This window comes from Peromyscus leucopus, chromosome 11, assembly GCF_004664715.2.
Source record: "Peromyscus leucopus breed LL Stock chromosome 11, UCI_PerLeu_2.1, whole genome shotgun sequence".
Taxonomy (NCBI): Eukaryota; Metazoa; Chordata; class Mammalia; order Rodentia; family Cricetidae; genus Peromyscus; species Peromyscus leucopus.
Window position 1 is genome coordinate 48,243,223 of NC_051072.1, and position 58,471 is coordinate 48,301,693.

The following is a 58,471-nucleotide window of genomic DNA, read 5'->3' on the forward strand; positions in this document are numbered from 1 at the left end:
ATGTCGGCAGGGATTCAGCAGGTACCTTGGGTTTGGGACTATTGATTAGGTGTTATTCCACAATAGCTTAGGAATGTGTAATGGGATACAACAATGACCTGCCACATTTATTGAGACTCCTTTTATGCTTCAGAATATACTATGTTTTGGGAGACATGCTCTCCCAAATTATAATAGGGTTCTATTTTTTTTTTTTTTTAAATTTTTTCATGTGATGCTAAGGATAGAGGGCCTTATGAATACTTAGTAAGCATCCTATCACTGAGATACATGCCTAGCCTGCTTTTACTTTCTACAAATCGTATTTATTTTGTCTACATGTGTGTGCCCACACTCATGCCTTGGCTTGTGGTGGAAGTCTGAGGTCAGCTTGTGGGAGTTGGTTCTCTCCACCACATGGGTGGGTCCCAAGGCTCCATCTCAGTTTGTCCGGCTTGGTGAAAAGACCTTAACTCAGATTGCAAGTTTCAGGCTATCCTGAGCTCCATGAAACCCTGCCTCTTCACCTCTCCCTGTTTTTACTTCATGAGGTTGCACAGGCAGGTCTTGAACTTGTGACCACCTTGATCAGCCTCCTGAGTAGTTCAAGACAGTACTATTTATTATGCCTTCAAATGTGGTGAGGTTTTTGCAGTTTACTTTTCTTTAATCTAATCTGGCTACTAAATTGCAACACTGAGATTTGAACACAGGTCTTTCTTTTGTCTCTCTCTCTCTCTTTCTTTCTTTCCTTATTTGTTTGTTTGTTTATTTACAGGTTTCTCTGTGTACCCCAGGCTCTCCTGGAACTTGATGTGTAGACCAGGCTGGCCTCAAACTCAGAGATCTGCTTGCCTTTGCCTCCTGAGTACTGGGATCAAAGGTGTGCGCCACCACTGCCTGGCACAACATCATAACCTCAGTCCTTAATTGTCTTATATAAAGGAAGAAAAGGTTGTTCTTAAATCTTTTTCTAAAAAAAAAAATTATGTGTCTGAACGTTTTGTTTGTATATATGTCTCTGTACCACATGCATGCCTGGTGCCCACAGAGACCACAAGAGGGTGTTGGATGTCCTGAGACTGGAGTTACAAACAGTTGTGAGCCACCATGTGGGTGCTGGGAATCCAGCCCAGGTCCTGTGAATGAGCAGCCAGTGTTTCTAACCACTGAGCCACCTCTCTAGCCCTTGTTTTTAAATCTTAATGATTTGGGGAAAAAAAAATCTACTTATGGATCCTCTAATAACAGTATTTTTTTTGTTTCTGGGTAGAGTGAATTTTAATTGAATAACGTTCAAGAGTGGATAATATTATAATACTATGGTGAGTTGCCAAAAAGGATTATTTGGTTAAAAAAATTACTTTGCCACAAATTATGATTATATAAGTGATTAAATAGAGCATGGCTTCCTTTAGCATCCAATGTGTTTGTTTTAGTATTGAGGCATGATGTGCTTAAGGCTGGGTTTTCTCTCCAGATACTTTCAATCACTACCTAGTAGGCACAATATTACGCACCAGTGGGAAAAGGCACAGGCTTAGATCTTTCCATGTTACAATATTGTTTGGAAAATTAACCTGAATCAAATGAAAACAGTATATAGTATTTTAACCGAAAACATATGAAGTTGACATTTTTACAACTAAAATGATCAACTATTGCCAATTTCATTTAGCTCAACTTATTTTTTTTTTTTTTAAATTTTACGCTCAAATCAATAGTAAGTAGATGGCAAGTGTCTTTAAATTGGGGTTTTGTCACTGCTGTGCGCAGAGTAAGTACTTAGGAAACTAGTCAGTGGCCGGAGGTGCAGTTCAGCGGCAGAGCACGTGCCTAGGCATGGACAAGGCTCTTGGTTCAGTCTCCATCCCTGAAACGGACGAGTGGGAGGATCGGGAGGAGAAGGAAGAAGGGAGGGGAAGGAAGAGGAAGAGGGTGACGAAGAGGAAGGAGAAGTAGTCTTCTTGAGTGAGTGATGAGGACAAGCAAATAGTCAAGAGGGTGTGGTGCAGCTGTAATAGAGCATTTGGGAGACGGGGCAGGAGGATTGTAAATAAATGAGAAGACCCAACCTTCCTCCAACCACAAGGTACCTTTTTGTTTAAGTTTAGAGTGGGAATAAAAAAAATAATACCACCATATACATGTTATCTTGAAATGACAAAAAAAAAATTTTTTTAAGTGAAAGTTCAAGAGTTTTGGAAATGTATGTTCACACTAAAACTTATGCATGAATGTTCACAAACAGTATACTTTATAAAAGCCCAAAAGGAGACATAACCTCAATTTCCAACAACTGATAAAAGGACAAATAAAATGTGGTACATCCATGCAATCGGATATTAGTAATAAGAAAGAGTAAGGCACTAATGCATGGGTCAACATGGATGAGCCATGAAGAGAGTGTGCTAAGTAAAAGACATGAGGTCATAGATTATACTATCCATTCATATACAATGGCCAGAATAGGCAAGTCAACAGAGATAGAAAATACATTGATAAACCAGGCAGTGGTGGCACACACCTTTATTCCCAGCACTCGGGAGGCAGAGGCAGAGGCAGGCAGATCTCTGTGAGTTTGAGGCCAGCCTGGTCTACAGAGTGAGTTCCAGGACAGCTAGGGCTACACAGAGAAATCCTGTCTTGAAAATACTAAAATCAAACAAAGACTGGTAAAAATCCATTAATAGCATCAAGGGGTGGGGAGGAGAGATGAGGAAACAAGTATTAGGTCTCATTTTGGAATAATGAGAATGTTCTGGAATTAGAACATGGTGGCCATGGTTATACAACTTTGTGACTGCTAAAAATTATTGCATGTACACTTTATTATTTTTTAATATTTTAATTAAAATATTTATTTTAAGCGTATGGGCAATTTGCCTGCATGTTTGTTTATGCACCACTTGTGTGCCTCCTGCCCAAAGAGGCCAGAAGAGGGTGTCCTACTCCCCAGAACATGTGGTGCCGGAAATTGAACGAAAATCCAATAAAACAGTCACTGGTCTAACCACTGAGCCATCTTTCCAGCCCCTGAATGTACACTTTAAAAGGACAAATTTTTGGTATGTGAACCAAGGATGGAACCCTAGGACCTCAAATATGGCAGGCAGGTGTTCTGGAGACTAAATTCACCCCGAGTCAACCCAAAGTATTTGTTTTTATGTTAAAAAAAAAACCCAACAACAATAACAACAAAAACTTCCCATGAGGTCCTCTTCACAACATGGCAAAATACATTATAATAATAGATGGTGTTCACAAACGATAGAGTATTAGGAAATGTTCCCTTGTTTAATTATAATCTGGGTTGGAATGTTTGGAGATTTTAGCAATCTGACAGCTAACATTAAGAGGATTAACCTGACTTCCTTACTGTTAATATCAATTTAATCAGCATCATTCAAAAACTACAGTCACACTGAAATAATTATAGCAATGATTTCATGAAAAATTACTAATTAGATTAACAATCCATTAAGGTTGTCATCGTTTAAATTTCTACTTCCTGAAGTACTGAACTGTGCCTTAAGATCTAATGTAGAGTCACACCTCTAGCCACTTAATCAAAGGCAGAAAAGAGGATGGGCTAGGACGGAAATTTATTAGCAATGCAGACATTCAGGATTGGAACACAGGAGGAAGCAGGGCTTGGGAAATTTAAATCCTCATCTTCGATGCAGATCGTTAAAGAACAAGAACTAAAATTTCTATATCGTAGTGTACAACTAATAAGAAACACAACACACACGCACACACATACACAACTCTGCATAGTTATGGGCAGAGTTTGAGTAAAAAAAAAAAAAATACGGCACCTAGCAGCGAGAAAGATTTTGTTTTGGAGCCAAAAAAGAATACTGAGATGGCTAAAAATCCTTATAAGAGTAGACTCGAGCACACCGTAACTGCACTTAGTGCGCGCATGGGCAGAGGACCCTTTGACTTGGTGACTGTGTGTGTAGAATCTACAGTAGTTCCATTTTTTTTTTTTTTTTTTTTTTTTTAAATTTTCAAGGTCCCCTTCATTTTAACCAGCTCAGAGGACGTTCTTTTCCTGAATCCACTGATTCCGAAGGGGCTAGTAATTAGCCCTTCTGAAACTATTTCCAGTCTTTCATTGGAACAAGCACCTGGATACTGCTTTCCAACAAACCCTGAATCAAAACCTGGCAGAGGGGCTGCGAAGTGACGCTAGCCTTTCCAATCCGCGCTCCCGGCACCCCAGGACCCTCTCTTTCTCCAGCAAAACAGCTCCCTGCAGCCCTCACTCAGCCTCTCGCGGAACCCGCGCGCCGCAGGGGCCCTAAAGCAAACCGATCTCCGAGCGCCCCCGAGGTGGTCCGGGATCACCCCCTTGTCTCCGCGATCCTGAGACCCTTCCCTCCCCAGGCCCCCGCCCCCTCCAAGCCAAAGTCGTCGCTGTTCCTTTAACTCCGCTTGCTCGGGAGGGTGAGCCCGGCCCGGTCCTCCCGCCTCCTTCCCCGCCGCTCCCTCCCTCCCCCTCCCAGCGGAGTTTCAGGTGAATGGGTCACGGAGGGAGGAGGAGGCCGGCCACGCCACACCTTGTCGCTCGTGCCCACCTCCCGCCCCCTCCTTCCTCAGGCGACCGCGGTGGAGGTGAAGGAGAGCGGTCCAGGGCACCAAGGAGCAGCCGGCCCGGGGCGCAGCAGGTGGGTCCCGAGCTCCCGGTCCCCGCAGGCTCGGCCTGAAATTGGTGCGCATGCCCGGGGGCAGGGGGTGGGGGAGGACCGAGCTCCGGGCTCCGAGCGAAGCCGTCTGCTGGCAGCGCGCGCGCCGCCGCAGCAGGTGCCACCGCCAGGTGAGCGCTCGGGGTTCCAGCCGCCCAGGGGGGCCGGGCCTGGGCGAGCGGGTGCCGGGCAGGTGCGGCGCCGGGGGTCCCCTCGCCGAGGGCGACGGCGCGGCTGGGAGGCGAGGCGCGGGGAGGGTGCGCGGAGGTGGTTTCGGTGGCAGTTTCGCCCTGGACTTGGGGCTCGCGGGAACCCGAGAAGCGCGAGTGCTTGAGCACAGCGCGGAAGGATTTTGGGGGGCTCTCTCTGTCGCTGTCTCTCTCCGAGCTGCGGGCAAAACCTTCCCCACCACGAATGCCGGGGCAACTTTGTGCTTTTACAGAGGCGGGCGCCTCGTGGGCGCTGATCCAGCGCTCAGCTAGGGTGCTGGAGATCTGGGACCTCCCGGGGTCCCCTGTTAGGGCTGGAGAGGGGCGACGCAGGATGACCTAGATCCCCGTGGCCCTGATGGTTTCCACCCCTTTGGGTAATTCATCCTAGGGGAGGGGGAGGCCAGGGATCCTCTGCAGTGTCCCCCAGAGTCTCGGCGTGTATCGCCCTGGCTGTTTGGAACTGGGGGCGGCGCGTGCGCCCTTGTTGATTTCAGCTCTCGGAGTTCTTTTCGAGGGAGGCTGGATTTCGAGGGAAGCAGCTCACGCTGTGGATTCTCAGCCGTGACCGCGAGCAGCCGACCTGCCCCGGGGCAGAACCTGCTCTGCCTCCCTGTCCTGGCCCGGCTGCTCCCGAGCGCAGAGCCGCCTTGGGGGCGCACGCACGGTCGCGGGGACCCGCAGCTTCCCTAGGCTGCCCACTTTGCAGACATCCCGGGCAAAGCTGGCCCGGCCAGTCCAGCAGCGAGCAGCCTGCGTTGGAGGAAGTATGCAGGGACAAGTGGGTGGGGACTAAAATGGCCTCTGCATCTTGGCGCTGGAACAACTCTGAGCCCCTTTTCTCCCAGGTGGAGTGGCTGAACCCCAGCAGGAGCGGCAGTATCCTCCGGCCTGCCCGGGGCTCACCGGGCAGAGTGCCACTAGGGGAATTACCTGGGGCGGGGCGGAGGCAGCTTTCCAGGCAGGTTAGTAGTGTGTGGCTCTCGGGTACAACAGGTGTCTTATGGGGATCCCGGGGAAAAAGAGAAATGCTTCCCAGTACGGCGCTTTCTGAGGTTGGTGGGTTGTTCATCCTCGAGTGTAACAGTAAGCAGTTCCTTTGCACCGTACGTATAAATCTTAAATTTCTACTGGTGGTGGTTTTCTCTTTTCGTTGGATTTATCTGCTTGTTAGTGCTTCCTTTGTTAAGTGATGGGATGGCGAGGTCGGCAAGCTAGGTTTGGTGTGGGGAGGCACACTCTACTTTCCGGCGGCTTCCAGGCAGCACCTCTCTGTGTGAGGGTCTCTGTTAACAGCAGATCCTACTAGAACTTTTATCTTAAAGGTTTGGGGTGTGGTGTGGTTCCGTGGTAGCCCAAGGCTGGAATCTCAGCAACAAACCAACCAACCAACAAAAACAAAAACAAACAAACAAAACCAAAACAAAATGCCTCAAAAATTCACACCAGGCAGGAGACAGAAAATTTAAGCCAGGCTGTAAGGACAATTTCACTGTAGAGAATTCCAGAGAAAATACCTACCATAGCGAGCCGAGGCACTTTTCAGTCCAGCGTTTGCACCACTTTTACTTCTAAAATGGATGTTTTTGTGTGTCCCTTGCACATTGAGCAAATTTGCACTTTGGGGAATACAGTTTAGGACTCTGCTCTGCTGGGTAAATGCCCTACAGCTCAGAGATGTACTCCCAACTCTCATGCAAACTTTTGAGTTTTTCATCTTTCTTGGCTGTTATTTGGAGCACCTCGTTACCTGGTTGTTCGTTTTTTATTTATTTTTTAAATTTTTTTTTTCTTATTTTGAAGTACACTTGTGACTTGTAGTTTGGTTTGGGACGGGGCCTTTTATTCTGCCTTTCTAACAAGCTCTCCAGCTTGTTCCTCCCCACCCCTTCCTTTATCTCAGAATGTAAGCATGGACTTTCAGCTAACCTCGGTTTGATGTATTTACTTAGTTTGTGTAGTTCAAGACATCCACTGCTCAATAAAGTGGAGCATCGGCTTTCTTAACCACATACTGATGGGGCCATCCTTTTGTGCTAAGGACCAGCAAAGGGCTCAGGGAGCATGACGGTGAAGGCATATATGAGTGTTTTCTGAGCTCTCATGGTCCACCTGGGATGGAGGGGTCAGACCTGAGGTCAGGTATGGAGGAAAATTCCCGAGTGGTCTGGAGAGCACCCCTGAATTACATTTGAACTGCGAGCTGAACTTGGGGACTTGTGTGGCAACATGAAGATCCTCTTTGGGGGCAGGGCATAGTGTTGCAGAACTTGGGAGGCAGAGGCAGGTGGAGCTCTGTGGGTTCTAGGACAGCCAGTGCTAATTATACGACGAGACCCTATCTCAAAAAAGAAAAAAGAAAAGTTGAGTTTTGGGGCTGGAGAGGTGGCTCAGTGTTTAAGAACACGTGCTGCTCTTCCAGAGGACCCGGCTTCAATTCCCAGCAACCACGTCAGGCGGCTCACAGTTGCCTCCAGCTCTTGGAGGTCCAACTTCTCTGGCCTCTGTGGGCACCTGCACTCACATGCACACACCTAAACACAGATACATACCCATAACTAAAAATAATAAACGCAAATCTTAAAAAAAAAAATCCTCTTTGGGATACTGACTGGGATGGCTGTGGGTAAAGGCACTAGCCGGCAAGCCTGATGACTTGACTTTGGTCCCTGAGCCCCACAGAGAAGGAATAGAATGCCAAGACTTGTCCTCTGACCTCCTCACATGCCATGAGACACGAGTGTAAATTAATTAATACAAATAAAAAGATTTAAAAAATCCTCATGGGGAGCTGGGGGTGTAACTCAATGGTAGAGTGCTTGATTTGCATGTATAATGTCCTAGGTTCAATCCCCGGGAAGGGGAAAAAAAATCCTACTTGGATTCCTTAATTATATATAGAGATCTTTTTTCAAGTTTTTTTTTTAACTTTATGTATGTGAATGTTTTGCCTGCATGCATATATGTGCATACACATGTTTGCCTGTTGGATCCCTGAAAGCAGGGGTTACTGAAGGTTGTGAGCCACTGTGTGGGTTCTGGGAATTGAGCCCTGGTCTTCTGCAAGAGCAACAAGTGATTTTAACCTCAGAGCTCTCTCTTTCTAGACTTTAGAGAGATATTTTTATTTTATTACTTTAGATTTTATTGTTTTCGGGACAAGATCTCTCTGTTACATAGCTCTGGCTGTCCTGGATCTTGCTCTGTAAACCAGGCTGGTCTTGAACTCACAGAGATCCACCTGCCTCTGCCTCCCAAGTGCTGGGATTGAAGTCATACATTTAGCTTTAAAAAAAAAATACGTGCACACATGTGTACACACACACACACACACACACACACACACACACACACATTAATTGGAAATGCTGGTTTTCTATGTAACATTCTGTAAGGGTCTGTTATCTGCCTCTCCTCCATTAGTTAACATAGCTGTGGTCTTCTGAGCCTGCTGATCTTTATGCTCTGGTGATGAAAGTGACCAGTGGACCCCTTAGGCCAAATCCTAGGGGCCTTTTCACTTCTCCGTTTGTTCCCCGCCTCCCCCCCCCCCCCTTCATTCAGCACATACTTATGTGGTGTCTGGCCTTGCTCTTTAGTGCTGGCTATGAGGCTTTGTCACTGACTTAGGGACCTTGAAGTGACATCTCTAAAGTAATACTAAGTAACTCCTGCCTGTGAGCAGGAGCTCAAATGGTTACTTTTTATTCCTGAAGGGGGTGGAGTCAGGCAGGGCCCTTGGGGGAAACTTCCCAAAGTTGAGATGAAATCTGACCCTGCGGTTTTGGGTGTTTTGTTTTGTTTTTGTTTTTAGCCATTCCTAGGACTACAAAGACAGTTCTTAAAATGTTTCAGGGCTTTTAGAGTAGTCTAAAAGGACATTAAAAACTGTCTAGTTAAAAAAAAAACCAACCAACAAACAAAAAACAAAACAAAAAATCTGTCTCGTTCTCCAGGACAAGCTTTTCCTGTTACTTTCTTAAGACATGTTTGTTTGTTTTGCTGTGTTTTTTAAGATCCTGAACTGTTTTAGTTGCCCTCCTGCATCTGTACCCAGGGTGGAACCTGATGTGCGGATTCAGATTTTGTTTCTTTTCTTTTTCAGTGTTAGGGCTGGAGTCCAACGCCGAGCCTCAGCCCCCCCAGCCCCAGCCGTTGGTTCCTTTACAGCATTCCTGGATAGGAACACTCTTTCTGAGTGCTCTCTAAGATTTGGATAGCCTGTGCTAAAATTCTTAACACAGGAAATGTGCTTTTGGCGGGGGTGGGGTGGGGAATCCATCTCTAACAATGAACATATGCCAAGTCGAATCCCCTTTATGCTGTATTCTCATGTGGATTTTTATGAATTAAGTTGTTGATTCACTTTCCCTGTCTTCTCTACCAATCTCAGCCTGTCAGTTTTCAGGGAAGCAGGCAGCGGCAAAACCTCTGGGCTTCAGCAGCAGGTTGACTGTCTTTGTTTTATTAGTGCTAGGTATTGAACTTGGGGGCCTTTTGATGGACTGCCACTGAGCTACACCCAAAGCCCGGAGTGTCCATTTCCAAGTGACTTATTCATGTCTCCAAACACCTGAGTGCCTGAGCTCTTGCTTACCTTACTCACCTTTCGGGGAAGGACTTCAGAGTATGAATGCATTTGCTTATTTTCTCTGCTTGTCCCAGCCAAGGTCAGGGCTAGTCTCCCTTAAGTCACCGGAGCTCAGAGAACGTGAGGAGGTTGTTGGCTTAGGAGCTAACAAATGGGGCTGATGGAACTACTACATCTCTTCAAACTCATTTTGATCTTGTAGAGACCTTGCTCGCTCTTGACGGATGCCTAGCCCTTGGCTTATTAGGTCTTCCTTCCAGTGTTTGGTCGGCTGCAAATCTGGATAACCTTGTCTGCGGTTACCACTAGAAACCTCGCTCCAGGTGAACATAAATGCTCCATTCTTTGTGCTAATTAGATGCTGTTCTTTGGCTCCTTGGGAATCTGCCCAATCCTACAAGTTTGCACTCCAGATTCCCTGGATTCTTTCTCTGTGCTCTTGCTTGGTAACTTTCTTTGGAAGAGAAACCAAGGTGTGGCAAGAGCTGTTAAAATCTGCTTTCTAAAATGGTTTCACAGTTTAGAAGTCCCTGCTTGCTACCGGAGGAAACATGACGGCCAGACTGCAACCTCTAGGAAATAACACCCAGAAAAAGGGTTTTGTTTGAATTTCTGACAACTAAAGCTTGAATCGGAATTAATTTAGTTTTTAATAACTGATACCGAGCCTGGAATTTGGGGGTAGTCACCCTCACCCTCCTCCTCCTCTTCTTTTTTGGGACACAGTCTCACTATGTAACCTCAGCTGCCCTGAAACTTGCTCTGTAGACCAGGCTGGCCTTAAACTCAGAGATCCACCTGCCTCTGCCTCCTGAGTGCTGGGATTAAAGGCGTGCGCTACCATACCTGGCTTGCCTTTGGTATTTTAAAAAAGATTTATGTATTAATGTGTAGGTGTGTGTGCCAGAATATGTTTATGTGCACCCCATGTATGCAGGTATCTGAAGAAGGCAGAGAGAGTGTTGGGTCCCTGGAACTCGAGTTATTGGCCCTGGCTGCCTGATGTGGATGCTGGAAACCAAACCCAGGAGCAGTAAGCACGCTAAATTGTTGAGCCGTCTCTCTAGCCCCTTGTATTGTCTTTTGAGACAGTCTCATGCAGAAAACCCAAGTTGGACTTAACTTGTAGCCCAGCAGACCTTGAACTCACGGAAATCCTCCTGCCCCAGCCTCCCAAATGCTGAGATTTCATAGGCAAAACACCATGGCTGGCTTTGGGAATAGTCTCTAGTGACCGAGCTGTAGGTAAAGAAGGTCTAAGATTCCTCTGAGAATTTGTCACTATCGACATTCAGTCTCAGATATAAGGTCTTACATTCAATAATGTTTAAAGATTTTCCTTAGTGTTTCTTTTTCCAAACATCATTTAGGATGTCAGTCTTGACTTTCAAAGTCCCATTTTGGCTTAAATTGCTCATTTATGTATTTCAACACGAGATGAGGAAGTTGACCGTGGGCTAGTGACAGGGATGCACACACTTATGATTTATAAGTGTTTGTTGTACACTGGCAAAGTGGTTTAAAAAACAAAAACAAGTGACCGGCAGGAGGTACTTCCTGGACTCTTACCTCCTGCTGTTTACCCTTCAAACCATTTCTCTAAAAAAAGAAAAAAAAAAGTGAAGAAGTTGTCTTTCCTATGCGCGATGCCTATGTTGGTATTACTTGGATTTCCATCTTTGAGGTTTTATCTAATTGTTGTTATTGTTGTTGTTTTTTTTTTTTTTACTCTTTTTTGGGGGGGACCCACCAACCAGCTCCCAAATAAATCACACACGGAGGCTTATTCTTAATGATGAATGCCCGGCCTTGGGTTGGCTTAGTTTCTAGCCAGCTTTCCTTAAATTATCCCGTCTGTCTTTTGCCTCTGGGCTTTTCCTGTTCTCTAACTTCTGTGAATCTAACTCTTACTCAGTGGCTTGCTGTGTAGCTGGGTGGCTGGCCCCTGGAGTCCTCCTCCTCTGGCTGTTCAACCTTAGATCTTTTCTCCCAGATTTCTCCTTCTATTTATTCTCTCTGCCTGCCAGCTCCGCCCATCCTTTCTCCTGCCTTGCTATTGGCCAGTTCTTTATTAGACCATCAGGTATTTTACACAGGCAAAGTAACACAACTTCACAGAGTTAAAGAAATGCAACATAAACAAAAGTAACACCTTAAAATAATATTCCCCAACATCTAATATACAGAGTTTTATTCTGATATTTAGAATGACTGTTGAGTCATGGAAGAGAATTGCTATGTAGCTTACATAACCTGTTTCAGAAGTTTAAATTGATTTACTGCTCCTGATGGAGTAATGTACAGTTGTACAGACTTCATTTGAAAATGAAAACAAGTGTCCCTTCGGTATACTCAAGTCGCAGAGCTTTCTTGACTGCCACTTGAAGGTAATACTTTAAGTTGTTCTGATACCTTTCCCTCACCTTCAGCCTGAAAGCAACATGAGGTTTTGCAGGGAGAAGTATCCATAGTCCAATCTGATCCATGTAAATGTTGAGCAAATATTTACACATCTACCATGTGCCAGGTGCTATTTTAATCGCTGAACAACATGCAGAAACTCCTGTTCCCATAGAATTGACCTAGTGGATCTAAAGTTCTCTTTCTTGCTAATCGATTACCAGAGTTGCCTGGAAAGAACTTTCCGTTGCTTCCTTATACCGTGCCCAAGGGACAGGAAGTGCTGAAAAACGGTAAAGCTGAGGTTCATTTGTTCCTTCTTTCCTTCCTTTATCTTCTGTTCACACTTACGTGCACACCACAGCATGTGTGAGGAGGTGTTGTTTCTCTTTCCAACATGTAGGTCCTGGGGTTTGAACTCAGCTCTTCATCCTTCGCTGCAATCCCTTTACCTGCTGAGCCATCTCGTAGGCCCTTTCTTGGCTTTTCTATCACTGGATTTGCTAGAATAAACTTCAGCTTTTAGGTCTCACTGGTTAGTATTTTTCTAGATGATCTCTTCGGTGCCATGCAGTCACCTTGGACCAAGGCAGATCACGCCCAGATTCACTGCTTCATAGACATTGACACCAATCGTCGGCTCCGGGAAAGCTAGTCTGTCTCAAATGAAATTGACTTAAAGTCTCCCATAGAGGAAGGGGCAGGAGGTATGGGTCAGGCTACACCTGTCACTCGCTTCTTTATACGCTGGGCATCTTACTTCCCATGTCTTTCTGATCCTTTCTGGGTTTGTGAAGTGGATAAAAAGGGTGGAATGCTGAATTGGAATTTTGTCAAAGTGCCTGGCACATGGGTAGGGTATCCAGGGTGGTTTCTTCCCTTCTCTCCGAGCTCTTTAGCCTGTGCCTTATTACTTCCAGGGCTTTGCCTGGGTGCACTCTTTGACCTGTCTTCTTGGTCCTAAGTCATTCCTACTTCCACTGCTGAGGATCCTAACTGGGTCCCTGTTTCTCACCTGAGTGAGAAGAGAGACTGTCACCAGGCTTTCCAGGCGCTTTGGTATTCTCATCATAGCCTTCTTTTAACAGATTAACGTCTCTGTACATGGTTTCCTCTCCGGCCCATGAACTAACCCCACCCCCACACGTCAGCACCTGACCAGCCTGGATGCCCATCCGGGACACCAGATGCTCTTCTTCTTCATGACTCCCTGCTTACCCCTGACCACGCTTGGTCACATAGTTCAGCCTGAAGAAGTTGCTGTTTTGTGTGTGTCTCGTACTTCCACAGACTCCTCTGTGTAGTTAGACCCTTGGTAAATGTGTGTTGATTGACATCCGCCTTTCAGACGTCCAGTCTGCTTTAAGGAATTCTTTTTTTTTTTTTTTTTTTTTTGATTTTTCGAGACAGGGTTTCTCTGTGTAGCTTTGCGCCTTTCCTGGATCTCGCTCTGTAGACCAGGCTGGCCTCGAACTCACAAAGATCCGCCTGCCTCTGCCTCCCGAGTGCTGGGACTAAAGGCGTGCGCCACCACCGCCCGGCCTTTAAGGAATTCTTGAACAAAACTACTCTGCTTTTCTCTTATGAAAGGACTCTTTAATATGTGTTTCGTGTTCTTCTTCTTTTGTAAAAATGACATTTTTGGAGACTTAGAAAAGGAGACAGAATGAGATGGCTCAAAATCATACCATTTGTGCCTACATCTTGTAATCACTTTTCTAATTTTGGTTTTTTTTTTTGAGACATGGTTCTCTGTGTAACAGTTCTGGCTGTCCGGGAACTCCTTTGTAAACCGGGCTGGCCTCGAACTCACAGAGATCTGCCTGCCTCTGACTCCCAGTGCTGGGATTAGAGGGGTGTGCCACCACACCTGGCTCTAATCACTTTTAATAAGGGAATACTTTTAAATTAGCTCGTGCTTTAGTTAACTAACATGCTAGGCACTGTTATATTTGCACTTTTCGTATGCATTCCCATCTGACAGGAGCATTTACAGGTAATAGGAAATCATTTTTCTTTCAGTGTTGGGGATTAAATCTAGGACCCTGGGCATTCTAGGCAAATCCTCCACTACGGAGCTACAGTCCTCAGCTCTTTGTTGTTTTTTGTTTTGTATTTGAGAAAGGATCTTACTGTATTGCCTAGGCTTGTCTCCAGCTCGAGATCCTTTTGCTCCAGCTTCCTGAGTAGTTGGGTTTCTGGCATATGCCACTGTACCTGGTATTAAAATTATTATAATTTTTTTTGTTTTAAAATTTTAAAGCGCCAAAGAGATAGATGGCTCAGTGGTTAAGAGCACTGACTGCTCTTCCAGAGGACCTGGGTTCAGTTCCCAGCACCCACACGGCAGCTCACAATTGTCTGTAACTCCAGTTCCAGGGGATCTGACACCCTCACACAGATACACATGCAGGCCAAACACCAATGTACATAAACTAAAAGTAAATCATTGAGCTGGGCCTGATGGTACACACCTTTCATCCCAGCACTTGAGAGGCAGAGGCAGGTGGATCTTTGTGAGTTGGGGGCCATTCTGGTCTACAGAGTAAGTTCCAGGACAGCCAAGGCTACACAGAAAAATTTTTGTCTCAAAAAGCCAAAACCAAATCAAATCAAAACAAACAACAAAAAAGTAAATCATTAATGTTTTTTTTAATTTAGAGAGAGAGAGAGAGAGAGAGTGTGTGTGTGTGTGTGTGTGTGTGTGTGTGTGTGCGCACACGCGCGCACGCCATGTGTGTGCATGTGCGTGCGCGCTCATGCCATGGCACACAACTTGCAGGAGTTGGTTCTCTCTTTGTAATATGTATGTTCCAGGGATTGAATTTAGTCATCAGACTTGGTGACAGACACCCTTACCTACTGTGCCATCTTGCTGATCCCAAATAATTAATTTTGTGAAACAAATTAATTTTGTTTTTCTGTTTTTCTTTATCTTTTTGAGACAAGAAAGAGCTCATGCTAACCTCAAGTTTGTTTCTTCATCTTTCTGGGCTTTTGTTCTTAGTAGTGGCTACTTAGATTTTTTTCCCCCCTTCTATGTTATAACAAGATGTGAGGTTTGTCACGACTGTAACTCAGAATTTTAAATTTAAAGATGCTTGTGTGCCCGGGCCAGGCAGAGTGCCATCCTGGTGCCAGGAGAAATGCTAGGTTATCTGTGCCGAAGGATTATGGTCTGTCAGATGAAAGTAGCTGTGGAGTGAACGGGAGCTTGAGATTGCAGTCTTTACATTTCTTTGTGATGTAAGCCCCTCCGGCCTCAGTAGTAATTTCATCGTCCTACTTTTGTTGCTTAGGTTTGCTTATCTTAGGAGCCTGAAGTCTTGCTCCTCATAAACATCAGGTGACCAGTGACATCAGCCATGTCTGTGAGGCCTTTTGAAAGTCCACCTCCTTACCGACCTGACGAATTGTAAGTAGATAATTACTCCTTTTGTCTAACGGGGCCTGTTCCATGTAAAAGAAGCTTCCATCCATTAAGTATTTGTTTGTAAAAATTAAGCCTGGGGGTTAGGACTGTAGTTCAGCAGTGGAGACCTAGACCCATCCCGGTACTGAGCCCCTCCCCCTCCCAATACCACTTCTGGACTCAGTAGAGTATTTGCCTAGCATGCATGAAGTGGTGATTCTGAGTTTGCATAAACCAGGCATGGTGGCCCACACCTTAATCCCAGCATGTGGGGAGGCGGAGGCAGGAGAATCAGCAGTTCAGCTACGTACTGAGATTGAAGGCCGCCTGGGCCACGTGCGATCCTGTCTCCAACCAACCAACAAACAAACCAAGCCCGGGATGGTGTGCACTCTTACAATCCTAGCCCTTGGGAGGCAGAGACAGGAGGATTACCACAAGTTTGAGGTAGTCTGGGTCTGTGTGTGTGTGTGTGTGGAGTACAAGGCCAGTTAGAGCTGTGTGGTGAGACTGTCTCAAACAAACAGACAATTTGAACAATTTTTGCACTTAATGATGGGAATTGTACCTAAGATTTAGCAATGAAAAGTGAATTTCCATTTTATGCATAATTTCCAAAATGATAGTTTTTCCCTGTGGAGGCAACTACACTATCCATTTCTAGTATTCGCCTCAAGATGTTGTCTAGGGCTGAGCATGGTAGTGCATGCCTTCAATCCCAGCACTTGGAAGGCAGGGGCAGACTTGGTATCTCTGTGAGTTCGAGGACAGCCAGGGCTATGTAGAGAGACTCTGTCTCAACAAACAAAAACAAAAAAACTAAAGAAACTAATGCCCACCAAGACATTGTGTAAGGCTCAAAGTTCTCAAATTCAGTTTGGTCAGATGTCAGTGGCTCTGATACAATTTGTCAATTTATGATTAAATTACTGGAATGTGCAAAGTAGTTTTTATAAGGGAGATTCAGAATCCAGTTGAGCATTCCTTGATGAGCTCTTAATGTATAATTGGTTTACTTTGCCACTCCTGATGTAATTAACTATAGATTATGTAGTGATTTGCTCAATATTTTGCTCCTTGAGTTTTATATATATATATATATATATATATATATATATATAATACATATTATATATAACATATAATATATGTATAACACACACACAGTTCTTCTTGATGGTCCTGGGGATTGAACACAGGACCTTGTGCAGGGCTAGGCAAGTGCTCTACCTCTCACCTTGCTTCTTCTCGTGTTTCCCCCTTTCTCTTCTAACGTACACCCACCTCTTCACTGCCAATGTGGAAAAGCCCAGAGGCAAAAGGTAGACAGGATAATTTAAGTTAAAGAAAGCTGGCAAGAAACAAGCCAAGCTAAGGCCGGGCATTCATAATTAAGAATAAGTCTCTGTTGGGCAGTGGTGGCGCACACTTTTAATCCCAGCACTTGGGAGGCAGAGCCAGGTGGATCTCTGTGAGTTCGAGGCCAGCCTGGTCTACAGAGCGAGATCCAGGACAGGCACCAAAACTGCACAGAGAAACCCTGTCTCAAAAAAACAAAACGAACAAACAAAAAACAAAACAAACCAGAAAACCCTCCATATGTGATTTATTTGGGAGCTGAGTGGCAGACCCCGCAAAAGACCAAAACCAACCAACAACGCAGACTTGTTCTACAGAATCAGCTGCCCCTTTACTCTTCAGAGGGACATTTGAAGTAGTTTCATCTGTGTGGCTAATTTTATTCGAAGCACTTTTAACTTCGGGTCTTTTTATTTCCCTTCTAGCAAACCCAATCATTATGCACCAAGCAATGATGTGTATGGTGGGGAAATGCATGTTCGGCCAATGCTCTCCCAGCCGGCATACTCCTTTTACCCAGAAGATGAAATTCTTCACTTCTACAAATGGACATCACCTCCAGGAGTGATTCGGATCCTGTCTATGCTCATTATTGTGATGTGCATCGCCATATTTGCCTGTGTGGCTTCCACACTTGCTTGGGACAGAGGCTATGGAACTGGCATCTTTGGAGGTAGCCTAGGCTACCCTTATGGAGGAAGTGGCTTTGGTGGCTATGGAAGTGGCTATGGCTATGGTTATGGCTATGGTTATGGCTATGGAGGGTATACAGATCCAAGAGCAGCCAAAGGTTTCCTGTTGGCCATGGCAGCCTTTTGCTTCATTGCCTCCTTGGTAATATTTGTTACCAGTGTTGTAAGAGCTGGAATGTCTAGAACAAGAAGATATTACTTGATTGTGATCATAGTCAGCGTTATCCTGGGCATCATGGTGTTTATTGCAACCATCGTGTATATAATGGGAGTCAACCCAACTGCCCAGGCTTCTGGATCTATGTACGGTTCACAAATATACGCCCTCTGCAGTCAGTTCTACACTGGAGCTACTGGACTCTACGTGGATCAGTATTTGTATCACTACTGTGTGGTGGATCCCCAGGAGGTATGAGTAGTTTTTGTTCTTTTCCACACCCCATCCTTCTCTCTGTAAGATTAGAGATACTCAACTAGAGTATGTAGATATTCAGCTAGAACAGTCAGTCTGGGAACATTTAAAAAAAAATATGTCAAGGCCCTACTTTTAATTATGTCATAATGTTGGGGGAGGGACTGGATGTCACTGTTAAGCCATAATTAAGATTCCATATATTTCTACCTATTTAAAGAATACCTCAGTGGCTTGTTATGTCATCACAGAATTGTGTAAGCATCCCTACAGTTGTGGAACATTTTCACTGTCTCCTGAGGAAACGTCTGTGTCCATTAGCATTTGCTCACCATTTTCTTAACCCACTCTGGGCAGCCACTAATCTTCCTTCTAGGTTTGCCTGTTCCCTGGTATTTCATAAATTTTCACAATGTATGGTCCCTTATGATTGGCATCTTTCACTTAGCATGATGATTTTTTTTAAGGTTTATCCGTGTTTTTATCATGTATAAGTCCTTGATTTCTTTTTACAGATGAATGATTTAAGAATGTGTGTCACATTTTATTTACCTACAGTTGATGAACATTTAAGGCTGTTCCCACATTACCTGTTACTTATGTTGTTGCGATCCTTGGTGTACAAGTTGTCGTGTGACTCTTCATATCTCTTGGATTGCTAGTATGCCTGTAGGTAGAATTGATGAGCCCATGTGTGGCTCTGGCTTTTCCAGGTACTGTCAGTTTTCCAAAGAGGTTGAGCCATTTTACAGTCTCTCCAAAGATGTGCCAGGGTCCTAACTGTCCTGCTTCCTCACTGGTGCTTGTCATTGTCTGTCTGTCTGTCTGATTTTAGTCCTGCTAATGGGCATGAAATGGTACTTCATTGTAGGTGGCTTTTGGGGTGTGTTTGTTCGTGTTTTTTTAAATAGGGTTTTGCTTTGTATCCCAGGATGTCCTTGAACTCACAGCAGTCCTACTTTAGCATTCCGAGTGCCTTAATGTTAGGGGTGCTCCTATGCCCTGCTTGTATTTTGATTTGTTTTTCCTTGATAGCCATTGGTACTGATCATGCATATATATATATATGACATTTATCATCATTGGATATTTAGAATCTTCTTTTAAAATTGACCTGTTTTAAGTCTTTATGATCTTATGAATGATTTGTAAATATTTGTTATTTTGCTAGCTCCCCCTCCCCCTTTTTTTTTTCCAAGACAGGGTTTCTCTGTGGCTTTGGAGCCTGTCCTGGACTAGCTCTGTAGACCAGGCTTGCCTCGAACTCACAGAGATCCACCTAGCTCTGCCTCCTGAGTGCTGGGGATTACAGGCATGCGCCACCACCGCCCGGCCATACCCTTTTAAGTTTATTTTTTTGATGATATTCTTTACACAAAACTTTTTAGTTTTGATAGACTCTCATTTGTCTGATTTTTTCTTTTGTTTTTGTTTTTGGTGTCTTATCAAAGAAAGTGAATATTCTCCATAAAAGTTGCTTTTTCTTTTTAATTATTTCCCCTCTTTGGAGCCAAGGTCTTACTGTATAGCCCATGCTGGCCTGTAAATTGTGATCCTCAGCTTTTTTTTTTTTTTTTTTGGTTTTTCGAGACAGGGTTTCTCTGTGTAGCTTTGCGCCTTTCCTGGAACTCACTTGGTAGCCCAGGCTGGCCTCGAACTCACAGAGATCCGCCTGGCTCTGCCTCCCGAGTGCTGGGATTAAAGGTGTGCACCACCACCGCCCGGCTATCCTCAGCTTTTTGAGTGCTGTAATTACAGGCATATGAACTACCTTCCCACGTCCATTAAATTTTCTCCATGCCAGTGTCAAAATGAGTTGACTGTATGGGTAATGGTCATAGCTCATTGGTGCAAAGCTTGCTTATTGTTCACAAGGCCCTGGGTCTGGAGATTGGGATTGGAAATGGCTCAGTGTTTGGTAAAATGCTTGCACAATCATGAGGACTTGAGTTTCTGGATCCCCAGACCTACGCAAGAACCCCAAGCATGGTGGGTGTACATATGTAACCCCAGTGCTGATAGGACAAAAATAGGCAGCTCCCAGGGGTTCAAGGGCCAGCCAGTCTAGGTGAAATGTCAAGCTCCAGTTCACCGAGAGACTGCTTCTCAATGAAGAGTGATAGAGGAAGATACCTGCTGTTGACCTTGGACCTCCTCTCATGGATAGGCATGTACACCTAGAGGCCAGTATTCCGGTGTGCACACAACACACAAGGAGTGCAGTCTTGCATACTCTTGCATGCCACACATACACACACACACACACACACACACACACACACACACACACAGACACACAAATTGGTCATAAATGTGAACATTTATTTTTGGAGTCTCATTTGATCCCATATATATTTCTGTCCTTACACTTCCATACTCCACTGTCTTTTTATTTTATTTAATATTATGATAAGTTTGGATTGTGAAGTACAGATTCTCTAACTTTGCTCAAAATTATTTTGACTAGATTCTTGCATTTCCATCTGATTTTTAGTATTATCCTTTAGGATAGCCCTAGTGCATGGTAGAATAAGTTTTAATTTTTTGCAAGCCACCTGCTAGGACTTTGAAGAGTTGCCCCAAATCTATAGATCAATTTCAGGGAATTTTTTGATCAATGCAATTGTAAGTCTTCTTTTTTCCTTTCCTTTTTTTTTTTTTTTTTTTGGTGGGGGGAGGGGTGGTGGTGGATTTTTCAAAGCAGGGTTTCTCTGTAGCCCTGGCTGTCCTGGAACTCACTTTGTAGACCAGGTTGGCCTTGAACTCACAGAGATCCACCTGCCTCTGCCTCCCAAGTGCTGAAATTAAAGACGTGTGCAACCAGTGCCCAGCGAAATTGTAAATCTTCTAATCAGTGAACATAGAGTATCTTTCCATTTCTTTCATGAATTTGGTAGTTTCCAGCGTGTTGGTGCTTTTTTGTCCAGGTGATTCCATGTGTTCCGGGCTGGGCTGGGGTGGGGGGTGTAAAACCCTACCTTAGGAAACCGTGAGTCACCTTAATTACAATAAACCACTGATGCTGCCGTGGCTGCTGCTGCTTTTTTCTCTTCTTGACTCAGGAATTCTCATTTCTTTTTCCCGAATGAGTCACTCTTTTGGGTTGGACTCTCTCCACTGTCTGCCTGTCTTTATTTTGAAGGTGGAGTGTTTTCCTTGCCAGTGTAGGTTTTCGGAGCCTTGCTGGGACTGTTCAGGCCTGTCTGTGGTGAGGACTGAGAACTGGTAGAATCGGTGTGCCCATCTTACCACACTGCCATCCCTTGAAATCCTCTGGCTACTTGAAACCTATGTTCTTTGAAAACAGATGTCACTGTGAGGTAGACAGCGGGAAGGAGAGCCTACTGTTACCCATGAGGAGATGACCGGTACTGGCCTCGTATTCGAGTGTGCCCAGGTCAGTGTGCCACCTAATACATCTGCCAGGCACTGATGAGCCGAGCCATCAAGGGGAGGAGGCTTCCTTGTCACAAGGCATTGAAGACAGAGGAACTTGCTAGATCAAAGGAGTCATTCGTCCATTTGCTCTAATTTATAGGTTGGCTAGATTCATATCGTTCTCATTTAAGTTAAGACCGAGCCCCTGTGGCCCAGCTTACATACAGTGTAAAAAGAGTTGTTGCCAAGCATGCGTCGCGAACAGGGTTATAGGCGTGATTGAATATCTAAAGCTACTTCTGAAATTGGCATTTTTCAAACTCTTTAGAAGTGAGACATTGAGGCTGGGCATATGTCTGTAATTTTAGCCCTGGGGAGGTATAGGCGGGAAGACCAAGAGGTTAAGGTCATCTTCAGCTACACAGAGAGTTGGAGGTTGGTCTGGGCTGTCTCCAAACAAACAAACAAACAAACAAAAAACATTGCCCCTTGTTCAGTGGTGGCACAAGCCTTTAATCCCAGTACTCGGGAGGCAGAGCCACGTGGATCTCTGTGAGTTTAAGGACAGCCTGGTCTACAGAGTGAGATCCAGGACAGGCACCAAAACTACACAGAGAAACCCTGTCTCGAAAAACAAACAAACAAACAACCCCCCCAAAAAATCCAAAAAACCCACCACCACCACCACCAACAAAAAAACCCATTGATGTCATTACTTTGCTGGCTGTCTTCACTTATTTATAAAAATATGGCAGCTACAGAGGCGCACATGATCCAGAACTCATTTCCTGTGGCTCTGAAGTGAGGCGCGCACAGTTCTACCTTTAAGCAGAGTTTGAGCATGGAATCACTTGGTATGTGTCCAGGCACACTTTGCATATGTTTTGCTAGCTAACCAGTTGGTGACGTTAGTTTTTATGAGAGGACTTATCTGTGGCAAGTTATTTTAGTTTTGTACCCATGAAACCGCAAGTACTCAGGCCCTTTGGTAAGGGTTTTAGCTCCTAGAAGGTGGATTTCAATTAAAGCAAATAAAATTAATTATGCCAATATCTCTCCTCCCCTTTTAGGCTATAGCCATTGTCCTGGGCTTCATGATTATCGTGGCTTTTGCTTTAATCGTTTTTTTTGCTGTGAAAACCCGAAGGAAGATGGACCGGTATGACAAGTCCAATATTCTGTGGGATAAAGAACATGTGTATGATGAGCAGCCCCCCAATGTGGAAGAGTGGGTAAGTGCAAACAAAACGAAACACTTTTAACCTTTTATAAAATGTCCGGTGTCTGTCCCTGCTTTTCTTTGTGCTTCGTTAAACTTCACGCTTAGTGTTATCGTGTTTGTACATTGCATAAAGTGTCTGTTTTTCCTTCGAATTTTTAAAAGGTGGGTAAATGGAAATCGCTCTATTAAGGGGTGAAATTGTTTCTGTTTTCAGGGAGTAGATCCAGACTCTGGAAGGAATACCCACTAGGAAGTCACAGAGAAAGCTTGGCCTTTGCAGAGTGCAAGCACCCCCCACCACACACACACTCTTTTATTTCTTTGCTTTTACTGTTTTGGAGATAACATTGTTGCTCCCGGGATGGGATCAGCTGGGGTCAAGATTGGCAGAAGCACCAGGCGGTGGTGGCGCTTGCCTTTAATCTCAGCACTCAGGAGCCAGAGCCAGGCAGATCTCTGAGTTTGAGGCCAGCCTGGGCTACAGAGTGAGTTCCAGGACAGGCTCCAAAGCTACACAGAGAGATCCTGTTTCAAAAAACAAACAAACAAACAAACAAACAAACAAACAAATATTACCAGGCTTTCTATGTGATGTTACTTTCTGAAAGCCTAGGAAGTCGGTCTTTAAAAATATCTGAGCAAGCAAGCGCTGTGTGTGTGTGTGTGTGTGTGTGTGTGTGTGAGAACTCCTTTAACCCCAGCACTCTGTGTGTGTGTGTGTGTGTGTGTGTGTGTGTGTGTGTATGTGTGTGTGAGAACTCCTTTAACCCCAGCACTCTGTGTGTGTGTGTGTGTGTGTGTGTGTGTGAGAACTCCTTTAACCCCAGCACTCTGTGTGTGTGTGTGTGTGTGTGTATGTGTGTGTGAGAACTCCTTTAACCCCAGCACTCTGTGTGTGTGTGTGTGTGTGTGTGTGTGTGTGTGTGTGAGAACTCCTTTAACCCCAGCACTCTGGAGGTAGAGACAGGCAGATCTCTGTGACTGACTCTTTTGAAAAGCAGCTATAGAAACTTTTTCCCTACTTTTTCTTTAATATTTTTCTTCAGTACTGGGGACCGAACCCAGGGCCTCGTGCTTTCGTGCTAGGCAAGCTGTTTGCCACTGAGCCATATCCCTAGGTTTTTGGGCTTGCTTCCTTTTTCGATCTTTGTAAATTTGTATGTAGTGAATTGTATGTGCGCTTCTGCTTGTGAGTGCAGGCATGTGCCCTTGTCATGGGTCTGTGTGGATGTCAGAGGACATCCTCCTCATTTGAGCCGGGGTCTCTTTGTACTGCACTTGCCAGGACAGCTTGCCCGGGGGGTGGGCTGGGAGGGGGGTAGGGGGTGTGTGTTCCTGGGATTCTCCAGTCTGCCTCCATTTTACCTTAGATTACAGACTCCGATTACAGACTTGTTACTGCAGCTGGCTTTTATCTGGGTTCTGGGGACCTAAACTTACACTCTCATACTTCCAAGGCAAGGGCTTTACCCATTAAGTCATCTCCCCACACTCCTGTACTTCCCGTTTTTTTGAGATAATATCTCCTTAACTTGCCCAGGTTGGACCTGAACTCATTCTGTAATCTAAGCAAGTCTCCCAAGTAGCCTGGATCCCAGGCCTTTACCACCAAATCTGGCTCTAGCCAGATTGATTTCTTGCCATGAAAATTAACTGGGAATACTGGACTCTGGTTGACTCTCTGGTAGTGTTGTTGTGGCCACTGATAATGGGGTGTAGGAAGGCTTCTAAAGAACTGTTGGTTATTGGTAAACTAAAGTCCCCTTTAGCTCTAGCATTCTATTTTTATTTTACTTTTTATTTTTTTAGGTTCTCTGAGACAGGGTTTCTCTGTCTAGCTTTCGTTGGCACCTGTCTTGAATCTCTCTCTGTAGACCAGGCTGGCCTCGAACTCACAGAGATCCGCCTGCCTCTGCCTCCTGAGTGCTGGGATTAAAGGCGTGCGCCAACACTGCCTGGCAGCCCTAGCATTCTAAGTGCCAGAGTTTTTAGGAAATCTACAAGATTAGATAAAACTATTTCTAGCTAGTGAAAGAAAAAAAGTTAAAAACCCATGTGAAGAGAGCCAGAAAGGGAGTGACTTATCTGCCGCAAGCCATGGGTGCTAACCCTGTCTTCTGTAGGAAGTCACATCCTCTGTGAAGTCTGAGGCTGCCTCAGAGGGAGTATTTTCTTTCTATCTTTAGCTCCAGGCGATGGAGTAGGTCAGTCCATGGCGGACTATGAAGTCAGTGTTTTGCTGAGAGTTTCTGGGTGTGTCGGTTTTCACTGGCTGTCGGATTTGTTTACTTAAGGTTTCGAGAGGGCTTTAAAACAATAAATAAATAAGCCAGCTCAAGGGAGACCAGCACCAGTAACATCAGAGTCACAGTGACCTTTAGCCTCTCACCTGATTGACTGTCAGGAAGGTTTAATCAGTTCTGGGTGTGTTTGATAACTTGGCAACAGGTGGTAACTCATGGAAGTGGTGATGAAGTGAAGGGTGGTTCTTTAAGAGGCAGTGCTTTGGGCTGGTAGCATAGCTCAGTGGTAGAGTATCTGCCTAACATGAAGAAGGCCCTGGGTTCAACCCCCAGCCCAATATATACCCATAAAAAGGTATTGTTTTGTATGTAGTACCATATAATAAGTGACTTGGGTATTTGAGTCTCAAGTGATTTGTGATTTCTTCTAATCTTCCTTTGCCTACCCAAGCTCATTCCTTTGAACTCAGTTACACATTTCAGATCAACCCCAGATGCAGCCTTTGGCTCCCAGTTCTCTGCTCTTCTGTGCATTTCTCCTCCAGCAGCTTTCACTCTTCCCTCGGGCCGCTGCGTGGAGATGCACCTCTGCATGTGAAGTGCAGCAGCCTTTGTCCTTTTGGCCTTAACAAAATAAAACTACTTGTGCAGAGCGCGGATCAGAATTTGACTTTTATTCATGCTTGGGGCCTTGAGTTAAGTCTCCAGTGCTGGAGGAAATGGGGGAGCTTAGTATTTGTGGAGTGTTAAAACAAAGGACTTCTTGTATATTTTACTGGTCGGGTGGGGATGGGACTAAAGTGTTATTCACTATGGCCTGCACATTGGGATAGGTCTGAAAATGTATTACCATTCTGAATCTTGCCATGTCTTCTGGTTTAGGATCAGTCTCCATTCCCTAGATCCTGTTGCATATCTATGGGAACATTTGCAAACTTTTTTTTTTTCCCTTTGCTTTTTCAAGACAGGGTTTCTCTGTGTAGCTTTGCGCCTTTCCTAGAACTCACTCTGTAGCCCAGGCTGGCCTCGAGCATAGGAAACCTCAAAGCCCGCCCCACAGTGACACACTTCCTCCAACCAGGCCACACCTACTCCAACAAAGCCACACCTCCTAATACTGCCGCTCCCTATGAGATTATGGGGCCAGTTACATTCAGACTACCACACTTTTAAGTGCTGCTTTCCAGTGTTTAAAGGGGTTTGTTGTTTTTTGTTTTATGCAATCTAGGAATGGAATCCAGTGCCTTGTGCATGCTAGAAAGGAACTTCGCAGCTGGGCGGTGATGGCAGTCCCATCATCTGGGAGGCAGAGGCAGGTGGGTCTCTGAGTTTGAGCCAGCCTGATCTATAGAGTGAGTTCCAGGATAGCCAGGGCTACACAGAGAAACCCTGCCTCGATAAAAACAAAAACAAACAAACAAAATTAATGTATGATAATGTATCTGTCCATATACTGTCTTGGTCACTGTTCTATTGCTGTGAAGGGATGCCATGACCAAGGCAACTCTTATAAAAGAAAAACATTTAATTGGTGGCTTCAAGTTTCAGAGGTTTAGTCCATTACCAGCATGGCGGAGAGCGTGGCGGCACTCATGGCGCTGGAACAGTAGCTGAGAGTTACATCCTGATCCACAGGCCGAGAGTGAGAGACCGGGCCTGGGGTGGGCTTCTGAGACCTCAAAGCCCACCCTCAGTGACACACCTCCTCCAGCAAGGCCACACCTCCTAATCTTTGTAATCTTCTCCCATGGCTCTGCTCCCCGATGGCTAAGCATTCAAATATATGAGCCTTATGGGGGCCATTCTTATTCCAACCACCCCACTCAGAGTAAGTATAAAACTTAACTGTACGCCTGAAGAATTTAGTCATTAGATATCAAGAAATTGCCAATTTATATCACTTGTGAATTGTTTGACCATGGGATTTAATTTCTACACATTTACTTTTTTTTTTCCCTTTTTGATTTTTAATTAATTATTTACAAATTAAAATATAAATGACATCATTTCCCCCTTTCTTTTCTCTAATCTTTCATGTGTATTCCCCATACCCACACTTTTGCTGGTGGCATTCTCTTTGTGGACATCATTAAGCCAAACCTGCTTCTTTTGTTGCTGTTAGGTTTTGTCAGTTTGGGGAATTTTAAATACTGACTCTTGTTTGTGACAATTTGTAATACTTAGTATAAAAGGGATAAAATTTTTCGAGGTGCGGTGGTACATACCTTTAATCTCACTCAGCACACTGACTGGAGGCAGAGGCAAGGTGAACTCTGTGAGTTCGAGCCAGCCTGGTCATCCAGGACATCCAGGGCTGCATAGTGAGACCCTGTCTCTAAAAACCAAAAACAAGCAAATTAACGAATGTACTTTTATTTGTGTGCATGTAAAAGTATGTGTGTGTGTGTGTGTGTGTGTGTGTGAGTGTGTGAGTCACGTGGGACTCTGGAGGTTATAAGAGGGCATTGGATGCAGGTACTGGGCATGGAGCTCAAATTCCCTGGAAGAACAGGAAGTGCTCATAACTATGGAGTCTCTACAACCCCTGTACCAAATTTTCTTTATTCATTCACTAGTTGATGGAGTCGTAGGTTATTTGTATTTCTTTAAAAACATTTTACTATAATTTTTTTATGTGTATGGGTGTTTTGCCTGCGTGTGTGGCTGTGCACCGTATGCATGCCTAGTGCCTGCAGAGGCGAGAAGAGGGTATCGGATCCCCTGGAACTGGAGTAACAAATGGTGTGGGGTGTTGTGTGGGTGATGGGAATCCTGGGGTCCTCTGGAAGAGCAGCCAGTGCTCCTGATTGCTGAGGCATCATCTCTCCAGTCCCATTTACATTTCTTTTCTCTCTCTCTCTCTCTCTCTCTCTCTCTCTCTCTCTCTCTCTTTTTTTGGTTTGTCGAGACAGGGTTTCTCTGTGTAGTTTTGGTGCCTGTCCTGGATCTCTCTCTGTAGACCAGGCTGGCCTCGAACTCACAGAGATCCACCTGGTTCTGCCTCCCGAGTGCTGAAATTAAAGGCGTGAGCCGCCACCGCCGCCGCCGCCACCACCACCACCACCACCCGGCTTTATGAACACATTTTGACCAGAGCACTTATGTAAAAGGTCAACAAATCATTTTCTCAGGGTGGGTATATAAAATGTTAGAGAACAGAGAAGATTGGCATTGAACCTGAATTTTATCAGCTGACAGCATTTTCATTCATAGATTTCCGGTCACAGAGTGTGTGGCAAAGCTTGTTGGCTGAAGTATTTCACACTGTGGGGACCACCTTTTACTTGAGTTTGTTTTGTTTCTAACTGGGACTTTAGGCACACAGAAGGAGAGGAATACAATTCATTATATTGTTATCTTTGGTACAGGCACAAAATTCTTGTTACTTTTGTTTGTTTCATAATGTATACTTAGGGACACACCTTCCCAGCCAAGAATTACAATAATAACATCACATTATGCTGTTCTACACATATTGTACTTTCTCATCTGTTTGCTCACATCTGTAAAGAGACCTGTTTTGAGCTGGGTGGTGTGTGTGTGTGTGTGTGAGATGTGTGTATGTGTGTGTGGGGGGGTATCCTTGTATAGATTGTCTTATCTATTAAAAAATTATTAGAAAATCCGATATAGATTAATGAGGTCCATCCACATTGTTGTCTTTAACTAGAGACAACAGTCTGATCTCCTGTATTCCAGAATTTCATGACACTTTAGCCCGTCAGTGGGCTTTTATATTATTAAGAGCAGCATTACTAGACTGGTGCTATATAGCTGTTAGAGAGTGTGCCTAGTGTGCTGCGTGTGATGCACAGCACAGTCACAAAGCAAAACAGAAACACCAGTGGTCTACCTGTGAACCTTTTGACTTGCCCATGCTTGTGCAAATTTCTCTTGGACCCGGGACCTAAGTGTGGAACTCCTGGGGTGAAGGGTTTGTGAGCACACTTTATAAAATAATGATAGACGTTTTCCAAAGCTTGTCCACTTACTATCTCAGCAGCAACTCTTGATGTTGTTAGACTTTATAATGTTTGTCTGTTAACAATAGAACTGTATCACTATTGTCTTTGTGTGTGTGTGTGTCTATATGTATGTATATATTTGTTCATTGGCCTGATGTGTTTTCTTTCTACCTTACATTTTAGCCACTGTTGAGGTAGCAAAAACCCAAGCAGTGTCGTTGATAATATCTTGATTCTTGTAAGAGTTATGCTGGGGGCAAAGGGCAACTTTTATGAGGTTTGAGATAGCCTTAAGCCCCCTGTTTGATGTTTGTGTGTCATGCACAAGTGACTAAAAGTGTTATAGATATGACAAGCCAAAGTGCCTCCCTCGCCTCAGTTACAGGGACTTGCTCCTTCTCTGCCATTGTCCTCATTGTGATTGAGGTGCTTCTCAGTGTTGGTGGAGACTGCAGGCTGGGGCCTGGATCAGTGTGCCACCCACCTACAGTTCAGGCTCTTGAGGAGATCGAGGCAGGAAGAAGGCTTGAATCCAGGAGTTGAAGGCCAGCCAGAACAACACAGTGAGGCCCGTCTCAAAAGACAAACAACAAACAGGAACAAAAAAGAACCCCAAAAGGAACCCCAAATGTTCTTGGATATTGAATGCATTTCCTCACAATTACTTGGGGTTATTTCTACCACACATAGGCATACAGGCCAGAAAACCAGGTTCTGGTGAGTTTGTTTATCAGCAATTGGCCAAGCATACCCTTTGCCATGGGCTGCAGTCCATAGATAAATGGAGTAGTGGGATGCTTGGGTCCCTTTTCTTCCACTCTGGATGTGTAATGCTGGCTTTTGTACTTCTTATGGAAGCAGTGTATTGGGGAATTGACATGAATTCTGATCCTATTCCTTTAGCGTGGCTTTAGGTAGATGAATTCTGATACCTTTAACCCACATGTTTGGTTGGAGAGACTGCCTGAATGTATGTGGACATCTCTGATTCCAGTCTTCCCTGGCAAGCAGATGAATACCTTTGCATCTCTGTTTCTATGCATTGGTGTTGGACCTGCATGTTTTTGTAAGGGAGTCGGATCCACTGGAACTTGATTTACAGACAGTTGTGAGCTGCCATGTGGGTGCTGGGAATTGAACCCGGGTCCTCTGGAAGAGCAGTGTATCAGTGACAGCTAAAATCAGGGATTTTCTAAAGGTGCTTAGGACTTGGGTGCTCACCTTGATCTCTTTCTGCTTGGGTAGGCTTCACTTTATCTTGGGAACGCAGGCAGAAAGCAGACACTTGGAGTTCTTGACATTTTTTTTTTCCTTTTTTTTTTTAAGGTTGAATGTAGCTCAGGTAGCTAAGGATGATCTTGCATTTATGATCCTCCTGTCTCTACCTTCCAAGTGCTGGGATTGTCGTATGTGTTGCTACATCCAGCTTGAGTATTTCATACTACTTCTTCTCAAACAGGCTGGAAAGGGACCATGCATGGCTGAGTTAGGTTGGGTCACGTGGCTTCCTTGCACTAACCTACTGTGGCCACGTGGTATGGCATTTGTGTAGAATGAGAAAAGGGTTTCTAGGAACACATGCTGGGTGGACAATATGCAGTGTAAATATGTTATTTGAATTAATTCCCCTTTGTTTTTGTCTGGAGTCGTCTGAGCAGGTGTAAGTTCAGGGTACAACATGAATCGCTTACAATGAGTAGTTCGGAATGGGTTTGTTGGCCTCTCTTGTTGTTGGCCTCCATGTTCCCCTGATCCCTTGCCTGATAGAGCGGGACCTTTTTAGAAGAGCAAGCGCTGTGCTCTAAGGAGTTGAGAGTGACAGAGGCGGAACTGCTTGGCTATGGGCGTGAGCAACGAGTTGAGAAGGGAGTTGAGAAGGACGAGCACCCTTGATTCCTCAAAGATGGAGTCATTCATGCTGATTTTCCGTTCGAATCCCTTTATCAAGCCTGCAGTTTTAGAAAGTTTAGAAACTATAGAAAATTGCGTATTCACTTTCTCTGGATAAATACAACGATACGGGCTGTGGAGAGGTTTACACCTCTATGGTAAATATTTAAAAGTTGATTGTGAACGTTGTGCTTGAGATCAGTTCTTTTTTTTTTAATTTTTAATTTTTCTGAGGCGTGTGCCACCACACCTGGCCTGGAGATCAGTTTTTATTGCTGCAGTATCTAATGAAGTGGCAATTGAAAGTCAGGGCTGGAGTTTCAGGTTCCCCTGCCTTAGTTAAAGAGTCTGAGATGGACAGGGAAGATCTGAGAGGCAGGCACGCCACAGTGATAGGTGGTGGCTTTGCCGTGGTGACAGATGGGCTTAGATGCTGCTTTCTCCAATTCTCTAGTGTAAGGCGTCAAAATGACTTGGGTTTGAAGTTTTGTTTTTGTTTTTTTTTTTTTTTTGGTTTTTCGAGACAGGGTTTCTCTGTGTAGCTTTGCACCTTTCCTGGAACTCACTCTGTAGTCCAGGCAGGTTTGAATTTTTTAGCTTGAAAATGTTGACAGAAGAGTTAAAACAAAACAAAACAAAGAGCCACGAAAGTGTAGAGTTGGGACAGGATTTGTGCAGCTTGGGCCTTGTTGCTTGTGATCATTCCAGAATAGTTTCAGTGTCCTAGACTTCTGATGAGGGTTTTAATGTAATAGGTTCGTTCTCTGTAAACAGGGAAAATAAAAGTTCCATCCATAGTTAAGCTGGTGTAACAATGAAAGGCCAGCCAATATAATCATATCCAGTAATTTTTAAAACAGCTTTATAGAAGTATATTTGACATACAATAAACTGTACATATGCACTGATTTTGTATGGGGGGGTTATAGCCTCATAAAATCACTGTACATTGAAATTATTAGTAAGAAATATATTGAATACACCTGCACCCAATACATTTCAGTTAGGACAGGAATAGTAACAGAGTATTCCCAGATGTAAGTACACAAATGTATCATTGCAATGTGACTTACCCTACCTGTTCTGCTACTACCTTACAGTGAAAACAGACATTTTCTTCAAGGCTTTCCATGTCCCCTCCCCCAGCATGCAGATATCCATAGTGGGAGACAAATGATGGCCAGGCTGGAGTGACCAGGCAGTATTGGTCATCAGCATTAGACAACTGGACAAGACTCGAATAGCTTTTCACTCTTGCCCAGTACAAGCGTTCTTGCCTGTACCATTGGTAACTAGACTCTCACTGTGGATAAGATGACAAGGTTGTCTGTGGTCTCTGGTGGAACAGAACGTAAGGGAAGTAACAGCAACCTGTCTGACTCTCTGAACCACCCAAGTGGCGTAGTACAGTGGGCCCCGACTGTTCCAGCGCCACTGTGACTGGAGAGCGGTCAGAAGACAAGAAAAGGCAGAACGTTCTTGAGAGCCTGGTGTAGAGAGGTCTGTGGGAGGAGGCAGAGTTTGCGTTAGAGCCGGTGAGGGCTTTTGTGGTTCTCTGAAGGCTGGAATTCCTAGATTTCCAGCCCCAAGAGTTAATGTTTCCAAACTCAGCCATGTGGATAGGTGTAATGATCTAAACAGGGTATGGCTGTCTGCAGCACAGAGCATCTGTCCGGTCAGCGGCTCTCCTCCTCGCTGCCTGACGCCATCAGAATCCCCTGGGGGGGGGTGCTCATCAGAGCAGTTTTCCCGGTCCTACCCCCTAGTTTCTGATTTAGTGGGTTTGGATTGGGGTTGAACTGATAGGGTAGATGTGCTGTTCTGGGGAGCGTGATTTGAGAACCCCTGTTCTCTGAAGTCTAGCTACAGCTATTACTGCAGGCCTGTTTAGCCTTCTAGTTAATGTAGGAGGAAGTCCTTTCTGCACCATGGCATACTTTGTATCCAGTACCGTAGCAAATGAAAGGGCACTGAGGGGCATTAGTAAACTGAAGGGCATTTGGAACGTCAGGTGGTGGCTGGCTCAGGGGTATTTCTGACTTTTCAGCTCTCCTGTAAAAGGAACCGTAGGGGATTTAGCTCAGTGGTTGAGCGCGGGCCCTGGGTTCGGTGCTCAGCTCTGGGGAAAAAAAAAGAAAAAGAAAAAATGTTGCAGACCAGAACCAAACTGTAAAGGGACCATAGCTTGAAGTACCTCTGTCTTAAGAAATGGCCTTCACCAGGATTTCTGTTTCCGCAGCCAGAAGCCATGGATTAGACAACCAATAAGGTTCACACAGTGAAAATAACGTTTCTCCACTTTGCCTGCTTCCAGGCTTCTAATAGCCCCTGACTTGCGTCCAAAGCTCTGATAGCCCACTGACTTAGAATTTGTCTTTGTCGATACATGGACAGTTTTGTGGGGCCACATTCTGCTGGTGCCGAGCAAAGGCCTTAGCGCCGCGGAGTCACTTAAACCAATCAGTTGTTTCAATTTGGTCTATGACCGACAGACTGCTTCATTTGTGGGATTGGTCCCCGCCCGTGGGAACATTTCAGATGACCCAAAGTGTGAAAAGACAAAAAAAAAAGGAAAGAACTTTGAGGAGGCATTTCGAGCTTTTTCAGGGGTGAGCTTCTGCAGGTATAAAATACCAGGGAACGGGAAAAACAAGTCAGACCACTTACTGTTGAGACCTTGAGGATAGTAGCTCATGAAGGTGGGTTGGGCAGGTTGTAAAACTGGAGATGGCACTTTGAGATTAGGCTGTTTCTCTCTGTGCAGGGATATCTCTCCATTTCCCCTACCAAGCAGGAAGAGGAGCCCTCTGAGGGTGGAATTCTCACAAGCACTAGTGACTAAGTTCTGTGTAAAATTTACTGCGCTCACAAAGTTAGACAAGCAGAGATTTTGCCTTGTGTCTCATTAGGGCGCAGTGAGTTTAAGCCCCCCCCCCAATGATTTCCTTTGTTTCAAGGATGGGTCAGAGTACCTAGACACAATGCACACCTCAAGCTGAGGTTGAACTAGAAGGGACAGCGTGCAGTGGGAAGGGACAAGGCTTAGATTTCACAGCATCCAATCACCTTCTGTTTGGCTTTGAGCAGGTTGAGTTGGGTTTCCTCATCAGAAACTATTGATAGTCCTATCTACCTGGGTGGTGCTACATAAACATGATTAGACTGCTTGGCATGTGATAGACACTCACCAGGAGAAGTTCCCTTTCCTTCTTAGAAGTAGAGGGCTTTCGTCCCAGCTCTAGACTGGCTGGATGTGGGTCCAGCCTGACTGCCCACAGGTGAACTTGGGAGGAAGGCAGGCAGGGAGGGAGAGAGGAAGATGGAGGATGGATGGTTGTCATGGCAGCATCATACTCGCAACAAACGACAGGACACTGATTTTGACGAGGAAAAGGTGGTTTCCCCAACCTTTGAGCTTTTTGTTGGCTCTGACTTGAGGGGGTCAGGGTGGAGAAGATGGGGTTCACGGAACCCTGTTGCTCTGTCTCGTTTCCACCGAGGAAGGCAGAGACTGGCGAGCACCTGTGCGCCCGCCTGCCCTGGTTGCTCGGAAGCCAACCCCTCTGCTTGTTTTCCTTCTGCCAGTCCCCAGGGTGCAGGATGTTTTCATTAACTCTCTTGGAGGGAGCCGGGGGAGGGTTAAATGAAGTCACAAGGTTTTGTTCACGGGTGACATAATCGGCATCCTTTTAATGAGTATAATTAAATTTTGAATAAAATCTGTCCTCATCATAATTACTTCTTTTTTTAAAAAAATTGGTCAATAGTTTATTGGTTCACCACACCATTCCACCACCCCCGCCCCATAATTACTTCTTGTATGGCTCTTTGAAATAATATATTGTATTTTGACTTGTCAGAAAAAGTTTCTTTTTTGGGGGGGAGGGGCAGGGTCTCACTATATAGCCCTGGCTGTCAGGCTGGCCTCGAACTCACAGAGATCCACCTGCCTCTCTGCCTCCCAAGTGCTGGGCTTAAGGTCGTGTCCCATTATGCCCAGACACCGTCTGTTTTCTTTCTTTCTTTTTTTTAATTGGAATATGTACCTTCTTATTGATGTACCCTGTGTACCTCCAAAAATTAATTATTCTATTCTTTAAACTTGTTTGTGTGAGATAGGTTTTTGAGATAAACCTTTGAATTTAATCTCAAGAGTGAGTCTGAGGCATTCCTTGGTTGGCTGGACTCTGTTGTGTGGATTTCCATCTCCTTTCTCTGTGAGTTCTGTTTCATGCATGAAGACCCTGGGGTAGAGGCTTGGCTCAGGGCTTGCCGGAGGCTGCTGTGGAGGGACGAGCCCAACATTTGGCCCTGGGAATGAAGATTCTGAGTTTTTCTTCTCTCAAGACAGATCTTAGTTGTATTTTCACTCTACGTTCTTTGCCTCTAGTTCCCCAGGAAATCCTTTTCCAGCAAGCTCTGGACTTCTTTTTACTTCACTTATTGTGTGTGTGTGTGTGTGTGTGTGTGTGTGTGTGTGTGTGTCTGGGTGACACAGCATGTGTGTAACTCAGAGGACAGCCTGTGGGTTTTGGTGCTGCCCTTTTCCTATGCGGGTCATCTTGAAGGCCAGGCTCTGGGCTCCTGACCTGTGCAGACACTGGGCGGGGCTTTGGAGACTCCCGGAGCAAGGCTGCCCACATTACCATTTTTATTAGGTCTAGGTCCTTGGGAAAGTTATCCAATCCCTTGAGCCACAGCTTCCTCATTTCTGAGAGAGGTGTCATACCTGTGAGACTGTGCCTAGGAAGCGATCTGCTGTTGAGCGTTGTTAGCAGTGCAGCCCGGGTTGGTAGCCTGTGAATGAATAGTCCGTTGTCTCCAGAAGTTAGAGATAAGTGAGTGAGCCGTTGTGTGAGTAAGAGACATCGTGGCAGGGAGTAGGTGCCCTGGCTGGAGTTGATAGAGATAGATGTGGGGCGATAGGAGACTTTGTACCTCACCCTGCGGGGACTTCGGTGAAAGGCCACTCACTACAAGATGGCTGCACTTGAACCAAGATTTGGAGCCCGGTGAGGGATTAGCAGGCAAAGAAAGGGGGAAGGGCATTCCAGGCAGTGCGAAGGCTCCAGAAAAGTTCCTGCAGGAAGGGAAAGGAAGGGGAGGGGGTCCTGGAGAAATGTAAGACAGGCTTTCAAGAAAAGGAAGCCTTTTATAGTTCGGATGAGGTCTCGAGAGTAAGAGCAGGCCTTGGACTCGGCAAAGCTGTCGCCTGAGAGGGTGTTGTGTTCGGTTGTAAGGAATTCAGTGGGAGCCAAGAATGGTCCCCACCAGGGCCCCCTGCAGTGGAATCTGAGTTCTCCCTGGAAACCCAGCTGCTGGCTTGGCCCTGGCCCCGAATTCCACTTTCGGAGGGAAATGATCCCATTCCTTTCTGACCCTGAATATGAAACAATGAAGAAAATCACTAAGTGCTCTCACAGCAGAGAACACGAACTATAAGGTGTACTTATCACAAAGATGCTGGTAATAATTGCAAGGATATAAAATAGCAGAATAATCTAATTACAAGTTTGCCAATACTTGCCAGTTCTGTGGGGAAAAAAAGATGCTCAATTGGTTCTAAAGGATTTTTGTTTGTTTGTTTTTCGAGACAGGGTTTCACTGTGTAACAGTCCTGGCTGTCCTGGAATTTGCTCTGTAGACCAGGCTGGCCTCGAGCTCACCGAGCTCACCGAGATCTCCTGTCTCCGCCTCCTCAGTGCTGGGAACAAAGGCATGTGCCACCACCACCACCCGGCCTAAAGGATTTACTTGTATCCAGTGTATTAGAAGTTAGTATTACTGTGTCCAGAAGACATTGTAGTAGATAAGATTCTTCCTCATGCCCTTTAATCATTCAAACATCCTTATGAAGTAATTGCCCCAGTTCATGCAGGCGAGGACAGTGAGATCTGGAGGCATCCAAATAGCCTGATGCCATTATTCTTTTCTAAAGATTTATTTTTAGTGTGTGTGTAAATGTGCATGCATGCATGCAGATGTCCACAGTGGCCAGAAGACAGTACTGGATCCTTTGGAGCTGGATTTATAGTTGGTTGTGAGCTGCCTGATGTGGGGTGTTGGGAACTGAACTTGTCGCCCCCCCCCATTCCATATACGAGCTGTTTCTGATATGGATGAGATAGGTAGGTGGGTGTAAGATAATTACCGTAGCTAATTATTTCACTTAATTACATTCTGAGCTAAATAACTATTAGCTACATTATATTGCAATAACTTTCCCCCATTTCTTTAACCCTTTCAATTATGACTAAATTATGGCATGGTCTCTTGAGTTTTGTTTTTTGTTTTTTGTTTTTTTTTTTTCAGGTTAAAAATGTGTCTGCAGGCACACAAGACATGCCTCCACCACCATCCGACTATGCGGAGAGAGTTGACAGTCCGATGGCCTACTCCGTCAACGGCAAAGTGAATGACAAGCGGTCATACCCAGAGTCTTTCTATAAGTCAACACCATTGTAAGTAGCACCTTAATTTGATAAAAAATTTTGTCTAAAGAGGAATGTTGGCTAATTGCTTTGTGCCATCCTCCCTCACACTGTTGGGAGTCACAAGAGCGAGAAGTGACAGAGCCATTCTCCTTTAAAAAGTATCTACCAGCCAGCGCCTACGAAAGCTGGACAAACCCTCCTTCCTGTTACAGTGATCTTTGCTGGAGGTCTAAGTGCTTTTTGGAAGCGCAGGATAAGGAGGAGGATGATGAAATGCCTTCCTTTCATCTAATATTGAAAGGCCGGGTATGTGGCTTTTCATTAGGAGTGGGGGTCTGCGCTCTGCTTGGAGATGAGCGTGGAAGTTAACTGAACGGAGGTGCGTCACTTAGCTTTCTGTCTCTGCCTGTGAATATTAGGTCTCACAAATAGACAGGAAAGGGTGCACCTCCATCAGCTCTATCCACACACGCCTGTTAAACTAGAACGCACTATTTGAATTCCGGAATTTGGGTTATTTGTCTGTTTTTCACCATTTAACAAAATACCCAAGGCAGATTTACTTTGTAAACCTCGTAGTTGGGGACGTAAGAACACTGGCCCCTGATTGGCCCTGGTGAGGACCTCGTAGTGATGGCAGCATCATGGCAGGGGCGTGTGTGGAGGTAAGAGAGGGCGAGTCATGGGTTGACATGTACCTCAGTTCCCCTTGTGGAGGGGAACACTCTGAGGGACCTTAGAAACCTCCTAGTCGGCTCCACTGCTCAAAGGTCCACAGTGCCACCCGACATCGCCATCTTAAGGACTAAGCCTGGCACGACTGAGCTCAGGGAGGATACACTGGGAGCACATCCAGAATTAGCATTTCCTTTCTGCTTTCCATGTCGCTGGAATGTGTGGCTCTCATAGTTAACGTGTGCTGTTTCCCTATCATATTCACCTAATTCCGTCCTGAGTAACTAATCATTTCCTGTATATGACCATCTATTAGTTTAGCCTTTAACAAAAATAAGATTTACATTAGGAGTTACGGGGAGAAATAGGGGTGAATATGATCAGCATGTATTGAATGAAAATTTCAAGGAATTAATAATTCTCTAATAATATTTTTTAAAAAAGATTTATTTTAAATTACGTGCGTGCGTGCGTGCGTGCGTGTGTGTGTGTGTGTGTGTGTGTGTGGCAGGTGCCAGTGGAGGCCAGCTGTCAGGTCCCCTGGAGTTGGAGTGACAGATGGTTGTGAGCTTCCTGATGGGGGTGCTGGGAACTTGACTTGGGTTGTCTGGAGGAGTGGCAAACACTCTTCATGGCTGAGCTGCCTCTCCAGCCCTGGCTCTTGTCTCTCCTCCTTCACTAATAGTGTGTGCGTGTGTGCGTGTGCGTGTGCGTGTGTGTGTGTGTGTGTGTGTGTGTGTGTGTGTGATCAGAAAAGGAGGATTCTTGTAAATCTGTTTTCAGCCCTGTATGGTCTTGAGCACCAGTCATTCATACACCGCTGAGCTAAGTACTCCTGGGAATACATCTTCATGTTCTCACAGAGTTCACCAAACAAAGGCAGCAGGCAAAATGACAACAGTCACTCCAAGGCCACAACCACAGTGAGGGCAGATCAGGGGAGTGTGTCCGAATGAAGGTCCGCCGTGGGCTCCGGTAAAATAAACACTCACTAAGTTAAATACTTCCTTACTTCAAGAAGGAAATACCGGGCTGGAGAGATGGCTCCGAGGTTTTAAGAGCATTGTGTTCTTCCAGAGGTCCTGAGTTCAATTCCCAGCAACTACATGGTAGCTCACAGCCATCTGTAATGAGATCTGGTGCCCTCTTCTGGCCTGCAGGCATACATGCAGACAAAACACTGTATACATAATAAATAAATCTTTAAAAAAATCCTGCCATAATAATAATAATAATAATAATAATAATAATAATAATAATAATATGTAGCTAGAGTTTTCCTGCCTTGCCCACAGTCAGGACAAACCTCTGTCACCCACCAGTCCCACAGCCGCTCAGACCCAACCAAGTAAACACAGAGACTTATATTGCTTACAAACTGTATGGCTGTGGCAGGCTTCTTGTTAACTGTTCTTATATCTTAAAGTAACCCATTTCTACAAATCTATACCTTGCCACGTGGCTCGTGGCTTACAGCATCTTCACATGCTTCTTGTGCTGGCGGCATCTGGCAGCCAGTCCTTTTGCCTTCCTGTCCTTTTATTTCTCCTCTCTGTTAGTCCCGCCTATCCTTCCTGCCTAGCCACAACCGATCAGGTTTTATTTATTGATCAATCAGAACAACTTGACATACAGACCATCCCCCAGCACAGCTAAGTGCAGACCATCTCAAACACCTGCACTCAGGCCCATGGTCCTAATCATCCTCTATACAGACCTGCTGGGTAACGCCACAAAGAACCCAAGAAGGGCTCCCACAGGACATACAGATCATCCCACAGCAATAATAAATAATGTGTAAAACAGTAAAGGTACTTCGATACTTAGCACCAACCTCTGGCTTCCACATGCATGTATGTATACACAGGGGCACATACACAAACACATATGCACACAATTGTGAGCATGCAAAGAATTAGCTATAGGAACTTAGTGTGTATATTCAAAGAAACATTCTGAAGCCGGGCGGTGGTGGCGCACGCCTTTAATCCCAGCACTCGGGAGGCAGAGCCAGGTGGATCGCTGTGAGTTCGAGGCCAGCCTGGGCTACCAAGTGAGCTCCAGGAAAGGCGCAAAGCTACGCAGAGAAACCCTGTCTCGAAAAACCAAAAAAAAAAAAAAAAAAAAAAAGAAACATTCTGGTCCTAGTAAATAAAATTAAATAAAAAAAAAAAAAAAAGAATAAGGAAATACCAGGACACAGTCACAGTCGGATCAAAGCAATGTCCAGTATCTGGGAGTCACTCACAGTCTTCTGGGCTCCTCCAAAGGGCTTGGGTCACTTCTCCAGCTCTGCCCCCTACAGCACACACACAGCTTGTCTTCAAAGCTTGGGCAGGCTCCACTCCACGGCTGCTGCTGTTCTTGGTGGTCATCCATGGTACTGGCATCTCCCAAATGCTGGGGTCTTCTGCTGCAACTGGGCTGGCCTTTCACCCCTCCCAGAATCTCTTTGTGGAGCCAGACCTCAGCTTCTCTGCATGACCCCTTCAACCCTAACCCTTTGACTGCCGCTGAGGCTGCACCTTCACCAGTGGCCTCTCCTGGCCTCTCACAGAGCCAAACCTCAGCTGCTCTCCATGACCCTTTCTTTTCTTTTCTTTTTTTTTTTTTTTTTGGTTTTTCGAGACAGGGTTTCTCTGTGTAGCTTTGTGCCTTTCCTGGAACTCACTTGGTAGCCCAGGCTGGCCTCGAACTCACAGAGATCTGCCTGGCTCTGCCTCCCGAGTGCTGGGATTAAAGGCGTGCGCCACCACCGCCCGGCTTCCATGACCCTTTCATGCCTTCAAAACCAGTGCCACCTGGGTGACTCCTAGACTACCAACTTCGGCTACTGGCATAAGGTCCAACCATGGCCACCTCTGGAACACAGCTTCTCTGTGCCCTCTGGAAGCATTTCCCTGAAGATTCCACCTCAAGGATGCCGGTCTTGTCTTTTCTCTTACCACTAACTTCTCCGCTTCAGCGAGCCAGCATTGATGCTCCCAGTAACTCAAAGGTTTTACTTGAGTGCCTCTGGTCTTTTGCTAATCACAACCGATTCTTCATCCCCAGCTGACCAGAACTTCAGATTCTTCCTACAAATGGCCTGAATCGTTGCTTTGCTGTCCTCTGAAACTTCTCAAGCCAGGCCTCCGTCATCTGTGCTGCTCTCAACGTTCTTATCTCCAAAGCTCCGCTAGAACAGCTCACTGGACTCCCACACAATGAGTTTTCAAGGCCAAAGCCACACTCCTTCCCCAAACAGCGTGGTCAGGTCCGCCATGGCAATACCCCACTATCCTGGTACCAGCTTGTCTTAGGGTTACTGTTGCTGTGATGAAACACCATGATGAAAGCGAGCTGGGGAGGAAAGGACTTATTTGGCTTATACTTCTATATCACACTGTTCATCAGTTAAGGAAATCAGGACAGGAACTCATGGAGGGCAGGAACCGGGAGGGACCCTCAAATAGGCCAACCATATCCAAAAGGTTTGTATTTGAAGCCTGGCATGGTGGTATATACCTGTAGTCCTAGCCCTTGAGGAAGTGGAGGCAGGAGGATCAAGAGTTCAAAGTTATCCTCAGCTATATTGTGATTTTTGAGGCCAGGGCTGCAGGGCACCCTGCCTCAACAAACAAACAAACCCCTTCAAAATGAAGAACAACAACAAAGGCTTGTTTTTACTGTCGCAGAGCAAAAAAGCACATACAGTAAGTAGCTGGTATTGTGGGTAGAGTGTCGAAGAACTTGTTAATCATTGACCCTTGTGGAAGCAGAGCATTAGCATAACACATACAGCTACATTGGCTGAGGAGATTTCGAGAGAAGAAATAAATACTGCCACCTCGTTTCCCCAACTGCACATCCCTTCCCCAAAGCTTTGTGGCCAATGTTGCTTCAGTGTGGTTAGATTTCAAAGGCCCTGGCAATAATGAGAACCGAGTGGCCCTAGAAACCAGTAAGCCTGGGAGATAAAAATCTCAGCTTCTGGATTCTCTGGTTGAGTGCTCGCCTAGCTATTCATGAGGCCCCAGGTTCAGTCCCCAGCATCAGCCACAAAGGGGGGGGGGGGAGTGTGAGAAGTGGGGAAAGCTTCAGACATTTTAACGTTTGGTTTGAATAGCCAGGCCAATTACCTTAGGAAGCCTAGCCCTTTGTTCATTTCTGTTCTTAGTGTTACAGAGCGAAGTAACACTGTTTCTGTTACTCGGAAGTAGCCAGGGCTCCTCCCAACCCTTACTTTTTATTGCTGCATTGGGCTTTGTTTTCGTGCTTGTGGCAGGAACATTATGCCCAATTTAAAATCTGATGCAACATGAAATAATTACATTAGAAACATAATAAGTGTTATGGTAAACCTCCTGTTGATTCTACATGGCTTTCAGGTCAACACAGAGAGAGTTAAAAGAATACTTAATAAACTCCTTCCTTTGAATGGTGGGGGTTTAGACAGGATCTCACTGTGTAGCCCAACCAAGGTGACCCGAAGATTCTCCTGCTTGAACCTCTCGAATGCTGGGATGACAGGCATTTGCCAGTATACGCAAATGCAGGAAGCTTTTTAGTTTAAATACTGTAGGTTTTCAAACTTTCATCTCGAAAGGATAGGTAACATAAAATTAATGTTGCAAAGAGCCTATCTCCACTGGATCAGCTGAGCCTTCGTCCTCACACGGCATTCCAGGGGGGCTGGAAGAACCTTCAGAAAAGAATTGTGCTCATTTTCCTGACAGCCTTCTGTAGAGTCGGTCTCTGGCAGAGGGCAGATAAACACTTCTTACAACTTCGTTTGAACTTCCTAAAAGGAAGCCTGAGATCCATTTTTTTTTTTTTTAGAAGTTTAAGCATGGACCCCCCCCCCCCCCCCATCAGAGCTTTCCAAGCTGCCTGTGTGTTAGAGGGCTGTGAATTAGTGCCCAACCGAATGCGGGGAGCCAGGCAGCTCTCTGCTCAGCGTGTAGCAGAGGATGAACTCTGCGGATGAGCGCCCCGCCCCGGCGTGGCGTGGGGGTGTCTCCTGGTGCTGTTCTCACCGCCCCTTTGGCTGCAGGGCAGAGTCAAAGCGTGCTGGCTGGTCTCTGAGCAGTGCCCTGTGTTCTCACTAGGGTGCCTGAGGTGGCTCAGGAGCTCCCTCTGACTTCGCCTGTGGAGGACTTCAGACAGCCTCGCTACAGCAGCAGCAGTCACCCAGAGACACCTTCCAAAAGGGCTCCCACCAAGGGAAGAGCGGGAAGGGCGAAGAGAACCGAGCCGGACCACTACGAGACAGACTACACGACAGGCGGCGAATCCTGCGACGAGCTGGAGGAGGACTGGGTCAGGTAGGGCCGTTCTCCTTTTCCAGAGCCCCCTGAGCCGTTCTGGTTGTCATCATGGATGATCAGCCACGTTGGGGGTTATTATCATCACGGTTGACCAGCCAGGTTTAGGGTTATTGCCTTTGAAACTGGGGTCATGTTGCCATCTCATTTTCTGCCCCCCAAGCTTCGAGACAGTGTGTGTGTGTGTGTGTGTGTGTGTGTGTGTGTGTGTGGTGCCCTTTTATAAAACAGAAACGGAGGGGTCCGTCTGGCTGTACCCATGTTTCTCTCACACACACCTCTCCCTGAGATGGCTCTTCTGCCCGCAGACACTCAGGGAAGGCTTTCAAAGAAATAAAACCTGGGTTTAGGGGAACTGTCTTGGACTGACTCTAACATTTCCAAGTCACACAGGCTTTCCTCTGGCACTTCCCTTCAGGTTACACTTTCATGGTAAGCCCTGAGTTTCTTTTAAAGTTTAATCCAAAGAACTCCCGTGACAGTTTCGTAAGCAGTTAAGGAACCAGTTTAGTGCTGCAGCAGAAGTTATGGTTAAGGCCTTGGTATCAGTGGCTGCTTTAGTCCACCACCACCAAATATACAGGTGTGAGGTGGAGCCTTTTCCTGTTAGGTGTTCTGACACTAGAACAGACATCAGAATTTTTTCTTTTCTCTTTTCTTTTTGAGACAGGGTCTCTGTGTAGCCCTGGCTGTCCTAAACTCAATCTGTAGACTAGTCTGGCCTCAAACTCAGAGATCCACCTGTCTCTGTTTCCCCGAGAGCTGGGATTGAAGGCGTGTGCCACCGCTGCCCTGCTCATCAGAAATTTTTGCAGTATGAATGTTGGTTCATAAACCTTGCTTCCCAAGGTGTTAGGAGCATGGGTAGCTTGTCATCTCTTACTTAGGATTCCCATACTTTGCACTCTTTGCCCACAAGAGTCTTACTGGCCGGGTTTACTCATCTATGTGTGAAATATTTGTCTAGCTTGTATAGTGGGACATTTAACTGAAAACTCTGAGAAGTCTCAAGTTTCTGTTTTCCTTTTAATTAAAAGATAAAATTTTGCCGGGAGGGGGTGGCGCACGCCTTTAATCCCAGCACTCGGGAGGCAGAGGCAGGCAGATCTCTGGGAGTTCCAGGCCAGCCTGGTCTACAGAGCGAGATCCAGGAAAAGCGCAAAGCTACTCAGAGAAACCCTGTCTCGACAAACCAAAAAAATAAAAAATAAAAAAAATAAATAAATAAAAACATAAAAGATACAATTTTTCTCTCTTTAAAATGGAGGCATTTTATTGACTGTTTGAGCTGAAATTTAAGTCCCACATTCCACGAGGTTTCGTCTTCCTGTGAAGTAATTCCAAGTATTTTCCCAGTGGATGTTTTGATGTGTCAGCGTCCTGTACAAGGAAGAGTTGACACATCCAGAGATACAGAAGCCATCTTCGAGATTGTCTATTACAGTTTCTTTATTTGGGTGGTGTGTGTGTGTGTGTGTGTGTGTGTGTGTGTGTGTGTGTGTGTGTGTGTAGGTTAGAGGATAACTGAGGAGTCAGAGTCACCCACTTCTTCTTACACCATGTGGGTCCCTAGGGATCGAACTCATGTCTCCAGGTTTGGAGGCAAGCACCTCTCCCCGCTGAGCCATCTTGCTGGCTTCAGAATTCCAGCTTTACTTCATCATATGTTCATGAATTGTCACATTATGCAATTGTTCATTTATGCAATGAACATGTTCTTTTTTTTCTTTTATTTTATTTCACAATACCATTCAGTTCTACATATCAGCCACGGGTTCCCCTGTTCTCCCCCCCCCCCCCCCCTCCTCTTACTCCCAGCCCACCCTCCATTCCCACCTCCTCCAGGGCAAAGCCTCCCCTGAGGACTGCGATCAACCTGGTAGACTCAGTCCAGGCAGGTCCAGTCCCTTCCTCCCAGACTGAGCCAAGCGTCCCTGCATAAGCTCCAGGTTTCAAACAGCCAACTCATGCAATGAGCCCAGGACCCGAACATGTTCTTATTTTATTTTTTTATTGCTGGCGATGGAACCTAGGGTGTCCCACACACTAAACACACGCTTGAGTGCTGATCTGCGCCTCCAGCCTCTCTGTGTGTGCATTTTTAATACATACTTTTCTAATGACAGAACAAGATAAGCTGTTTCCACTTGGGAAAAATAAGACCCAAAATAAACAAATAAACCGGTCTGAAGATGGTAGGTGGCGGCAGGAAACGGCCACTCCCAGCCAGCTGTTCTGCGGTGATCAAAACGGGCTATGTGCTCCAGCATTTAAGACTTTCGACAAAAGTGTTCTATTACCCTGTGGTATCATTAGTGAGAATCGGTGCATTCTTATTGACTGGGAACCTTAAATTTCATGACTTTCGCATTTATTTGTAGAGATATGAGGCGTATTTATTTAAAGTGAATGGTCATAGAGAAAGTATAATCATTCTTTTTGGGTGGTAGTAGGGTTTGAACTCAGAACCTTGTACATGGTGTCGGCAAATGGTCTGGCACTAAGCTGTGTCTTCAGGTCTGAAATCATTCCAGAGGGCTTCTGCAGAAGTTTTCGCAAGGGGGCACAGCCATGTGACCAAATATCCTTTGCAGAAGGACATCCCCTTGACAAGCACGTGGCTTTGGGAGGCATGTGCGTAGAATGTGGCGGCGGGAAGGGAGTAGCCGCTTAGCCAGTCACTGCAGACGAAGTGCCTGTGCGGCCAATGGGGTGTTATAGGCGGATCCCCCTTACAGTCTCGGTAATAGTTCTTTGTAGAATTGAATTGCACCTTACCCCTGTCTTCTAGGACACAATAGAAAACAAGAGAATATGGTTTCATACTCCTTACATACAGTGTGCTGTCTGTGAGGGAAGCCACTGGCTTTTTCTTTTTCTTTTTCTTTTGGCTTTTTAAGACAGGGTTTCTCTGTGTAGTTTTGGCTATCCTGGAACTCACTCTGTAGCCCAGGCTGGCCTCGAACTCACAGAGATCCCGCCTGCCTCTGCCTCCCGAGTGCTGGGATAAAAGCTGAGCGCCACCACTGTCCGGCACCACTAGCTTTTTCTATGTGCGATGGGTACTCATGTGACCGTTTCCTCCTTCACCTCTCAGGGAATATCCACCTATCACTTCAGATCAACAAAGACAACTCTACAAAAGGAATTTTGACACAGGTCTGCAGGAGTACAAGAGTTTACAGGCTGAACTCGACGAGGTCAATAAAGAGCTCTCCCGCCTAGACAGAGAACTGGATGACTACAGAGAAGAAAGTGAAGAGTATATGGTAAGGTCCAAACCTAACCTGTCTCTCTAAAGACAAGGTCTCACATACCTCTGGCTGACCTGGAACTCACTGTATAGCTGAGGATGACATTGAATTCCTGATGATTTTGCCTTCACCTCCCAAGTACTGGGGTTTCAGATATGTGCCCCACCTTGTCTGGCGCGCGCACACACACACACAATAAATAGATTAAAAAGTTACAAAGCCACTGGGCAGTCGTGGTGCACGCCTTTAATACCAGCAGGTGAAGGCAGAGGCAGGTGGATCTCAGTGAGTTTGTTGCCAGCCTGGTCTACAAAGTGAGTTCTGGGACAGCCAGAATCTTACACAGAGAAACTCTATCTGGAAAAAAATAAAGTTACAAAGCAACAATCTACATACATAAATGCATCCCCCTTCTTATTTAAAAGAAATGGCCGCATTAATTTTTCTATTTATAAATACAATTCATTCTTATTGTAAAAACCTCAATTCAGAATTGGATCCATACAAGTACATCCCTTGGGTGGTGCTTACACACTTGAATCTCAGCACTTGGGAGGCAGGGGCAGCATCTCTGTGAGTTTATCCATTCTAGTCTATATACTGAGTTCTAGGCTAGCCAAGAGTACATGGGGGGTGGGGTGGAGGGGGATTCCTCCTTAAATTTCTACCACACACTCCATAAAAACTTTGTTACCAGGAGAATGCCAGGAGTGCAGGTAGCCAGACACAGTCTTCCATGAGGACTTGCTTTGAACAGTTAACGGCACTGGCTTTTCTCCCAGAGGATTAGGGTTCAATTCCTAGTACCCACTTGTCAGTTCACAACCATGTGTAACCCCAGGTTCCAGGGTATCTGGTGCCCTTTTTTAGCTTATACAAAGACCAGGCATAAGTGATGTGCAAATTTACCTGCAGGCAAAGCGCCCGTACACAAAAAATTGAAATTAAAATTAAGCTGGGCGTCGTAGTCCATGCCTTGAATCCCATCATTCAGAGGCGGAGGCAGAAAACTGAGAGGGTTCCTGAAAGAGTCCCAGGGCAGAGCCCTGTGTCCTCTTGAGTTAGGCTTTCAAGCATAAGAACAAATAGCCACGGGAGGTCATGTCGTCATGGGGGCTTGCACACATCCAGCAGAGACACTCTGCAAGGCTGCTGTTCCCCACTGAGCTTCCTCTGCATCCATGAGCTCCCCACGCCGGAACTTCAGCCTCGGGTTCCCAGTGCAGACACTTTTATGTCATGACGTGAACCACAGTAGCAGCCTCTGTTGGAAAAGGTTCACTCTCTGGCTGGTCTCAGGGACACGGTGTTGTTACTCTCCGGCTCTTTTGCTATATAGGCCTCCCTCCCTGTCACGAGTATGGCTGGTGAGTCCATTCCCAGATAAGGGGTGTGGAAGGACACTTGACACAAATGTGCTTGGTCTGAAGGGGACGGACGGATGGGCAACCCTGCCTGCCTGCCTCCAGAGCCGGCAGCGTCTCACTGAGTATGTGACGATTTACCAATACAATGCACACTAGAGGGGCCCCAGTGGTTCTAGTTTGAGCACTGGGATGCTTTTGGTTGCTTCCTGTGTACCTTTATCCTCATCCTTTGGGCTCACTTCTTTTTTTTTTTTGCAAATTATGAGACAAGGTCTCATATGTTGCTGTGTAGCTCAGGTGGACTTGAAGTCCTCTTGCTTAGGGCTGGTATTACAGGCGTGTGTCATCACACCTGGCTTTTCCTTCTTCTTTCCTTTTGCAGATAGACAACATGCTAGGCAAGCTCCCTCCCACCGTTACTTAAACATTATGCTTTAGCACTGCCTGTTTCCCACTCCTTTATGCAGAAATGGTGTGTGGTTATTGTTTTGTATCAATAATAAATGCCTACTTTTATTGACGCAGGATCTGCCTCTGTAGCATAGGCTGACCTTGAACCCTGTATCCACCTGCCTCCTACCTACTGGGATTTCAAGTTTGTGCCATCGTGGTTGGCTTCTTTTTTTTTTTTTTTTTTTTTTTTTAAAGATTTATTTATTTATTATGTATATAGGAGAGGATGCCAGATCTCATTACAGATGGATGTGAGTCACCATGTGGGTGCTGGGAATTGAACTCAGGACCTCTGGAAGAGCAGTCGGTGCTCTTAACCTCTGATCCATCTCTTCAGCCCCCATGTTTGGCTTCTTAAAATGTGTATGCACGTCTTTTTTTTTTTTTTTTTTTGGTTTTTCGAGACAGGGTTTCTCTGTGTAGCTTTGCGCCTTTCCTGGGACTCACTTGGTAGCCCAGGCTGGCCTCGAACTCACAGAGATCCACCTGGCTCTGCCTCCCGAGTGCTGGGATTAAAGGCGTGCGCCACCACCGCCCGGCGTGTATGCACGTCTTTAATCCCAGCACTCGGGAGGCAGAGGCAGATCTCTGTGAGTTCGAGGCCAGCCTGGGCTACAGAATGAGTTCTAGGAAAGGCACCAAAGCTACACAGAGAAACCCTGTCTTGAAAAACTAAACAAAACAAAACAAAATGTGTATGCCTAAAAGTAACTATACAATTTTCAATTTTATGATTGTGCCATAATTTGTTGAAGGATATATAATGCTCTGGAAATAGAGTAATACCAACAAGATACTGGTAAGCCTTTCAGTTTTGTGCTCTGTGTTCTCATGCAGTTAATACAAATGCCAAAATATGAAATGGTTTTTCCAAAGAGCATGCATTTGAAACATTTCAATTGTCTGTTGGACTTTTACTGACTACATTTCCCCAGTAATGTGCCAGGGGGCCATGTGACTGCCTTGAACGTTAGTAAATAATCCTCCCCCATCACTTCATATGCTGCTTGGAGCTCTGTGCCCATTGAGTACTTATTACAGTTTTCAGTTGAGACGATCTGCTTCTCACTTGTGAAGTGTGTGCTGCTACTGTACCTCGATTTACATGTTGTTTTATAGCTTTTGTCTGATATGTTGGTGAGCCTTTCTCAAGTCATTCGACATTTATTAATCAGTTATTGTGTATTTGATTATTTGAAATGCTGAAATTAGAAAGATAAAGTCCTTATGTCCCTCTCTGCAGAGAACTCAAATTCTAATCAGGATTACGGAGACATCTGAGCAGCGTAGACAGTATGACTGACAACTGTATTCACAATATGTGTACCAAGGACTGTCTGAGTAAAGACCCAGAGTGGGGATGGAGGCAGACAAAGGCCTAGACAGTTGAGGGGAGACTCCCTGAGCTGTGACTGTTAAGAATTGCATAGAGTGAGTGTGTGGCTTTTGCTTGCCCTTTTCAATGATACTGGGAAGGCCCACGCTCTCGGGGACTGAGCTGTCGTCTCTCCAGCCCCAAAGAATGCTGTTCTTGAGAGAGAAAAAAAATCTTTAATAAACATTTCCTTTTTTTTCCTCATTCGTAGGCTGCCGCGGATGAATATAATAGACTAAAGCAGGTTAAAGGAGTAAGTATCTAATTTTAAGACTCTTATTTAGCGTTTATGATGACTGTACCATGCGTGTAGAAGTGCACTGATTATAGACAAAGGCCCTATTATTTATATATGAGCATTATAACTGAGGAGTTGGAACATTAATTTGGTTTGTATGTAGCTAAAGCTCATACGGGCTTTCTAAAAACTTTTTTGAGACAAGGTTTCTCATTGGGTATCTGGCTGGGCTGGAATTCAACTTTATAGACCAGGCTGGCCTTGAACTCACAGAGATCCACCTGCCTCTGTGTCTTCATTGCTAGGGTCAAAGACGTGGTTTACCAAGGCCAGCCCTAAAATCTTTGTTTAAAGTTGAAGAATATCTGCAAATAATCTGTATCAGTCACAGTGGGCAGTGGATAATTTTCACAAAGTGACTACACACCTGCATACTTGGCACCCAGAAAAAGAAATACATTTTTTTTTAGTGACCCTAACAGCTCCCCACTCCTTTCCTGTTCTTATGCCTCCCTCCAATGCCATAGATTAGTTTTGCCTCAAGTAATAATTTATATAAAAAGAAATCACGGGCTGGGTGGTGGTGGATCATGCCTTTAATTCCAGTACTTGGGAGGCAGAGGCAGGCAGATCTCTGTGAGTTTGAGGCCAGCCTGGTCTACAGAGCGAGATCCAGGACAGGCACCAAAACTATATAGAGAAACCCTGTCTCAAAAAAACAAACAAAAAGAAAGAGAGAGAGAGAGAGAGAGAGAGAGAGAGAGAGAGAGAGAGAGAGAGAGAGAGAAATAAATAAATAAATAAATAAATTATGGGCCTGGAGAGAGGGCTCAGAAGTTAAGAGCATTTACTGCTCTGGCAGAGAACTGGAGTTCACTTCCCAGCACCCATGTGGTGGTTCATAACTGTCTGTAACTCTAGTTGCAGGGATCCTGTGCCTCTTCTGACCATCTCAACTCCTGATCACACGTTTCACATATATGCGCTCAGGCGCATACACACACACACACACACACACACATAAATAAACGAATGAATGAATGGATATTTTTTTAAAAAGAAATCATACAGTATGTTTCATGTGTGGTCTATATTGCTCAGTGTTATGTTTGTCAGATGCAGTCATGTTGCTGGGTGTGGTGGTGTACACTTTTAATCTCAGCACTGGGGAGGAGGGCTGTCAAAGGCAGGTCAGTCTCTAGAGTTTCCTCAAGCCTGGTCTGCTGGTCTACAGGGTGAGTTCTAGGACAGCCAGAGCTACACAGAGAAACCCTGTCTCAACAAAATTAAAAAAATATATATATATTCATGTTTTTTTGTGCATAGCTATTGTTCATTTATTTTTATTGTTGTGTAGGGTTATGTTTTACCAAAATGTAATTATTCATCTATTTTGTTTTTTGATTTTTTTTGAGATTTTTTTCGTTGAACCTGGAGCTTACTATTTTGTTAGATTGACTGGCCAGGAAGCCCTGGGACTCTCTGTCTCTTCCTTCCAGTGCCGGGATTACAGCTCCAGCTGCCACACCTGGCTTATGTGTGTGCTGGATTATCAAACTTGGTCCTCCTGCTTGGTGCAGTGGGCACTCTGCACTAAGCCACCTCCTCAGCCCCTTAAATGAATTTTAAAAAATGTACAGTGGCAGAGGACCTGAGTTTTATTTCCAGGATCCACACTGAACGACTCCAGGGGATCCAGTGCCCTCTTCTGACTTCTGTGGACAACTGCACTCACGTGTACACACACCACACACTGATACACACACATATACTTGATGAAAAAGAAATTTTTTTAAAAAAGGTTTATTTATTATGTGTACAGCATGTATGACTGCAGACCAGAAGAGGGCACCAGATCTCATCACAGATGGATGTCAGCCACCATGTGGTTGCTGGGAATTGAACTCAGGTCCTCTGGAAGAGCAGTCAGTGTTCTTTAACTGCTGAGCCATCTCTCCAGCCCCCCAAAAAAGAAATCTTTAAAATAATATGTAGTAAATATTTCTGTCTCTTAATCTCTGCTTAGTTTTCTTTTCTCTAGTTGACTACTGTCCACAACTTTACTGACTGATGTTTTGAAAGCTCTTCGTTTATTGTGTGTATGTGTGTGTGTATGTTTGTGTCTATGTGTGGAGGTGCTTGTGTGCCAAGGCACATGTGTGGAGTTCAAAGGATACTTTGTAGGAGTTCATTATCTTTCCACCCTGTGGGTTCTGGGGATCGAACCTGGGTCATCAGGCTCTGCAGCAAGCATCTTTATTGGCCCCTGCCTTTTTTTTTTAAAAGTAGTTTATAAGCAAAAAGGTTTCCAGGTTCTCATGGTGACTTAGCACACATTTTTAGAAATGAACGTATCCTTTGTAAAAAATCAGTTTAAATGATATTACTGAGGAAAAAGAGCCACCTGCCTGTGTGGTTAGTGATGTTGCCTAACACTGTAAATATACTCATTCAATTAATGCTCAGCAATTCTTGATGACTAGTATTTTCTTCGTCTTTTTTTTTTTTAAATCACTGTTTTCTCAGGAGACCTTTTTTTTTCCTTCAGATTTTTTTTTCACAATATATTTTGATGTTTTCCCCTTCTTCCAGCTCCTTCCAGAGCCTCTCCACCTCAGTATCCATTCACCCAACTTCCTGTTCTTTCTTCCCTCCCTCCGTCCCTCCCTCCCTCCCTCCCTTCTCTCTCTCTCTCTCTCTCTGTCTCTCTCTCTCTCTCTCTCTCTTCTTTATTTCATTTTGAGACAGGGTTTCTCTGTGTAGTTTTGGTGCCTATCCTGTAGACCAGGCTGGCCTCAAACTCACAGAGATCCACATGTCTCTGCCTCCTGAGTGCTCCAATTAAAGGCATGCTCCATCACCGCCCAGCTCTTTCTCTTAAAGAAACATTAACACCCCCCCCCAAAAAAAAAAAAGAACCCAAAAAACCCCCAAAGTCCACAAAAACAAACCCTCCTGACCCTGGGGTCTGCCCTGGGGTATAGTTGATATACCTGGTGACACTTCAGGAGACCTATTATTTAGTATTTAGTTTGTTGCGTTCCTGTGATGCATTTTCTCCCTTCTAGTCTGCAGATTATAAAAGTAAGAGGAATTACTGCAAGCAGTTGAAGAGCAAGTTGTCGCACATCAAGAGGATGGTTGGGGACTATGACAGACGGAAAACTTAGGCAGCTGCCCCGCTGCTGGAGAAGTGAGGCACATCTGTCTGCCCGATGTCGCTGCAGTTCTCTTCAGAGGCAAAGTGACTTTGGACTCTAGTCTGGGAAGTTAAACTTTGTGATCATTACAAAGTTTCCATAGCTTTAATTCCGTCAGTTTCACATCATCAGTATTGAAACATTTTATAAATGGCTTTTATAATCCACTGGGCTGAACACTCCAGTTGTGAATTTTACACTTTCAATGTGGATTTCTGTATTAAGAATGACATGTTGTTTGAGGTTTTAAATTTAAAGGCATGTCCCGGGGTGGACTGTGTTGTGAACTTTCACATGCCAGACAATGATTTTTTAATACCCAGGTGTGTTCCTCCAGGTAGAGGCCATCTTATTAATCATCTCAACAGCCCTTCAGGTGACTGTTATTTATAATCCCTTTTCAGGTAAGGAAATTGGGTCCCTGCCATGATATCTCTGCAGTGAAACTGCTTGCTTCCCAAAGGCAGTTCTGGCTAAGTCTGTTTATTACTCTGCAAATAATAGCATTCCCACCTTTTGTATTCCCATTACTGTGCACAGTACATTCTAAAGACCACCTTCCCTACTGATTTTCTTCTTATATTGACTTTAACATAAATGATTAGGATTATTTTGGCTTCACATCACTTTTCCTGATACTTAAGATCATGTAAAATTAACAAATGTGTAAAGTTTAAAAATTGTAAATATATATTTACTTTTGAAAGATCATTTTAAATCCAGGGTTAGAGTTCTGTGTATTTTTACAGTGCTTTTTATCTTTGATAGTTTACATGCTTTTTGTTGTTGTTGTTGATCTTTTCACTGTATCAGAGTATCCAATTACATTTTTAATGATGACTTGAATTGTATTTCACAGGAATGTTCAAGTTCTGTATATATTTTGTAAGGTATTAAACCTGGCGTTCTCTTTCTAAAATGTGTTCGTTTGATGTCATTAGTGCCGTTATGTTCCGCTGGGAAAAACTACACTCAGGAGTTTCAGTTGTGGGCGCTGTCTTGGGTTCTGTGCAGGTTGGTGATTCCTAGTCCGTGGGTAGTGAAAAAGCTAATCTGTCTGGAAATGGAATAATGCTCATAGAACAGCAGTGTCTGTAAATCTCATGATGTTCTTTAAAAATTAAAATTCTTGGTAATAGCATAAAATTAGTTGATCATACTGTATACATCAAACTGATTGTGTACATCCAGCCCAGTTTGGTCTATTTTTTTTTTTTTCAGAAGATGTTTTATATACCTTCTAGGCATCGAAGTACATGTTTTTGTGTATACAATTTTGAATTATTTTCCGAAGATAAACTTTTAAATAATGTTTTTGTGCAACCCTAGTTCATTTTTTTTTAATTGAAGGAAAATTTTACTTTCTATGTGCTAAACATAATACAAGAAGTATTTTTGTAGCTTTGAGATTGACCCTGAGTGAAAGGGCTACAGGGGTACCTTCCCTGGCTCTTATGGTAACTGTTCTTGGTTCTTGGAAATCCCTGTACTTTTGTGTGGTTTTGTTTGGGACAGGGTTTCACGAGGTAGCCTTGAACTAACGATTAGTTCAGGTTGGCTTCAAATTTTCAATTCTTCTGCTTCCGCCTCCCAGGTGGTGGGATTATGGGCTCTCGTCCATGCCTGGCTCATACTTAGGTTATGAAGCTAACTGGTGTCCTCACAAAGCAAGCCTGTTTTGTTGAATGAAGAAAATGAAGCAGGAGGAATTCTAAAACCGTGCCATATAATTGTATGTTGGAATAAAAGAAATGATTCTTTTCCAATGTGGTGCTACACTGTAGGCTTAAAGCCACTACCAGGATATGTCTGTTGGTGTTGGTGTTAACTAGCTGGATCCAACCTAGAGAATCCCACGTAGGCAGTTTCCTAACAAATAATGGGGTTAGGTTGAACTTCAGAGGTCTCTTGTCCATGCTGACCCATGTTTCCCATACCTGCTTTTTGCTGATAAACTGTTTTGGGGGATAGTTTGTGAAAGCATAACCCTTCTTATAAAAGTTCCCTGCATAAAGTGATGCCTTATGTGTGTGATTTTTTTTTAATTAAAAGTGTGTATAATCAATGTTTTCCATTTGAAAAGCTGAAAAATTAGTACAAACATGAACTCACCTCTCAGAAAGAAGAGGTGATATTGTTTTGTTGTTCGTTTGTTTGTTTCTGAGACAGGGTTTCTCTCTGTAACAGCCCTGGCTGTTCTAGAACTCACAGAGATCCACCTGCCTCTGCCTCCCAAGTGCTGGGGTTAAAGGAGTGCATTGCCACTGGCTAGCGATAATGTTTTGTTGCATATGCTTTATATTTTTGAAATAAAGTCTAGTATTTACAGTAACTACTAGTCCAGTATTTGCAGTTAAAATTGTATATACAGGGGGCTGGAGAGATGGCTCTGGACACCTGCTTATCCAGAGGACCCACATAACAGCTCACAACTGTCTGTAACTCCAATTCCAGGGGACCTGACACCCATGGCAAAACACCAAAGCACATAAAGTTAATAACAATTTTAAAATTGTATATACAGACATACAATATCTCATTTAATTCTCGTAACAGTCTTCGGCATATAACCTTATTATTTTATGGATAAGGAAATTAATAATTTGATACATTCACTGTCTGAGTCTCATACTAGTGAGTTTAGAACTGAAGTTGGAAGCTTGATCCTTGGATTAGCAAATTCTATCTATTCTTCCATCCCATATTGACTGCTCAGTGACATATTATGTAATGTAGGGCTGCTCTGCTCAGGGTAAATGAAGAACCTTATGTTAGTTTTGCATGCATTTGAAGTACTTTAACATGAAATGCCTCATCTGGAATCTGCAGAATCTGTAAGGACCTGAATGGGTCAAGAAAGGTCAGGGCAGGGCAGAAGTCTGCTTTCATCGTGGGTTGTGGGGCTCTGGCTTCACTTCATGCACTCTGGCTATACTTCAGCTTCAAGAAAGAAGTTTCTTTTTCTTTTTTCTTTCTTTTTTTTTTTTTTTGGTTTTTCAAGACAGGGTTTCTTTGTAGCTTTGGAGCCTGTCCTGGACTAGCTCTGTAGACCAGGCTGGCCTCGAACTCACAGAGATCCACTTGCCTTTGCCTCCTGAGTGCTGGGATTACAGGTGTGCTCTACCACTGCCCAGCAGAAAGAAGTTTCTTTTGCCTGAACTTTTTCTAAGTTTTTTTTTTTTTTTTCCTAAGTTTTTATCTAGGGAAACCAGAATTAGAATTTATGCTTGATCTCCTGGCTGATTCTACTGCCCTATAATCACTTATCTGAAAGGATAAATTAACTAGTCAGAGTTTATTTATTGAGAGATAAGGTTTCACTTTGTGCCTCAGGCTGGCCTTGAACTTGTGATCCTCCTTTCTAAGCCTCCCAAGTGGCAGGATTACGGGTGTGTGCTCCCATACTCGGCTGTCCTCAAGTGTTTTATGTTAGCATTTCTCATAGTGGGGAGAAATGAGCAAATGTAAATAGGCTGGGGTAGTTTTTTTGAAAATACTGTGCTAGAGAATTGTAATAATGATTGTTTGGAGCGAAGGAAAAGTAATTAATATATAACCTGGATGTTTTTATGTGCTGTGGCAAGATATGGAAGGGTGTACCTCCTAGTTCCAGCTGTTGCCATGAGACTGTGTATCTTGTCTCATTTTAAAAAATACTTTATTTAGCTTTATTTATTTTTTTTTTATGTGCATTGGTGAGAGGGTGTCAGATCCCCTGGAAATGGAGTTACAGACAGTTGTGAGCTGCCATGTGGATGCTGGGAATTGAACGCTGGTCCATCTGGAAGAACAGTCAGTGCTAACCCCTGAGCCACCTCTCCAGCCCCCTTGTCTCATTCTTTTTTTTTTTTTTTTTTTTTTTTTCCAGAGCTGAGGATCAAACCCAGGACCTTGTGCTTGCTAGGCAAGTGCTCTACCACTGAGCTACATCCCCAACCCCACCTTGTCTCATTCTTGATATGCACTGTCCAGCAAATTGCTTAACTCTCTGATTCCTCAGGCTTTTGGTATCTCTAAAAGGTATCTGAGAGCCATGCATGGTTAGGTACTCCTATAATCCTGTCACTTGTTCAGGCAGGAAGATTACTCTGAGTTTGAGGCCAGCCTGAATTATACGATGAAACTCTCAAAATGGGGTGAGTTGAGGGCTACTGGATCGATGGCTCAGCGGTTATGAGCTCTTCATCTTCAGACGACCCAAGTTTTATTCTCAGCACCCACAAAGGGTGGCTCATAACTGCCTGTAACTAACTCTTCTGGCTTCTGCTGGCATGTCCTTCCCTGTGTGCACAAACCGACACACAGACACATATACACATAACTAACAAAAAAAATTTTTTTAAATGGTGTTCGTGGGTTAGAGATACCACACAGAGCTAGAATGCTTGCCTAGCACATACATGGTTCAGTGTCCCGTCTGCAGAAATGCAAAGATACTTGTAATCTTATCTAAGTAATGTGTGATTTAGAACTGACCTTGTCAAAAGTGAAATAATAAATATATTCAGGTAATCCTGTCTTCCAAAGTTAGAAAGTTTTAAAACAAGCCAGGTGGTGGCGGCGGCGGAGGCGGCGGCGGCGGCGGCGGCGGCGGCGGCGGCGGCGGCGGCGCGGCGGCGGCGGCGGCGGCGGCGGCGGCGGCGCACGCCTTTAATCCCAGCACTCGGGAGGCAGAGGCAGGTGGATCTCTGTGAGTTCGAGGCCAGCCTGGTCTCCAAAGCGAGTTCCAGGAAAGGCGCAAAGCTACACAGAGAAACCCTGTCTCGGAAAAAAAAAAAAAAAAAAAAAAAAAAAAAAAAAAAAAAAAAAAAAAAAAAAAAGAAAGTTTTAAAACAGCAAATTGTATTACTGGGGCTGGAGAGATGGCTCAGTGGTTGAGAGTACTGGCTGCTCTTCCAATTCCCAGCACCCACACAGCAGCTCACAACTGTCTGTAATTCCAGTTCCAGGGAATTTGACACCCTCACCCAGACATACATGCAGGCAAAACACCAATGCACATAAAATAAAAAATGAATTTTAAAAATTGTATATGTGTAGGGGCTGATGAAGTGTTACAGAAGATACAGAGGATTATTATGGCAGAACCTTTATGTGCCTTGCAAACTGCAGCGCTTGTGTGTGTGTGTGTGTGTGTGTGTGTGTGTGTGTGTGTGTGTGTGGTGCTGGAGATGAAACCCAGGTCATACATGTCTACACTCTAGCCATAATTCACTAGTTTAAAGTGAATTTTTTTTTTTTTGCTATAATCATTTAATTTCTACTTAAAGATGTTGGGATGGGGGCTGGAGAGATGGCTCAGTGTTCAAGAGCAGCACTGTCGCCGGGTGGTGGTGGCGCATGCCTTTAATCCCAGCACTCGGGAGGCAGAGCCAGGTGGATCTCTGTGAGTTCGAGGCCAGCTGGGCTACTAAGTTTGTTCCAGGAAAGGCGTAAAGCTACACAGAGAAACCCTGTCTCGGAAAACCAAAAAAAAAAAAAAAAAGAAAAAAGAGCAGCACTGTCTATTCTTCCAGAGGTTGGCATGGTGGCTCACAATGATCTATAATGGGATCTGATGCCCTCTTCTGGCATGCAGATGTACATGCAGCTAGAGCCCTCATATACATAAATAAACAGATAACAAACTCCTGTAACTTCAGTTCCACGGGATCTAACACCAGATTCTGTACCCCGTCCCAACTAGGCACGCAAATAGTGAGTGCACAGATGTGCATGCAGGC

At 44.8% G+C, this 58,471-nt stretch overlaps 1 protein-coding gene across 2 annotated transcripts; it reads left to right on the forward strand.

Annotated features, from left to right (window-relative positions):
* Nucleotides 1-4,482: 4,482 nt before the first annotated feature.
* Nucleotides 4,483-54,766, forward strand: Ocln (occludin). 2 transcript variants are annotated; one of them, XM_028884854.2, is made up of 9 exons: nucleotides 4,483-4,655; nucleotides 15,173-15,288; nucleotides 17,070-17,745; nucleotides 22,197-22,358; nucleotides 36,759-36,907; nucleotides 42,646-42,861; nucleotides 45,959-46,130; nucleotides 49,522-49,563; nucleotides 52,617-54,766. In XM_028884854.2, exons 2-9 carry the CDS (start codon nucleotides 15,239-15,241, stop codon nucleotides 52,716-52,718), a joined length of 1,569 nt encoding a protein of 522 aa, XP_028740687.1. In that variant the 5' UTR covers nucleotides 4,483-4,655; nucleotides 15,173-15,238; the 3' UTR covers nucleotides 52,719-54,766. The 2 variants fall into 2 exon arrangements, with proteins under 2 accessions (XP_028740687.1, XP_028740686.1); XM_028884853.2 differs by lacking the exon at nucleotides 4,483-4,655 and adding an exon at nucleotides 4,703-4,804.
* The last annotated feature ends 3,705 nt before the right edge of the window (nucleotides 54,767-58,471 follow it).

Bases quoted from the DNA above. Each gene is read 5' to 3' on its own strand.
- Ocln (XM_028884854.2), top strand. From the start codon at position 15,239: ATGTCTGTGAGGCCTTTTGAAAGTCCACCTCCTTACCGACCTGACGAA. The intron at 22,359-36,758 runs GTAAGTGCAAAC...TTTTTTTTTCAG, and splicing joins CCCCCAATGTGGAAGAGTGG to GTTAAAAATGTGTCTGCAGG. The intron at 42,862-45,958 runs GTAGGGCCGTTC...TTCACCTCTCAG, and splicing joins CTGGAGGAGGACTGGGTCAG to GGAATATCCACCTATCACTT.